Here is a 72,089-nt window from a genome sequence, read left to right as displayed (position 1 = left end):
GGATAGTGTTGAGGGTGAAAAGGTAATTGAACCGATGAAGTCAAATGACCATAATATAATACAATTCTTAGTGTTTTTTAAAGCCATGGATACAGAAATTGAAACTGTTAAGTTTAAATTCGAAAGGGCAAATTTTGAACAGGCAAAGTATAAAAGGGATAAACTGGGATAAGCTTTTATGTGTAAAGACAGTCAAGAAACACTGGAACAGGTTTAAAAATGTTTTACACATAACACAGGACAAGTACATTCTTAAATCTGGAATTAGTAGAAAATAAAAAAGTCCACAGTATGTAAGGAGATAAAAAATAAGATACAAAGTATAAAACACTTGTATAAGGTGTATAAGGCTAATAACTCACAAGAGAAGTTGGGCATCAAACTAAAATAGTCCAGGGTATAATGTATAGATGCATGCAGAATCAACTATAACCCAGGATAGGGTGGTGGTGCCATAAACTTTATCAGAGTGATGTCCACAGGGGTCAGTGCTAGGGCGGCTACTCTTTTAAATATATATACATGATTTGGATAGGAATAAATAACCAATAACAAGCTGGGTAAGTCTGCAGATGATACTAAACTAGGAGAATTGTCAGGTATTCTAGAATTCATTGAATCATTACAGTTGGATTTGAACACCATATGGGCTTGGGCAGATTTGTGACAAATTAAATTAAATTTAAGTAAAAATAAAAGTATTATAAGTAGGAACCATAAATATTATATTTGAATACACAGTGGGGGTCTGAAAACTGAAGCACACCATATGAGAAGGATTTAGGAGTCATCACAGACTCATCACTATCAAGTTTCAAACAGTTTTGTGAAGTTAGTATGGTAGACACTAGTAGCCTCATGTATAACATTGTGTGTAGAATCCACACTAAAAGATAGCTTACGGACAAAACTGGAAATGTGAATACACACAAAACAATCCACATGCATAAAACTGTGCCTGTGCCAAGTTCCATGCACTTCTCCTTTATAAATCCCAATGAACATACTATTTGTTGGCTTAAGCAGTGGTATAAGCCAATTGGTTTGAATCCTACCTGGCAGGTAGAAAATTCTTTGTGAGTTGTGGTAATCAAATCTCAAAGACACATGATATCCAATATGGTGTTCCACAAGGCTCTATCCTGGGTCCGCTGCTGTTCTCAATCTACATGCTTCCGTTAGGTCAGATTATCTCAGGTTACGACGTGAGTTACCACAGCTATGCTGATGACACACAGCTGTACTTATCAATAGCACCTGATGACTCCGACTCTTTCGATACACTAACACAATGTCTTACTGGTATTTCTGAATGGATGAATAGTAATTATCTCAAACTAAATAAAGAGAAAACTGAAATTTTAGTAACTGGCAATAATGGATTCAATGAGGTTATCAGAAATAAACTTGATGCACTAGGATTAAAAGTTAAGACGGAAGTAAAAAATTTAGGGGTAACCGTTGACTGTAATCTGAATTTTAAATCGCATATTTATCAGACCACTAGGACAGCATTTTTCACTTAAGAAACATAGCTAAAGTTAGACCTCTTATATCATTGAAAGATGCGGAGAAATTAATTCACGCTTTTGTTTTCAGTAGACTAGATTACTGTAACGCACTCCTCTCAGGACTACCCAAAAAAGACATCAATCACTTGCAACAAGTGCAGAATGCAGCTGCTAGAATCCTAACTGGGAAAAGAAAATCCGAACACATTTCTCCAGTTTTGATGTCACTACACTGGTTGCCCGTGTCATTCAGGATTGACTTACTGCTTATAAAATAAAAAATACTGCTTATGGTTTATAAAGCCTTAAATAATCTCGCTCCATTTTATATATCGGAATGCCTGACACGTTATATTCCAAATCGTAACCTTAGATCTTCAAATGAGTGCCTCCTTATAATTCCAAAAGCTAAACTTAAAAGAAGTGGTGAGGCGGCCTTCTGCTGTTATGCACCTAAAATCTGGAATAGCCTGCCAATAGGAATTCGCCAGGCAAATACAGTAGAGCACTTTAAAACACTGCTGAAAACACATTGCTTTAACATGGCCTTTTTATAACTTCACTTTAACTTAATATAGATAGATAGATAGATAGATAGATAGATAGATAGATAGATAGATAGATAGATAGATAGATAGATAGATAGATAGATAGATAGATAGATAGATAGATAGATAGATACTTTATTAATCCCAAGGGGAAATTCACATAATCCAGCAGCAGTATACTGATACAAAGAAACAATATTAAATTAAATAGTAATAAAAATGAAAAGAATTAAAATAAAATTAATGTTCGCATTTACTCCCCCGGGTGGAATTGAAGAGTCGCATAGTGTGGGGGAGGAACGATCTCCTCAGTCTGTCAGTGGAGCAGGACAGTGACAAAAGTCTGTCACTGAAGCTACTCCTCTGCCTGGAGATGACACTGTTAAGTGGATGCAGTGGATTATGCATGATTGACAGGAGTTTGCTTAGTGCCCGTCGCTCTGCCACAGATGTTAAACTGTCCAACTTTAATCCTACAATGGAGCCTGCCTTCTTAACAAGTTTGTCCAGGCGTGAGGCGTCTTTCATCTTTATGCTGCCACCCCAGCACACCACTGCGTAGAAGAGGGCACTCGCCACAACCGTCTGGTAGAACATCTGCAGCATCTTACTGCAGATGTTGAAGGATGCCAACCTTCTCAGAAAGTATAGTCTGCTCTGACCTTTCTTACATAGAGCATCAGTATTGGCAGTCCAGTCCAATTTGTCATCCAGCTGCACTCCCAGATATTTAAAGGTCTGCACCCTCTGCACACAGTCACCTCAGATGATCACAGGGTCCATGAGGGGCCTAGGCCTCCTAAAATCCACCACCAGCTCCTTGGTCTTGCTGGTGTTAAGGTGTAAGTGGTTTGAGTCGCACCATTTAACAAAGTCTTTGATTAACTTTCTGTACTCCTCCTCCTGCCCACTCCTGATGCAGCCCACAATAGCAGTGTCATCAGCGAACTTTTGCACGTGGCAGGACTTCAAGTCGTATTGGAAGTCTGATGTATATAGGCTGAACAGGACCAGAGAAAGTACAGTCCCTTGCGGTGCTCCTGTGTTGCTGACCACAATGTCAGACCTGCAGTTCCCGAGACGCAAATACTGAGGTCTGTCTGTAAGATAGTCCACGATCCATGCAACTTTGTGTGAATCTACTCCCAACTCTGTCAGCTTGTCCCTAAGGAGCAGAGGTTGGATGGTGCTGAAGGCACTAGAGAAGTCCAAAAACATAATTCTTACAGCATCACTGCCTCTGCCCAAGTGGGAGAGGGATTGGTGTAGCATATAGATGATGGCATCCTCCCATCTTCTCCTGGTATGCAAACTGCAGAGGATCGAGGGCGTGGTGGACCTGTGGCCTCAGGTGGTGAAGCAGCAGCCACTCCATGGTCTACATCACATGTGATGTCAGAGCAACAGGCCAGAAGTCATTCAGCTCACTAGGGCGTGGTACCTTTGGGACTGGGGTGATAGAAGATGTTTTCCAAAGCCTCTCCCCTGTTCCAGGCTCAGGTTGAAGATGCGCTGTAGAGGACTGCCCAGCTCAAACGCACAGGCCTTCAGCAGTCGTGGTGATACACCATCTGGATCCGCTGCTTTGCTGGCACGAAGTCTCCTCAGCTCTCTGCTCACCTGGGCTGCTGTAATTGTGGGTGGGGATTTCTCTACTATGCTGGTATCAGCAGAAGGATGGTTGGAGGATGCAGTACTCCAAAGTGAGAGTGGGTTAGAGTGGTCAAACCTGTTAAAGAATTTGCTCATTTGGTTTGCTCTCTCCACGTCTCTCTCGATGGTGGCACCCCGCTTTGAGCTGCAGCCAGTGATGATCTTCATCCCATCCCACACTTCCTTCATGCTGTTATTCTGCAACTTCTACTCCAGCTTTCTCCTGTACTGCTCCTTCGCCGCCTTGAGCTGGACTCGGAGTTCCTTCTGCACGCTTGAGCTCATGCTGATCAACGCCTTTAAAAGCCCTTTTCTTCTGGTTCAAAAGGCCCTTGATGTCACTTGTAATCCATTGCTTGTTGTTAGCATAGCAACGTACTGTTCTTACTGGAACTACAATGTCCATACAGAAGTTGATGTAATCAGTTGTGCAGTCAACAGCCTCTTACAACAATAAACAACTCAAACAATATACAATTCATTTTGGTGTATTTGATAAGGCCTGTATCATGGATGCGAATATGAAAAAGAAAGGTAAACCACACATAAACTGTACCAATGCTTAGACGCTGGGTGCTGCCAGTTTGCAAAACCAAGCAGAAAAGTGCATACAAACAGTTTGAGGCTGCTGTGAAAATGGATGTGGCTTTGTGCAATGTTTAGTTTTTATGCATCTCAAAGTGAGCATGGAAAGGGGTATAAGCAAAATTTTTGTACATAAACACCAGTTATACATGAGGATCTAGGACATTAAGTACCTTCAAAACATGACTTGATGTTATTTTGGAGGAATTAACTGGATGGGACTGGAGAGATTTGTTGGGGTGAATAGCCTGTTCTTGTCTAAATCTTTCTGATAGTCTAATATTTTAATATAGATATGCGGGAGTGTTAAGTATGTAGATTACGATTGCTCATTTATTAATTATGATATAATTTTACTTAATCTGTTTAAAACGTATGTCAGAAATTGGAATATCTGTCTCCCAAATGGAAATTTTTCTTCTTGGTTAATTATCAATTGTGGAATTCCCATGCATGTACAAACACAAGCCTTAGACATTAGCCAAAATATTTCTAGGTGTAGATAGGCTCAGGAAGTGAGTTAGTGCTGAGGGGACAGTGTGCACCTCTGACTGGCTTTCAAAATAGAGGCAGGCTAGAACTGAAAAAACAGGCTAAAGCATTTAATATTTCACAAGGTCTGAAGGTATTCTAGTGTAACACTGTAACTATACTGTGTGTTGTGACACTGGGCACTGGATACGCCAGGCTAACACAAGAAAAGGTCCAGAGAAGAGCAACTAGGCTGATTCCAGGGCTATAGGGGTTGAATTATGAGAAAAGATTAAAAGAGATGAGCCTGCACAGTTTCAGCAAAAGAAGATTAAGAGGTGACATGATGGAAGTATTTAAAATTATGAAGGGAATTAGTACAGTAGATCAGGACTGTTATTTTAAAATGAGTTCATGAAGAACATGGGCACACAGTTGGATACTTGTTAAGGGTAAATTTCACACAAAAATTAAAAAGTTTTTCTTTACACAAAGAACAACAGACACTTGGAATAACCCACCAAGTAGTGTGGCAGACAGTAAGACTTTAGGGACTTTCAAAACTCGAGTTGATTTTTTTTGGAAGAAATAAGTGGATAGGACTGGCGAGCTTTGTTGGGCTGAATGGCCTGTTCTTGTCTAGATTGGTCTAATGTTCTAACACCATGGAACTCTTTAAAAACTCTTAAAAGCCCACTTTTTAAATTTTGCTTTTTCATAGCTACATTTTAGTTCTACTCCTGTTAGATTATACATGCATAGAATGATTAGTTTTTCAGTGGATTTGTAATCATTACTATTCTGTCCTTTACATTTTTCTAGAACACCACCACCTTATCAAAGCACTGTGCAGCTTTTTGTGATGCTCAAAAAAAAGCAGATACCCAACTATTCGTGAGACCCTCTGCATTAAATCCTACTGAAATAACCCTAAAAAAAATTAAGAATGACTTAAGTATATTTATGGACAGACTTCCCAGTAAGGGGCTGAATGGTCTTTAAGTCTTTGAATCCCTTTAGATTTTGTTTTTTTATCTCTAGCATCTCTCCTCTGGAGTTTTTATCATTCATTTTTTTCTGTCCTCCTGGCCATCTGATCGTAAGGTCTACTAATTATATATGTAATTTTATATAAGCGCATATTGCTTTTTTGTATGTTATTTATTCATTATTTATATCTACTTATTTTGTCTTTTTTTTGTGTAATTATTTCTTTGACATCTTGTAAAGCACTTTGTGCTAAATCCTGTGTATGAAAATGTGCTATAGATATAAATGTTTGTAATATTTGAGTTGTCAGGTCAGATTACCTCTTACAGGAGTGAAAAGGCTTTAGTGTAATATGTGTGTGGGTTTGACTGTTGAGTGAGACCAAGAATACTGAATTTTGTGGGTCTTGCGTCAAATACATATTAATGTTGCTTTCCTCAAAAATCTTAATTTACAATAAAATAACGTTCTGAGGTGTTTATGTGAAATCCATATTTTAAAAATAGTTCCCTATTCTATCTGTCTTCAATCATGTTTTAAAATCACATTTATCATTGAATTCAATTTTAATTTAAGGGGAAGTTTGAGTATTTGGTTTATTCCAACTTCCAGCTTTGATGTTGTCATCCATGTGTGCATGGGATACAGTTTAAAGGCTTGGGTGATGGCATGGGAAAGGTGCTATATAAATAAAATTTATTATTATTATCATCATTACATAACTATCTGCCAAGACAGGAGATGACATTATGTAATAAAATGATGCCCGCAAGGTGCCCCAAAACATTGATGTTGTTTGCCATCTTATTAAAGTGGAGTCAGCGGGATTTGGAGTGGGTTAATGAAATGACTGAACCTCAAGATAAATAGTCGATTATCCAGGCCATGAAGTCCAAAATTCAGACTCTAAAAGTCCAGATGGGAGAACATCAGACTCAGCTTGCTGAAGCAGAGGAAAGTAACTGATTACCTCACCCAGCTGGTCCAAAGACAAAAGCATAAAAATTAAGACTGCTTGATACCAATGGAATGGTTAACTGATTGCCATAAGTCCCATCCTGGACATGTCACCAATCCTTAGCCTACCCATTGCAACACAGTACCATTAGTTTGACTGAAGAAGAAACTTGCAAATCCTCTCCACTGCTACATGCTATGGAGCTGGGCCATACCATCCCCAACTGCCCCCTGTGATAGAGGTCCAGGGACCTTGCCCCACTGGTACACCTGGAGATGGGAAGTACCGGGTGAGGGGCTATATCTTCCCCAGAACACAAGAGGGCGAGCTCCCTGGATTGTATAGGGGCCACAGAGAATGGAAGCTCGACCGTATGGGAGGACGTGGCCACCACCAGGGGGTGCCCAGACAGCTTCAGAACTGGGGTCCGCAGCACTTCTGCCACAACTGGTGGTGCTGCCAGTAGAGGAGCTTAATGCCTATGCAGCACTTCCGCCACACCCGAAAGTACTACCGGTTGTTAATTGGGGAACAACTGAAGTACATGCGAGTGCACTCCATTCCCGGAGTCGGAAGGAGGAAGACGGAGCTTGTGAAAAGAAGAGTAGATGTGGCAGAAACGTGAGAAAAGAGCATAATTCTGGCTAGTTTGTGCACTGTGGGTTGTGAAGAAAATAAAATGTGTGTGTTGTCACGCACGCGCGCATGGGGAGCCGTGAAAAGACCCAACAAGCAGCGTATCACATCGGGCCAGGGGATCAAAGCGAAGTGCTAACCTTTCTTTCTTTTGTTCCCGCAGAAACACAGATACAACACCGCCATAAACTCCCAGATGCCTGAAAGCACACACTGCCACTTCCACATTCCATCCTTTCCTCTGGTCCCACCGTGATGACTTCATACTTCCCATACAACACTTTGGTTTCCTCCCAGCATTTCATTCTTCAATTTCTGGTCCCTCATTATTTAAGTTCCTGCCATCAACTGAGAGGGAGTGGTGTAATGACTGCATGTCAAAGCATTGACCGTATTGCTGAATAAACATTATTATTTTTTGTTCAGTATACGGGGCCGGAAACCCCAAACCTTTATCTGTTTCTGTCTCCTTATTACAGTGTTTTGGAACATTTGGAGTCCATGCCTGTCTGTGTCCAGGTTCAAGGTTCACACCCCTCTTTGACGAACCAATGGACTGCAGTTGGGTGCAAGGAGAAAGGTACTGCTTAACTGACTGCTAACCTCTGTCTCTTCCACATAATGAGGTGGCAGTTGTGAATGGGCAGAAGGTATCGGCACTTACTGATTCCGGCAGCAACATTTCCATTATTGCTCACCATTCTGCAACAGTGGGAAACCAGTCTAACCAGTAAGCATGGTGAAATTCTGTGGTACAGTTCAGCCAGTTGCATCATTACATATCAGAAGATAACAAAAAAGATCAGGGCAGATGTCATGCACAGCCCACCTCATCTGGTGATCCTCAGACGGGACTGGTCACAAAATAAAAGTGGAAAAACATCTATCCTTCCTTCTAAGACCCTGGGTGTAGTAACTGATGGTGAAGACCCATCACAAACTGTCTCCACATCATCCTTTCAGCTGGCTTCTGAGCAAGGTCACATTGCTACTCAGTTGGACATCAATAACTCTCAGCCATCATATTCTGACGTTTCTACAGAGAAAGAAGGTGTTACAGAGTGTTGTTTCACTCCTTGTGGTCAGCACTGATCCACTCTCTGAATTACATATTCAGTTTAAGCAAATACCGTCATCATTTAAAAGGGAACAATAGAAAGATGACACCCTTAAGCGGGCTCTTAACTAGCCATAAATGTGGTAGTTCTGATTAATGGAAACCATACAAATGATCCCATACCCGAAGTGCTGCACTTTGTATTAAATAATGATATATTATTGCATAGCAAAGTATGAGGGTGAGGTGAGATAATTTTTGTTATGTCCCACAGACCTACCAGTGGCTTGTTTGCGAACTGGCCTATGCCCATTACTTAGGTTCCCACTTGAAAACTGAACTGAGGAGTGTCATACTCTGCTTTTATTGGCCAGGAATTAAGGAATAGGTCTGTCTCTTTGGTTCTTCTTGTCCAGAGTGTCAATTGAGACAGATTCCTAAAAAAGATCACACTCCTCTCATTCCTGCTCCACTCACTGACATTACTTTTGATGAAAAGAGGGGTTGATATTGTCAGGCTCTTTGAACCAGGGGACAAAAATGCATGCTAGTAATGGTGGATTATACAGAAGCCATCCTACTGAGAATGGATGGTCACAATGTGGGCACAAGGTATCTGCAAGGTATCAGCAAGGATGGCCGGAACTGTGATCAACTACTCCCCCTCGTGTTGTTTGCCTATTTGGAAGTCCCAAAAACCTGCACATATTTCTCACCTTTTGGACTGTTATATACATGTCAGCCCGGAGGAACACTGGATATATTACAAAAAGGTAAGTAGCAAAACACATTTTAACCCAGTAGTAACAACACTGAGACAGAGATATACTGAATCTCTAGAACTGAGATTTCTTTGCATTTCACAAAAGAAAATGTTTACAGTAGGACTGTCAAATTAGCCAAAAATTTTAAGTAAATACAAATATTGAAATTAAGTACTGTATACATTCAAACATAGTATAAATATTATGTATAAGAACAAACTTTCCACAAAAACTGGATTCTCCATGTGTAGTGATATGATCCAGTTCAAGGCTGAATGAAGCACAGTTCACAAAAGCAATCTAGGTTTATTTCAATTTACTGGTGTCTTTTAGGTTTATTTTATGTTTAACTGTATACTGGGCCAGCAACACCAATTAGACATTTGGCTAGGGTGCAGATCATAATTGGTGGGGCCATATTGGGGACACAGCCACTCAGGTTAGCCTCAGAACTGTCAGATGGCACACTAATAAGCTTGGCCTATGGCACAAAATAGCCTAGCACCGGCACTGACTGTATATTTTATTAAAAGTCAAAGTTATATGGGGCAATATGAGACAACTGTTTAAACAGTGGGCGGCACGGTGGCGCAGTGGTAGCGCTGCTGCCTCGCAGTTAGGAGACCCGGGTTCGCTTCCCAGGTCCTCCCTGCGTGGAGTTTGCATGTTCTCCCGTGTCTGCGGGTTTCCTCCGGGCACTCCGGTTTCCTCCCGCAATCCAAAGACATGCAGGTTAGGTGGATTGGCGATTCTAAATTGGCCCTAGTGTGTGTTTGTGTGTGTCCTGCGGTGGGTTGGCACCCTGCCCAGGATTGGTTCTTGCCTTGTGCCCTGTATTGGCTCCAGCAGACCCCCGTGACCCTGTATTCGGATTCAGCGGGTTAGAAAATGGATGGATGGATGTTTAAACAGTGGATTTTTTAAGATTATACTGTGGTAATTCTTGCTTTAAGCAATACTCTAGCTAGCAAGATTTCTTTTTTTCCTTCCAGAATGTTGTTTTTCTGAAAGAACAGGTTGTTGGTAATGACAATATTGTACTCAGCATAATAAAAGTTTATGTACTGGACTTTGTGTAGTGCATTGTTCTGTTTCCTGTGCTTTAGCAGATCACTTTCAAGAGGTGGAGAATGCAGTGGAGTCCAGGATGACACAGAAGACCCACTTACCTTTTAACTCTGCATAAACTGCTTTTGGATACACACTCACTAAAGTGGCCATCTGGCTGATTGACAGCTTTACTCCAAGGAACATCAGGCATTTATTTCTGCATACCAGAAACTCAGTAAGTTGGAAAGGAGGTACTCAGTGGTACTATATAACCAACAACTAATACCACTTCCAAAACAGGCACAAGCCAATATCAATATCTTGGTCTAGTCAGGTCATGTTTATTGTCATATTTACCTGGTAATGTTATATTACTAAAATAAAGACAGCACAATGGTCAATATGCATGCATCTCTTTACTTGACACAGTATCTCCATTTTAAAAATCTGCATGCTGTACTAATGTATTGCAAAAGGCAGCACCAAACATAGCATTTTCGTAAAGCTGAGCAGATTTAAAAACCACCCTCTAGCCCCCCCAAATGACCCCCAACCAACAAGTAATCATAATATCAGAAGCTGGAACAGGAGAACTAGAACAGTTCACTCTTTTTTAAATCACTAGGAGGAATTATTCTTATGAAAATCTAACAGTCATTGACTCTGTATTAACAGTTCTAACAGGTTTGGGAGAAAGCAAGTGGTTGTTCTGGCTTGGGGTACAGCAGAGGTGAAGGGAGCAGACTTTCTCTAAGCCACCCAGGCCTAAATTTGTCTCTGTCTCAGCATTGACTGGGGGGACACTTTGTATAGGCGACCAGCATGCCACTGTGATCCATCAAAGAAGTGGAAAGTAAAAGGATGGAGTTGGTCAAGAAATTTAGAGGTGAGGACCAGAAAGACTGCAGTTTATGGTGTCGGTGGAGATGACAAAGTCTGAGTTAGGAGCCTTGAATTTCTTAACTTTCACCATATTCCTCTGATCAAAGTATGATTTCATCTTTTGCTGGAGTTTGGAAACTATATTTCTCTGAGGCATCGAGGAAGTGTGAAAAGTCTGGGGCTGCAAACAATCAGAGTTGCCGGTAGTTGAGTGTTATGTTCCCCTGGAAAAGAGAGTGGAGAAGAACAGTTGAAAATATTCAGCACTCAACCAAGTGAGTCCTAATGCCATTTTAAAGTCTTTTTACTTCCCCATTTGCTGGGGATGATGAAGAGCTGTCCAAATGTGATGAATGCCCCAGATGGCTAGAAAAGAAAAGAAAAGAACTCTGCTGAGATCAACTGGGGTCCATTGTCAGTGATTATAGCAGAGGGCAGACCCCATCAGGCAAACAGAGAATCCAAGAAATCAGTCACTGTACGTGTTGTAATAGACCTATTAAAGAGCACTTTGAACCACTTGGAGTACAGATCATAAATCACAATGAGAAAGCGTTGGTGGTGTGGAACCCAACGGAACCCACACCAACTGCAGGTGCTCCTAAGGCCAGTCTGGCCACACTATATAGGTTGTAGAGCAAGGTTATTATAGTTAACGAAAACTAAAATCAAAACTGAAACTATTATTAAAAAAACATTTTCGTAAACTGAAATAAAATAATTAACAAAACTGAAATGAAAAACTAAAACTAAACAAAACTATTAAAGTAGCTGGAAAGACTAACTGAAATAAAATAACAATTTACTAAAATATTTTTAGTTTTCGTTTTTGAATGAATATTCTTACCGTTAGTCTTTAAACCTTGTAAGTTTTAACTCTAAAACAGAGTCATCCACCACGACCACCAGCACATATTCATCCAGTGAACGGCGGCTGTTCACACAGCATTTGGGGTGACAGAGTGAGCTGAGTACATAAAGCGTGAGAAATAGAAAGCGATTTGTGTGCCGCCTTTCTTTGTGCTTGTTGTATATCAAGATGTAATTCAAATGGCTGAAATCAGAAAGTGCTGGTCAACAAAATGTTTACCATTTGGATAGAAAAATCACGAGTGAGTAATGTTTCAGTTTATTTCTCAGGTGTCTGCTTTTTGTTGATTCACCTGCCACTTCACACAGGATAAATCGTTTTTACTTTCTCATATACGAAGTATAGAGAAGGTATAGTAATCATGAAAAAATTCGACCTCGATATTTTGATGAATCTTAACGTTATAGACTAACCAGTGTCCAACAATACCGTTTCTTGGATTGTGTGTGCGTGTGTCTGTGTGTATACACGATAACTCAAAAACACAACTAGATAGATGGATGAAGTTCGGCATGTGGTTGTTACACTATAATTGCAGATCTGTATTAACTTTTGGGCCAAATCCATCAACCGGAAGTGGTACTTTACCTGAACACATACTCAATGTTTTTTATTTTTTTATTTATGCTGCAGAGTCCGATTTATTCAACTTTACTTTTATAATAATTGTTCAATATATTATTAATTTGATTTGTTGTTGATGGTTCCTTAATGTACATAATATAAAAATATAATCATTGTCTTGCGGTTTACTCTTCAAATATCCATCCCCATATCTGAGTATACAAGAAAGTTGAGGGGAGTCCACTCCCGGTTTTTGAAAATAAAATGCCACTAATCGAGATACTGACTAGGTCATCATACAAGATCTGCATATTGTTACTGACCAATCACTTTTGCTTTAAAAACATCGTTTAACAATGAAGTGATACAAAAAAAGGTAGAGCCTGACAAGTGATGAAAAACTACTAATGGGTTTTTGTATTTATTCCATATTTATTAATTTATCATTTTTAGTTCATATTCACAATTCAAAATTCCTGATATTGTGAAAGTAATTCATTAGCAGAATTCTATTTTAAAATATTTGTCTTTACTCAATGTTTTTCTCTCTCTCAAAATAGATAGTTGAAATATCATATTCTTTTTGTTTTTGACATCAGCCATATCATACATTTTGCATACCACGGATTTTTCCTGCCTTGCATCCAAACCTGCTGCGGTAGGCTCCAGGTTTCCTGCAATCCTAGTCTGGATAAACTGGTTTAGATAATGTATATGTTGTTCTTAATCTCAGGCGCTGTCTCTGTTGTTTTGTGCCTGTCCATACTCTTGTTACCTGCTCTTGTCCTGCTCATTGTGGGTTTACTGTTCTTATGGTGGGCTATTCAAGACTCACCACCCCTAACCTTGACACTGCATGCTTGTTGTTCTTTGTTTCCCTCAATACATCTAAGTGGGGTCTGCACACTGATTCAAGTCTAACAGCCTTGTTCTTCCTAAGCTCCTGTGATTTTCAAGAAAAAATATTTTAAAAATTATAAAATTATGTAAAATCATTCATATTCAGTGTCTAGTTTTTGATTATGCTTGTTTTTATCAGACAAAAACAAAACCAGATAGTAAACCAGGCACTATAGTAAGCTTCCACTAACATTAAACTCATATCCAAATCTGTTACGTGTACAGTTCTGTCTGATTGTGGCACAAAAACAGGTGCTCCATGCCATAATTACTAAAACTAAATCTGAAACTAATACATATAAAAATAAAATAGAAATGTCTTTGTGAAATAAAAACTAAACTAAAACTAAAAATACATGATGAAGGAAAACTAAAACTAAACTGAATTTCCAAGTAAGGTCAGAAAAAATATAGAAATAAAAACTAATATAAAAAGGCAAAACTATAATAACCTTATTGTAGAGGGGGTGGAATGAAAAAAATAGTCTTCCCACTGACAAGGAATGCAGTACAGACAAGAACAAGATATTTAATATCACTATCTATCCCAAAACACCACACCAGATCTTGAGCCGTGATCAAGATGCGTGATTGGAAGGAATGACTGTATGAGTTCCATGGGCCACACAAAATTTATTCCAACAGGACCATCTAGTCTGTTGAATAAAAACCCACAACTGGGAGATGACAGGGTTCAGTGGCCTGTTGAAGCTCCTGTATGGAGACAATGGCTTGCATTGGAGACTGGAGCATTTCAACAAGTTCCAGTTCACTAATGACAGGCTCTGCTACCACATTTTCAAGGTCAGGGATGAACTGTAATATGAAACTATACTTCTGAAGTCTCCAACCAAGGTATTTACAAACGTTTCAGTCTATGGAGTGAGCAAACAATAAAAAATTAATCTGCTTTTATGCTTTTCTGTTACATTACCTCATCTAATTCATCACTTCATCTGACTCTTAATATGCATAATATGAAGAGCTTCATCAAATTAACGAGTGCCACCAGTGTTTCCTGATTCATTTTGACTCTTCCATTAATCTGAATATTGATCTGCAAACTCTTATTGATTTTAGCACCATTTGGACTTTCCCATTAGTTTATTCTCTTTTCTAGTGGGGCATTTGTTACTCATCTACTTCATTTGAACTTTAGCAACTATCTTGGTGGCTCCTCTAAGATGAGGCAAAAGCCTCACATGCCTAGGCTTAACAACATTTAGTTAACTCTTTAGTTACATTCAACTCTTATCATTATGTTTAATAATTCATTTTTATAACTTCTTATAATAATAATAATAATGTTTTATTTATGTAGCACCTTTCATACACTCAAGGACACTTTACAATTCAACAAAAAACACATTAACAAGACAATAGAAGTTATATACAAGAAAACGAATAATACTCATTAAAAAGATGTGTTTTTAAGAGGAGTTTGAAATTAATTATAGATTTTTCCTCGCGAACACTGAGAAGAAGAGCATTCCAAATTTTAGGGGCCATCACACTGAAAGCTCTGCCACCCATAGTTACTAACCTGTGTTTAGGTACAGTGAGTAAATTAGCGTCCGATGATCTTAATGCATGGAAAGGAGTGTAAGGAAGCAGTAGCGCAGACAGATAATGAGGGGCTAAACCATGAAGGGCTGTGAATTTCCCCTTGGGATTAATAAAGTATCTATCTATCTATCTATCTATCTATCTATCTATCTATCTATCTATCTATCTATCTATCTATCTATCTATCTATCTATCTATCTATCTAAAGGTGATGAGAATAATTTTATATTTGATTCTTGAAGAAACTGGTAACCAATGCAAATCACAGAGGACAGGAGTGATATGAGCAGATTTTTTTAGTGTGTGTAAGTAAACAAGCAGCAGAATCCTGAACATACTGTAATCTATTGATATATTTAGTCAGGAGGACATAACACAATGCACTGCAATCGTCCTGACTAGTAGTGATGAAAGCATGAATCAGGGTTTCAGTATCTTTAACATTGAGGAAAGAATGCAGATAAGCAATGTTGCAAAGATGAAAAAAGCTGTCTGTACTATTAAGTTAATGTGTAGTTGGAAAGTAAGGAGCTGATCAAAGATGACACCAAACTAATGGACTGATGTTGATGCTTCAACCAGGATCCCATCGACATCAACTTTTAGCCCACAAAGGGTAAAGAGGACAGATTTGTTACCAGTCAATGGGATTTCTGTTTTATCAGGATTAAGTTCGTAAAAAATTAATTGTCATCTAATGATTGATTTCCCGAATGCAATCAGTCAGTGCAACTGGTGAAGATGTTGCAGTTGCGTCAACACTTATATAAAGTTGTGTGTTATCAGAATGGCAGTAGAAGCTTAGACCATACCGACGCATAATCTCACCTAATGGGAACATATACTGTAGATATTAAAGAGGATTGGACCTGGAACTGATGCTTGAGGGATATCTTGTATGATTTGAAGTAGGGGCAGATCTGTATTCCCTAATGAAGACATAATACTGACGATCACTGAGGTATGATATGAACCAAGTTTCAGCGCTATGTAGAGCTCTGAATCCAGATTGAAAAGGCTCAAGCAGGTTATGCAAGTTTAAATAATTATTGAGTTGAGCAGCAACAACTTTTTCTATGATCTTAGCCATAAATGGAAGATTAGAGATAGAGATACATAAGTATATATTAAATTGTAAAATTATAGCATGTATTGATTAAAATACAATATATTGATTAAAATTCTATAATTGAAAGGCTGGACCAATTTTTTTTTTGTATATCAGTCTTACGTTGAGGGTAGGCACAGAGCACTGTGAAAATTTTTCAGTTAAAATACAGTAATCAGTATAGAATATACTAATTACTAGATACAGAACAGGTACACATATAAATGCAGATTTGATTAGGCATAAATCAAAACCAGAGGTGGGTAGAGAAGCCAAAAATTGTACTCAAGTAAGAGTAGCATTACTTCAAAATAATATTACTCAAGTGTTTTATCTTGGTAGAGTAATATATATTGCTCTACTGTCCCCTACTGTATTATTAATATGTAGCCTTAGAATACCTAATCTCACAGACTTACCACTGTATATAACTTATCCCCACCTTCCCTTCTATATCTATAACCTCAGGCAATTAGATGTAGTAAAAAGACAAGCAGGAGTTAAGTTACACATAAAATAATGTATTACTGATAATATTCATAAATAATAACAAAATGCAAAGTACATTTGAATATTGGCAACCATACAACCTGATAAAATGGTGATGTGTAATTCAGGTGGCACACAGACTTGTAGTTACTTAAAATGTCTCTAGTTAAGGCATCGTTGGTGCTCAGCTTTCAGCCACATGTCTGTTCAATATGGCTGCTGAGCTGTGCTCTTCATTGTGTTGTCTTCATCATCACAGGTTAGCAAGAGAGATGCTTCTTCATCATATGTCAGTTAGAGAGAGAGATGCTTCTTCATATGTGGGTCAGAGAGAGAATGTGGTTGAGCAAGTACATTTATAGATGTTCTCTCCAATTCCTAGAACCAATAGGACATCATGGTACTTAAAGGCCTCTGAGACAAGCCAATTCCAAACAGCCATATCTCAGACCAATGGGAGCAATAGTACGTTTAACACCTGCAACCCCCCCCAAGACCATATGTTAAGCTAACCTGGCTTTGTGTGGGGGATCAAACTGGTTTAAGACACATCCCCCCAAATCCTGTCATAAAATTACAAAGAGACAGTCGTAAAAAGGGTTGGGGGTTGTGCAAACATGAATACCTCTCACCACTTGGTTTGCCTAAATTATAAATAAAGACATACAAAACATTTATCAAGTTATATGCAAAATCTTACATCACAACACTCAAGTAAGAGTAAAAAAGTATTTGGTGAAAAGACTACTCAAGTATTGAGTAACTGTTTGATCATAATAAATGATTTATTTTTTAGAAATTAATAAGACAGACAAAAATTAAAAATAATGAGCAAATTCTACAAAAAATGCACAAATAACACAAAGTTCCAAATCTCAGTTTTTCACAACAAAGCTTTTGAAGCCAATGCCTACAGTAAGTAACATGTATGTCTGAACAGTGCAAACTACTTACAGTGACAAGATATACTGTACACTGACAGTATAATATTGTATATTAACTTGCCCTCCAAAATCTCACAGCTGATAGAAAATAACATTAGAACAAGGCAGCTTGTGCAAATACAGGAAGTTTCACTTTTCCATGTCTGTTTGTGCATGTTTGGTTAAAACATGCTTGTTCTTCACTCAGTGAAGTGATAGTTAAGCTTCAGCAGGAGTTGGCTCTCAAGGCTCTTGCAGTGAAGCTGTGACCATTTAGCAGCGAATAGGAGCCCTGCATGACTAAAAAGTCGCTCACAGGCTGCAGTGTAAGCGAAACATGCTTTTTATATGAGACAACAACAACAACAACATTTATTTATATAACACATTTTCATACAAACAGTAGCTCAAAGTGCTTTACATATTAAAGAATAGAAAAATGAAAGACACAATTATAAAACAAAATAAATCAACAATAATTAACATCGAATAAGAGTAAGGTTCAATGGCCAGGGGGGACAGAAAAACAAAAACTCCAGACGGCTGGAGAAAAATAAAATCTGTAGGGATTCCAGACCATGAGACCGCCCAGTCCCCTCTGGGCATTCTACCTAACATAAATGAAACAGTCCTCTTTGGATTTAGGGTTCTCACGGAAGGGCTTGATGATGATGATGGTCACGTAGACTTCTGCCTTTTAATCCATCCATCATTGTTGGAGCATCATGAAGCTTTGAGTAGGTGGCCTGCGCCACCACCACAAAGAAACCGGAAAAAGAAACAGAAAAGAGAGTAGGGGTCAGTACGGATTTTAGAGCCACCATGAATAGTTATTATGAGGAAATTGAACATATAGAGTATCAGGATTAAGTTAAATTAAGATTAAATTGAAGTTATAGAAAGGCCATGTTAAAGTAATGTGTTTTCAGCAGTGTTTTAAAGTGCTCTACTGTATCAGCTTGGCGAATTCCTATTGGCAGGCTATTCCAGATTTTAGGTGCATAGCAGCAGAAGGCCACCTCACCACTTCTTTTAAGTTTTGTTCTTGGAATTCTAAGGAGACACACATTTGAGGATCTGAGGTTACGATTTGGAATATAAGGTGTCAGACATTCCGATATATAAGATGGGGTGAGATTATTTAAGGCTTTATAAACCATAAGCAGAATTTTAAAGTCAATTCTGAATGACACAGGTAACCAGTGTAGTGACATTAAAACTGGAGAAATGTGTTCGGATTTTCTTTTCCTAGTTAGAATTCTAGCAGCTGCATTCTGCACTAGTTGCAAACGATTTATATCTTTTTTGGGTAGTCCTGAGAGGAGTGCGTTGCAGTAATCTAGTCGACTGAAAACAAATGCGTGAACTAATTTCTCAGTATCTTTCAGTGATATAAGCGGTCTAACTTTACTTATGTTTCTTAAGTGAAAAAATGCTGTCCTAATGATCTGATTAATATGTGATTTAAAATTTAGATTACAGTCAACAATCACCCCTAAGCTTTTTACCTCCGTCGACTTTTAATCCTAATGTATCCAGTTTATTTCTAATAGCCTCATTGTATCCATTATTGCTGATCACTAAGATTTCAGTTTTCTCTTTATTTAACTTGAGAAAATTACTATTCATCCATTCTGAGATACATGTCAGACATTCTGTTAGTGAATCAATAGAATCAGGGTCATCAGGAGCTATTGATAAGTACAGCTGTGTGTCATCAGCATAGCTGTGGTAGCTCATGTTGTGCCCTGAGATAATCTGACCTAACGGAAGCATGTAGATTGAGAATAACAGCGGACCCAGGATAAAGCCTTGTGAACATCATATCGGATATCATGTGTCTTTGAGTTGTAATTACCACAACTAACAAAAAATTTTCTCCCTGTCAGGTAGGATTCAAACCAATTTAAGACTGTGCCAGAGAGGCCCACCCATTGACTAAGGCAATTTCTAAGAATGTTGTGATCAATGGTGTCAAATGCAGCACTCAGATCTAAGAGGATGAGAACAGATAAATGGCCTCTGTCTGCATTTACCCGCAAGTCATTTACTACAAGGGGACAAGGGGTGTTCATCCTCATCCTCTTCAATTTTAGCATTGGAGACAGTTACCGCTGCCATTTTTCGTGTATTCTTTCTTTCCCTGTCCACTGTCTGTGAGGAGTTTGTGCCACCATGCCACCAGAGTTTGTGTGTGGTCATGTGACTGCATGGCTACATCTGATTGGTGAAACACTCATGCAGTACATCCACAGCTCCCTCTGGCAAAAATATAGTGTATCTAATGTGTAAATGGAAAAAAACGAGTCGAGTGTTGCCCAATGTAGTGGAGAAAGAGTGCAGTTTCTCCTTCACAAATGTACTAAAGTAAAAGTAAAAAGTTTGGTGCAGTAAAACTATTCTTAGAAGTACAATTTTTTAAAAACATTACTCAAGTAAATGTAATGGAGTAAATGTAACTTGTTACTAACCACCTCTGATCAAAACCAACAATATCTGTCCAATGATTAATGGATGAACAACAACAGTGAAGATTAAAATTGTAAAAGAGAAAGTCAAAAATAAAGTCATAGTCTTGGAGACTTCAGCCAACTAGCCATCTACATGTCCTATTTCCATTCAATTATTCCAATGCTCCTTTATCCAAGAAGATTTTTCCATATGCAGTCTGGTAGTGGAGCAGTGGCACCATGTGTCACATCCAGATAATGAGAAGAGAAACTGAACAGGGAAGGGTTCCTAATGGTTTATAAATATAGTGATACTTATATTTTTGTATAAATAATTAACAAACAGAACTGCAGTATGCACAGATATTCAGCAGCTCTAGGTGTTTTATGCTAGACTAAAGTACTTTAGCCTGGATTTTAAAGCTGAGACTGAATGGGGCATCTTTTATGTCATCAGGCAGATACTTCCACAGCCCTGTAACTAAAAGTTAATCCTCCCACTGTTATTTGTTAATCCTTGAAACCTTTAGAAGGCCGTAATCTTGAGATCTTAATGTAAGCTCTTGCTTATAAGTAATGATAAGTTATTTAGGCTATTTAAGTCTATATAGTTTAAAAGGATAATTTAAAATCAGCCCTAAGCTTAAATGGGAGCATGTGTAAGAACTTGAGAACTGTAGTTCTGGTTTATGTAGTAATTTGTGCATCTGTATTTTGAATAACTGAAAGCTGGATAAAGAATGATTTGAATAGCAAGTTACAAATGCATTACAGTAATCAATCCTACAATCCTACTAGAAGTAAATGCCAGAATAAATGTTTCAGTATCTTGCATATTTAAAAAAAATGATGGGAAAAGCCTGTTTAGGATAGATTTGTTATTGTCTTGGAATCTGTTTTAATATCTAATATGTGTGCCTCAAAGTATATAAATTCACCTAAACTTTTTAGAGGCGGTTTCCAGTTGGCCACACAGAATTATCCTAAGGCCACCTCCTGGACCAGTATGTGTTTATTATGAAGGAATGTATAAACATTTGATCATGCCTCAGGTAAGGAAACCTATACTAATAAAAGGCAAAGCCCTCACTGACTCACTCACTCACTCATCACTAATTCTCCAACTTCCCGTGTAGGTAGAAGGCTGAAACTTGGCAGGCTCATTCCTTACCGCTTACTTACAAAACTTTGGCAGGTTTCATTTCGAAATTCTATGCGTAATGGTCATAACTGGAATGTATTTTTGTCCATATAATGTAATAGAATGCAGCTCGATAGCTGTGGGAGGCGGAGTTTCATATTAAAATATTTAATCAATCACATTTCAGCCGTCATTTGTTGCCAGGCAGAGAGGCTTTCACAATCTGTTGTGGAGGCATTTTAACACGGAATAAATGTCGATTAACCTGTTGCTTCAACCAGTCAGATTTTGAGTTGGTGTCAGTAGGGCCTCTAGCAGGCGTACGGCAACGTCACCGTATTCAGACCCATTGATTGGATAGAAACCGATATGAGGAACTCTACGAGGCCACTGAACGCACCACAAACGCTAGGAGCGAAAGATCATCGCGTGCACTATGGCCAACTCCATGGCAGGATTCTGGACGATATTATTTGCCAGACACAGACCAGATTTCAAGACCACGAAAACCTGATGTTTGTCACGCTCCTCGAGCCCCAGAAGTTTTGGGAATACAAGAAAAATTTCACGCATGCCGCCTTCTCCACTTTAACACAAGAGCCACGGAGCGCTTTTTGATCTGTCTCGCTAAAACAGAACTGACTGTAATGTATGCCATGGATGATTTTGCAGGAAAATCTCCCACTGATCTCCTTGACTTCCTTCATCACAAAAATCTGAATGAGAGCATGGGGCAGCTGTTCACATTGGTATATTTGGCGGTGAGCATTCCTGTGTACACTGCTTCTGTCGAGCGGACATTTTCAGCCCTAAAGCGAATTGAAACTTATGCCAGAAATACCATAGGCCAGGTTTGCCTTTCAGCATTAGCTTCGATGGCGATAGAAAGTGAGGTTTGGATGGAACTGAAGCGCACTGATAATCCGTACAACAGAGTAATTGAACTGTTTTTGAGGAAAGAGAGGACGATGGATTTTGTTTACAAATAATCCAAATTTTTGGTGAGTAAAATGTTGTGATTTTCCTAAATAATATTGCAAGTTTATGAGTTATTATTGATGTTTTTTATGTGTGTCGCGGCTGTGGCTGCAGTAGAAAGGAACATGTTCATCCCTGGTTTGTCTATTCAATAATATATACTGTATATATATATATATATATATATATATATATATATATATATATATATATATATATATATATATATATATATATATATATATATACACACCCTGATCTACATAAACGAACCACACGCCATGGCGCAACAAAAGAGTCTTCGCCTCTAGCGCTGACATCCAAGGTTCGATTAGAGGGGGTGCAATGAGTGTGTACGCCTGATGAGCCCAGAATTAGGACAAAACACGTGCCGCATACTGTTTGCATTATTTGACAGTAAAACTATTTCAGTATATTCAATATATACATATCAGCGCTTCCCGATTCATTTTACCCTTGCACCCCCCTGGTTTGAGAAGAAGTATGAAAAAATATGAGGTTAAAGCAGAAAAACAGATCACCTATTGAAGCTTTATGAATAATGGATACTTTATTCGCCATCAATAATTGTTTTGGTAAAGCCATACGCAGTGTAATCCTCCTTCCATTTTATAATTTTTTCGCGACTAGCCATGATTAAATGAATGGTAAAAAAGTAAGAGCGAAGCGAGGCTGACTTATTCAGGCAGGCAGGCGACAGCTCAATATCTCGAATTTGGATATAAGTAGGTTCTATTTAGTCGCCAGAAATATCTTTGGCAGGAATGTAAGTTGAATTGAGTCTTTAAATTTCTATGGTGAAGAAAAATTTATGCAATGATGACTAAATTTAACTTACATTCCTACCAAACATATTTCTGTCGACTAAATAAAAATTACTTATATTTAAAATTTAAATAGAACTTATATTTAAATAGAATTTAAATATAACACACTACTTCTCCGTTGCAAAGTGCAGGTATTTTGCTAGTAGTGTTATATTTACTAAGCCAGTTTTCAGTGAGAAAACACAAATCTGATTTTGTACTAAAACAGTTTTATTTCCAATGAAGTAAATTTTTAGTAAGCTACTTTCTAAATTGCAAGGATGTTTCTGTACTGGTGTTATAGCTATTGTTTAAATTTGAATTAAATTACTAATTTAGGTACATCTTGTCGGGAATCTAATTTTAACTCTTGGTCTAATTATGCTCTGCATCCTTTGGTTATCGAGTGATTTAGACTTTGTTTCAATACTAAATTTATACAGATTTAAATACTTTTTAAAATTTTTTACTCAATGCTGTAGAACACTCCGTGCATATGTAAAAAAATGCTGTGCTTCACATCCGCTGCTGGTTGTACTTCGCTTTTGCTGCTCTGACCATGCAGTGTTCTGTTTAGTCTTCACATGTGTAATCTAAACTATCTAGTTTCCAATGGGGTTTGAAGGTCATCATCTATATTAAAATGCAGACCAACACCTATTGTTATTTTTTTTTTTAACTGTGATCTTATATTTACAGATTAAGCTTCCGATGCAAGGCCATGCAGCACATGCCAGTGAAGATGTATGAAAAACTTCAGTACCATTTGCTCCTTTTTAAGCTAGCCACAGCAATTTAAAAAAAATAATGAAATTAAATATAACTAAAACATTAAATTCAGAAATGCATTGTTCAAAAGATATTACACATCTCGATTTTTTTCATCCGCAGCTAAGGTGGACCATGGTAAATTCGAAAAAGTCACCAAGGAAGCCTTTGTGTGCTCCTTGCACTTTGTGGAAAGAAGCCAGCAGTATGATGTTCCTTTTTCACAGAAGTGCAGAAAATAGGTATGTACAGTATGCAGATTTTTTTTTTAAGTTTTTACAGGCCTCGTGCCCATGAGTAAACACCTAGGGTCTCATGTATAAATGTTACATGCATACAAAAATGTTGTACATGTCCATTTCCATGCTCACATCACGATGCATAAAAACTAAACTTGAGGTAAAGCCACACACATTCTCATGGCAACACATCCCATTGTGTAAGCATGTTTCTGCTCGGTTCTGCAAACTGGTGGCACCCAGGATCAAAGCAGTGCTACTATTCCTGTGTGGTTTCCCTTTCTTTTTTAGGTTCACATTTTTGATTATGAAATGATTTATGAAATACACTGAAATTAACCATATCTCATCTATGAATTTAAGGCACCTGATTGTAATCATCATGTAAAAATATAATAATGCATGGAATGGCCAAGCTTTTCCAAATACCACAGCTGTTTTATCATTGTTATTCACAGTGCACCACTCAGTATTTTAGCCCATTGTATCTGAGTGTGGAATCACAGCTCTGCACCAGCTGATTGGAAAGCTCTACAGTAGATTGTGTCGAGAGCACCTAGGATTATTGGGATACAGCTTCCAGCCCTGGAGGGCATTTATAGCACATGTTGTGCAAGGAAAGCCACCAGCATCTGCATGCATTCCACTCAGCCATGCGCACAGTCCATTTGAACTTCTCCCATCTGGCAAACACTTCACTGCTTTTCCTGCTAGCCCAGCAGCTATAAACACACTCAATCAGTCCCTCAAGTGCTCCCGGTAGAACTGCTTGTACTTATAATTACAATTACCTCACTGTAAACTTGCACTGCAGCTGTAATATTGCACAACCTGAGCAAGCCACTTTATGAACCATTAGCACTATCTGCAGAATATGTACAGGTATATTGTACTTATGCTTTCATACTGTGTATTTTTCATTGTTTTTTAATTGTATTATTATTGTTATTTTAGCATTTTATTGGAAAATAAGTTTATCGATGATTTGTATATTGAAATCTCATTGTACCATATAATGACAATAAAAGAATTCAATTCAATTCAATAGAAGAAAGCGTGTGTTTACTGATAATGATGACTAGCTTCTAAGTCGATTTACATTCCCAACAGCTATCCTCTTGGAGCTGTGTGCTGTTAGAATACTCTGAATGATACTTGAAATCATTTTTAAGATGAAATGCATTAAAGTATGCATATTACATTATACAGTAATCCCTCCTTGATTGCAGGGGTTGCGTTCCAGAACCCCTCGCGATAGACGAAAATCCGCGGAGTAGAAACCATATGTTTGTGTAGTTATTTTTATATATTTTAAGCCCTTATAAACTCTCCCACACTGTTAACATTATTAGAGCCCTCTAGACATGAAATAACACCCTTTAGTCAAAAGTTTAAACTGTCCTCCATGACAAGACAGAGATGACAGTTCTTTCTCACAATTAAAAGAATGCAAATAGATAGAAACAGACAGAGAATTTCAGAGAGAGAGAGAGCTCGCAAAAGAAAAGCAAACAATCAAAAAATCAATACTTGTGCTTTTAAGTTTGCCACAGCATTTTTTAGAGGAGCGTTAGTATCTTCTAAGCAAACAGCCCCTGTGCAAACAGCCCCTCTGCTCACATCTCCTCCGTCAGGCACAGAGAACGTCAGAGAGAGCGAGATTAAAGCAACAATCAAAAAATCAATACGTGTGCTTTTAAATATGCCGAGCACCGCAATAAAGCGGTATTTTTTTAGAGGAGCTTCAGTATCTTTTAAGCAAACAGCCTCTGTGCAAACAGCCCCTCCATCAGGCGCAGAGAATGTCACAGAGGGTGAGAGAGAGGCAGAGACAAGCAAACAATCAAGCTCCGTGCGGGATGCATATCTTATAGCATTGAGGAGTTTTAGTTAATATGTAATACATGCTCCGATTGGGTAGCTTCTAAGCCATCCACCAATAGCATCCCTTGTATGAAATCAACAGGGCAAACAAACTGAGGAAGCGTGTAGCATAAATTAAAAGACCCACTGTCTGCAGAAATCCGCGAACCAGCGAAAAATCTGTGATATATATTTAGATGTGCTTACATTTAAAATCCGCGATAGAGTGAAACCGCGAAAGTCGAAGCGCGATATAGTGAGGGATTACTGTACAGTTAAATTGTTAACTTCATTTAAATAATATATATATATTGTTTTAGCTGCATTTTCCCAAAGTTACCAAAGTTCAGCAGCTTCAACTCAAAAAAATGGGATTCAACAAAAGCCTGACATGCAGAAATGATTCCATAGACAAAATATTTTCGTTTTTAAAAGTTTAGTTAACTTTCAAAGTAAAACAGTTCACACAAAAAAGAAAATTAAAATAACAAAAAGGGAAAAATTAATGTTAAGAAAAGTTCAAAGCTTAAATCTTGTTACATTTCAAATCATTATGATTTCAAAACATTTCAGAACCATTTCTAAACGGTCAGAAAACTGTATGCTCATCCCATTTCTAACTTGAAAATGGGTCTTTCAAGTCTCTCTTTACTGGGACTTATTCTTATCACAACTAAGCTTATTATCACACTGTATCTCAGTTATAGTAAGAAGATTCTATCTCTTGCTAATTTATAGGGGGAAAAGACTACCATAAGTTATAATTATGAAAGAAATTTGTATTCTATTCAAATTAAGCAAACATTAATATGAGTTTAACTCAAAACTTTAACTTTCTAAGACTGGCTCTTACAATTGTTAATAATTAAATGTGTGGGTGCAGTGGCGCAGCAGTACCGTGGAGCTGGTTCCCCATCCAGGGATTGTTCCTGCCTCGCACTGTATGCTTGCTGGGACTGGTGCGACCCTGGATGGATAGATGGTTGGAATAATTAAACATGTATTACGAAGATTTTTCAATCCTCCTTAAATGTTTTGGAGAATTAGCATTTTAAGCTTACAGCTGGCTTGACATTTATTACAGAGCATATATTATGGCAATTGGTTATGTGGAGAAAGAAAACGGAAAACCAGGAATAAGGGGTTGGTAAGTTTAAAAGAGACAGTACTGTTGCAATAAATTATCTCATCAAGGGTCGCATGCACCACAGCATGTATCTTGCAGGAGGCACGAACAATTCTTGGATGTGGCGCCAGCTCATTGCTACCACTGCACCATCATGCCCTCATGTTAAATACATGCTTTAATGCACTTCATCATGAAAATTACTTCAAACATATATCTTAGTATTCTAAAATGTTCAGAGAGCTGTAATATCATGAATGTAATGTATTCTGAGTCCAGTGCCTGCATGCTCCTGTCTACAAAAGAGAAATCCCATTTAATCAAGTAGTGATTCACACACAAAGAACACATAGAATACAAAGCATTTAATGTGCTACTTTAATTACAATGGAAGTTTAGAAACTCTAGTAAATTAAATATTGATTTATAGATGAAAATTTCAACGTTCTACTATAATGACAATATATACTACAATATTAAAATGAAAATATCAAAATTAAAATCGACATTGTGACCTTTTTTTCTTCATTCTGTCCCTATTTTTTTTTTTCTTTGTACGTTAATACAGTTCCGCTTGACACTCAGGTGGTGGGCTATGACTCACCTTTTCACTGTGACTTTGATATCTGACGACTTCTTTTTTATTTTGGGCATTATACGACTTTCTGAACTTTATGTGAACTTTCAAGTGTCTCCACCACTCTGTATTACTCAACAAACTTCCTTTTGTTGCTTATACCACTGCTTAAGCCAACAAATGGTACATTTTTCCTTGTCTCCACTTTGCATTTGCTGAAATTTTTCATTTTTCCATGTGCTTTTGCCATTGTCTTTTCACAAACATGAAACATAAAGGGCTATTTAAATTGATAAGCATATTCAAAGGGGCATAATTCTGGGAGGAGCTGGGGTGGGGAAGCAGGTACATGCATGTGCGTAACAATTCCCACCGACTGGGATTTATGGAGCAGAAGTGCATGAAAGTTTGCTTATTCACAGTTTTGTTCTGAATTGTTTTGTGTGTATGCACATTTCCACTTCCATTTGTCTGTATGCCATGTTTTCTGTGAATTCTACGCACATCGTTATACATGAGGCCCCAGGTCACATAATAGTTAACACTGCTACCAGACATCCAGAGTGCTTTTTATGTTGTGCAATGTGTGTGTCTGCATATTTTGTTCATGATTTTGTGGCTTGTCCTTTTTCTCCTCAATGCCATTTGACTCTGAAGTTGAGATGTTGCTATTTCAGTTTAGTCAGTTCTTGGCCCATAGATTTTCTTGAGCAGTGGGTGGTTGTGAGGGGTTCACGTACAAGATTTTTATTATTTACAGAAAAAAAATTATAAACTGAAATGAAATAATTAGCCAAACTGAAAAAAAAACCTAAAAATTAATAGGACAATTAAAGTAGCTTAAAAGATGAACTAAAATGAAATAAAAATTTGCAAAAAAAATTTTCCTCTTTGATCAGCAGCCCTAACCCTATATGAAAACTGTTTGCATTCCATGCCTTACCAACTGCAGGGCAGAATCTGTAGTTAGAGGGACAAGAAATAATTTGAATATTCCTTTAGAAGTTAGTTTGTTGGGGATAGACTCCCATAGACTACACATTAATAGGAAATACAATGCAATTTATTTTTGTAAAGCCCAAAATCACACAAGAAGTGTCGCAGTGTGCTTTAACAGGCCTGCCAGCCTTGACTATCTAAGAAGATAAGGCAAAACTCCCAAAAAAACTCTTTGGAACCATGGGAAAAGCAGTTCAAAGAGAGACACCTTTCTATGTAGGTTGGGCATGCAGTTTGTGTCAAAAAGAAGCAGGTCAATACAGTACAATACACAGAGCAAAACACAAGTAATCCTCAATACGATATAATAGTGCAATAGAAATATTACAAGTACAGAGTAGAATTCAACAGTAGATCCATCCATCCATCATCCAATCCACTACATCCCAACCACAGAGTCACGGGGGTCCACTGGAGCCAATCCCAGCCAACACAGGGCACAAGGCAGGAAACAAACCCCGGGCAGGGAGCCAGCCCACCACAGGGTGCGCACACACACACACATACACACCATGCACACATCAGGGACAATTTAGGATCACCAATGCACCTAACCAGCATGTCTTTGGACTGTGGGAGGGAACCAGAGTACCTGGAGTAAACCCACACAGACACGGGGAGAACATGCAAACTCCATGCAGGGAGGACCCGGGAAGCAAACCTAACTGTGAGGCAGCAGCGCTACCACTGTGCCACTGTGCCGCCCTCAACAGTAGATGATATCACATAATACAGTATGTTTAGTGCTGCCCATCAGGACTAGAATTCCTTGTAGGGGTATATATAGGAGTTTCTGCAGTGGGATGCTGCTTTCATATGTATTTGGGGAGTACATGATCCTGAGAAGCAGACACCATCTGTTCTTTCATCAAGGCCTCCCTTCCATTGAAGGTACTAACAACAAACCTGGAAGGGACAACAGTCCATCCATGTCCTTCTACTGAGACCTCACTTCCTGGCAACAAACCACCCTTCATTCTGATCAGGATTCCAGTCCATCCAGTATATCAGAGGTTGGGGCAGAAAATGAAACATTGAAAGCTGTTTTAAGATGTCTCTCTCAGAAAAACATACTAGACAAGAAAGGTGTCAGAAGAGATTCTAGTGATTTCCAGACTAGATCATGAATATGGTAGATCTTCTGATAAGATCATCTATAGGAAAAAAAAAAAGTAGGTCTACAATCAGAATTTAATCTATTTTGACAACAACAGAAACTGAACAACATATTTTTAAGTAGCGACATTATTATTATAGGCATGGACAGAAGGCCAATAAGATTCTAGCTCAATAAATCCGTAAGTAGAAAGTTCGTATTGCAAAATAACTTACCAATACAACTGGAAATAAAATCAGGAAGCATAAGCAGATAATTGATACATTTAAGGATCACTATTCTGCCCCACATCTTGTTAGTTGAGAATGTTATTTGTTGAACTGTGCTCCCCTTTATCTTGTCATTTATTAACACATAAGTCAGTCACGTCCCACACTCACAGTGGTACTATAAAAGTGTATGAAAGTCGCATAATGCACGTAGGTCCCATAATAAACATTTGAATACAATACACTCCATGTCTCTCACGTAGGCACCCCTTTATCTCTTGTTTCAATCACGTCCAAAACATATCCTTAGGCCGGTTATATAAACCCCTGGGTCTGGTTAGTTGTGGTACGCAGCAATTTGAACCTCTATCTAAGCGCTTCTATTTGTCTTGATCCATCCGTGGAAATCACTCGCTTTGTAAGTGTCTTTTAAAGCTTTATTGTTTAATGTACACTGTCTGCTATGTATTGCTTTGTAAATCATTCTTTATTGTCTTTGATTGTACACATGTAAATGCATGTTTGTTTCTTTTGTATATATTTCAGTTTACAATAAAGTACGTCCAGTAAAATCCTTCAAGATAGCTCGCTCACCCCTTGTCATTTTTTATGTTATGTGAATGTGCCGAGTTGTTTAAGCTCTCTACGGCCGCATTGCACGGACAGTGCGGAGTGAGGCAGAAAAGTAAAAAGGCGAATCCACGTCGAGGAACAGACTGCAAGAGAATCGTTAAGACAGCTAAGTTAAGGAACGTTCTGGCCACGTGGATCAAAGAAGGATCCTACGGCAACTTAGTAAAAGGACAATTCCACGGCGCGGGACGGACCGCAGAACATTGCTCCTCATCTGCTGAGTAAAGGGGCGTTCGTGCCAGGGATCAAAGGGAGGATCTCTGGGCAGCTTGGTTGAAAGCATCTCCACGGCATCTTTTAAATCAACTGACTCCGCCTACTGACAGATTGAAGCGCAGTAAGTGCTGTTCATGCTGTACTTTCCAATATAGATTGCCGTTTCTCGTGGCCGTCAACAACGAGAAAATCAGATCTCACAGAATCCGAATTGGGATCTGATTGCCATAAGCGTTTCAGTTTTATTTACTTTGCCTCTCCTGAATCGCCTGAAATCGGCAGTCCTCTGTTGGTGTAGCTGGATACAGAAGCACTCGGTTCAACTTATACAGCCCAAACTCCACTGTTGCAGACATGGAGAAGGTATACAAAACCGAATCTGATTCTTTGGCCAATTCAAGGCAAACCTGCTATTCCAACACCTCAGCAAAAAGTTCCGCAGCCAAAGCACGTGCGTTGGCTGAAGCTGCGCGTGTACGCACATCCTTCGCAATGAAAGAGTTTGCGATTAAAAGAGAACAAGCAAGAATGAAGGCAGAGAGACTTGCACTGGAGGCAGCACTATAGGCTCTTCAGTCTGAAAAAGAGGCTGCTGCCGCAGTAGCTGAAGCTGAAATATTAGCAGCTGCGACAAATCAACTAAATCATGAGATTCGCAGCCGCCGAAGCTCATCTCAAGTTAACAGAATGACATCAGAGTATGTAACTCTTGATACTTTCACCTCTCAGCCTAACACACCTACACACAAAGAAATGGAAACATCACCTACAGCATAACAGGACGTCATGATGAGTCCTTGCATCTCAGGTGACCACCCATTTTCTACAAAGGTGCAGGCTGGAGAAAGTGAAGATGTCCAAAGAGCGTCATCACAATCAGCACATGAGGGAAGGATGGCAGAGTATTTACAGGAGCAGACAGTATAGCTCACACTTGATGCTGTCACCTCTCAGCCTTACTCACCTACTCACAAAGAAATGGAAACATCACCTGCAGCACAACAGGATGTCATGATGAAGAGTCCTTCACGAATCTCAGGTGACCACCCATTTTCTACAAAGATTCAGGGAGGAGAAAGTGAAGATGTCCAAAGAGTGTCATCACAGTCAGCATGTGCCATTTACCCAAGACTGCCCCACCAAGCAGGACTGCTTGACCATCACATCAAGACCCCTCCTCTAAAGAGTAGCCCATTCACAAACTCCCTACAGACCTGTGCTGAAGTTATTGAGATAATTGGATGGAAAGCAGTAGGTTTCCAAATACAGGCAGTGAATGGAGGAGTAAGTATAGCCCTGCCTCCACTTATCGAATGCTATGAGATTTTGAACACTCGCTCTAAAACACCCACACCAGAGGCAGCACTTCACCACCCTCGCTTAAAGTCTGTGGCAGCCCATATCCTAGAATTGGACACTAATGCCCACAATCTACCGTTGCTTGGAAAAGAGATTATCAGAATGCACAAATTCCGACAGCAAATTATTGGCTCTCATAATTCACCCTTTGCTTAAAAACTTGACCTAGGTTGGGTTCTTGTAGGTGAAGTTTGCCTCGAAATGCTTACAAGCCGGCAGTTTGTACTTTCAAAACAAGTGTGCTGGAAAATAGGTGACCTTCACTTTTCACGCCTTGCTACAACCACCTTTGCTTGAGAGAAAGGGTGACTTACGGCGGGGCGCCAACACCATTGGCCCCTTTGATCAAGTCTGAGCATAATGATGTGTTGATGACATTTTTTGACTCCATGTTGTCACGGATCAGACTGTCTACACTTCCTGGTGGTTACACAGAGAATGAGCTCTTTAAAAGCCAGTGGAGACAAGTGCAAGCCTTGGCAAATGAATTCTGGACACACTGGAGACTTAAATACCTTTCCACTTTGCAGAGCAGGTGCAAATGGACTTGCCGATCCATAAATATACAAATAGGATACATTGGGTTGTTAAAGAAGATTCCACTATCACGCAATAAATGGTCTATGGGATTTGTCACCTTGGTATTCCCTAGCAGTCATGGTACAGAACAAAAAATAGAAGTTAAGACTGCCTCTCAAGGCATCTCCAGAATCTCTATCAGACGTATCACAAAAATCTTTCTACTGGAAAATGGATAAGTTCTAAGTTAACATAATCTTTGCCTCTATGTACTGTTTAGTCATATAATGTTATTATATCAGACGGGAAGTGTTCTGCCCCACATCTTATTAGTTGAGACTGTTATTTGTTGAACTGTGCTCCCCCTTCATCTTGTCATTTATTAACACACCAGTCAGTCACGTCCCACACTCACAGTGGTACTATAAAAGTGTATGAAACTCGCATAATGCACATAGGTCCCTTAATAAACATTTGAATACAATACACCCCATGTCTCTCACGTAGGCACCCCTTCATCTCTTGATTCAGTCATGTCCAAAACGTATCCTTAGGGTATATAAACCCCTGGGTCTGGTTAGTTGTGGTACGCAGCAATTTGAACCTCTGTCGATGTGCTTCTCTTTGTCTTGATCTATCCATGGAAATCACTCGCCTTGTGTCTTTTAAAGCTTTATTGTTTAATGTACACTGCTATGTATTGCTTTGTAAATCATTCTTTATTGTATTTGATTGTACACATGTAAATGCCTGTATGTTTCTTTTGTATATATTTCAGTTTACAATAAAGTACGTCCAGTAAAAGCCTTCAAGATAGCTCGCTCACCCCTTGTCGTTTTTTATGTGGATCTGCCGAGTTGTTTAAGCTCTCTGCGGCCACATTGCACGGACAGTTTTGAGCATTGAGACAGGCTTATCAAAACCTAACACTAGGCTTATTTTATTAATATACTCATTACTCTATAAGGTTTTTTGATAGGATTTGTCCACTGTGGGATGAAGCTACGATGCATAGCCGATATTCGTATAGCAGAACTGCATACATTATTGAAGTGCTGCTCATGGCCAAGTGACATGTAACTGCATATAACGTAAGCAAAAGATATTATTGACAAAATTAGAATGAAACTTTATTGATTTAAATAAGAAACAGCTTATACCCCCACAAAATGGAGGTTAAAGAGTTTGGGCACCACTTTGGTGACCCCATATAATTAAAAAAGTTGACAATAATATAGCATACACCAAGTAGTGGAGTACATCATTTCAGACAGGACCTCAGAATTGAACTGCAGCAAGATGGCTGGTTCAGAGTTTCCATATATAACATATAAAGGATAATTTTAACTTATGACCAGTGTAAAGAAGATGAGATATAAGCTAAGGAATTTTTAAATAAAATACAAATACCACAGCCTGACATTCTTAGTGCAGAAGAATTTAAAAAATCACTAACATAGATAAAAACTCTAATATTATGATGCTACTACAAAAATAAAAAATAACTGCATTTTAAGCACTGTGCTTGGACCAGCCCAACAACCACAATGACATTTAAAAAAAAAAAAAAAGTGTTTTAAGCAGTTTGAGCAATTTTACTGAAATGGAATCAAGAAAGAAGTTAAACATTTCCTGTTCAATAATTAATTGAACTTTAATAAACATGTTTTTTTCAGGGTGTGATATGTTGATTTATATTACTGACAAATATGAATCTTCATTGCTCAACTAGATTAGGGTGGATGAAGGGAGATGCTGTACAAGCTATAAACAACACAGGCACTCACTCTCACACAGACATCTTCTCATCACCCCTGACAGCTACTCTCATCTTGAAAATCCTAGAAAAAAGGGTGTTGTCCTACAAATGCAATTAAATTCTCAAAAAAATGTTAAGTGAGTCATTTTCTCTGAAGATGTACTGCTCATTAATTACAATAGGCAGAAGGCAACAACAGTGAAATAAGATAGTATGTTTAAGACACTGCATATTTATTTTTATAATTGTCAGCTGTTTGTAAAACATCAGTCATTTTATAATACATGTTCAACTTGATCAAAAACACATGTTATGATGACCTTTAAGATAAATTCCATGTGTTTCCTTTTATTTATTATGGAAAAAAGTAGAGTCTAAAAACAGATGAAGCAGTTGTTCAAGACCAGCACTACTATTCTAGTTACTGAAATTTGCATTCAATTCCTAATTAGGCATTTTTTTTTATTTTCTCAACTAGTTCACTGTCACCACTTATATGCTGTTGTAAGTATCTATGTTTAGTTTGCCTGAAGAATGACCTGTGTTGTATGTATATTAATAAATACTGAAGAAACAAAGCATAGGCTGATCTAGAAAGTGTTCATTTATTCAGATGTATTCTGTAAGGAAAGTTACCAGTGTGTCGAAGAATGTAAGTATGCATTTGCATCACTGCCAAAGTCAAAATCATTACACATTAAAATGTCCACCACACTGATGTGTCTGTCCCAAGTTTGACATCTGTTTGAAATAATGCTTAATAAATAAATACAACACTGGAATCATTAACCCCATCCTCAGCCCAGGCAGTAATAGCTCTCATTTACTATTGTAATTCTACATGGAGGTGGTTAAGAGTAACTGTAATTTAAACTCCATATTTTGTCTGTAGTGAAACAAAATAAAATGTGAAATTATTTAAGATGTTGGCCTTTTATCTTAATAACAACCTAGACATAGATGTCCACATATTATTTTCATATTGCTTATGGGTATAGCCATACTACTTTATAAATAAAATTGTTTCCCAGTATCTTAACTATTTATTACTCTCTCTCTCTCTCTCAATATATACTATAGGATTCAAAAGTTTGGAATCACCCCCAAAATGTTCATGTTTTGATAGATATTCTCCTAATATCAGCATCTGCAAAAGTGAAAAGAAAGGGTTAAAAAGGACTAAAAACACACAGATATTGGCATGGTAAGTTTCTGAGTGACTCCAAAGTTTTGAATATTTTATACCTTTCAGATTCAGATATGGCTTTATTTTTGAAACTCTGTTAAAATGTTCAATATCTAAAAGTTATCTTTCAGTTTTGCAGACATAGGTATCTAGTGTGTATTTAAGGAAGCTGCCAGCTCAGAATCTGTAAGGCTTCTGTTTCTCAAACTACTGACTCTGTACTTAACCTATTATGCAGCTGAGTATCTGTGCCTTATGCTTCTTTATATATTCTCGGTAGATCCAGTATGCCTTAATGCCAGTAATAGACACCTTTTTATGAAATTAGTTTGTTGTTTCTTGAGAGAGCAGTTTCATTTGGCCCATTTTTGAAACAAGAATTGAACTTTAGGAATACCAGTTTCTTGCAAATTAAAGAAGGGTAAACTACATGATGTTCTGAGCACAAAAACAGGTTTTAGCTATGCTAACACACTTACTAAATTATCTCTATTAATCAATTAGCATTTAAACATGATTAATTAAGGACAAGCTAATAGAGTTTACCATTTTGACACTGGTGTAATGGCTGCTGAAAACGAGGCTTTGAAAACATATGTGAATAATAAATTCTAAATCAGTCATTCCAACTAGCAATAGTTATTTGTGACATTGACAATGACTTGGATTCATTTTTAAATCAAATTTAATGGTACCTTGATAAAAGAAGCATCAATTCTACCAACAACATAAAACGTTGTGCGCAAATCTAAACATTTATATATAAATCTATGTTTATGTTACTGGCTCCTTGTCAATCTTACATAACAACCTTTCTCATCATAGTCCCTCTGAAGACTTCACTCCTGTAGCAATATCTAAACATTGCATGGTCATTCTCACTGACTACCATTAGTCCCATCTACACATAATGGTATGCAGATATGCCTTTCTAACACCAGTGTGAAGATCACGTTCCTTTACTTACAGTCTGGCAGTTTCCTAAAAATCACACTTGTGCTATTGTGTTTGGATCATTTGAACGTATTGCAGAATAATTTGTATTTTTTTCTGCATCTCAGTAAACCATTTCCAGATAAACAATCTTAAATTCTTCCCTGGTGGTCAAGTTTAGTAGATTTGTTTCCAACCAATATTTAGTTTTCTTAACCTTAAAGAGACACTTGCAGTTAATTCTGTTAGTGCTGGTAAATAAGAAGTGTTTATATGAACAACACTTCTCATTTGCTCTATGCTCTGACAGAAATTTAATGTTACAGATAATATGTCCTAGTCATATGGGGACAATACTGTTTCCTGAAGAGACATTAGCTCTCTTGAAAATGTGTTCTTTTGAAACTGCGGCATATTAAGTAACTAAACAATATAGTAATATACCAGAAGGGCGATATCCCTCCCATCGTGATTACGGCGGTACAAGAATCACATGAGAAAAAATATACTTTAACTTACATTTACTGACGGTTAACACGGTTACAGACGGTAGGCATATGGACAGACTTTATCCAGGTAGGAATCTGGATCAACACATGCTGCCATTTCTCGTCCCCACGCTGCAGGGTTTTTCGGAACTTTTGCCAACACGTGCCCCAAAGGGTCTGGCTGTTGTCCAAGCCTTTTATACTGTTCTTCTTCAACTTGCTGATCCTCTCTGTCTCCAAACAAGGGCAGGAAAGGGCTGAACTACTCCTCCACAAAATACAGAAATATCATAGTGCTTACATTTCAGTTCTCATTCTCCCAACAAGGAAATAAGACTTTGTACTGACAGAGGACAGAAATACTCTTCTGTGTTTAAGCTGACTATACAATCCTCCTGTTGTCTTTGGCTATATAATCCAATGCTTGGCTAGCAATTCTAACTGCTGAGCCCCTGTATGCCAAATTTAACATGCACATGTGAATAAATCCATACCAGTGAGCATAGAGACAGTGACATTAATATTACAGAAAAATGTTGTATAACAAATACTAAGGCACTCATTCGCTGCATCACAGGCTATATTAACTTCTGTGTTGACATAGTGGTACCCACAAGACCTGGATTATGAAGGAGCTAATGGTCTCTTGAATCAGAAAAAGAGATCATTCAAATCCAGCGACAAAGACCTTCTGAAAGACGTATAGTGTGTGCTAAAGATAAAGCTGAGTAAATGAAAGGATGCTTCCAAAGCTAAAATAGAAGCCAAGTGAACTCATAACATGAAGGATATCTGGACTATACTATACTGGATATAATTACTGGACTCAAGCAATCCATGGCTCCTGTGCTAGAAGGGGATGTTGGCAAAGCTAATACTCTGAACGAATTTTTTTCCTTCTCACTGCCACCTTCTTCTAATAAACAGATTCCCCACATCAACTGGAATCGCCAGTGACAAGTCCACCTCTGAGCATTACTGTGGACTGTCCATCACTGAAAACCAAGTAAGGAGACAACTGAGGAAGCTGCACAAAGGAGAACCTCAGGACCAGATGGAGTCAGTCCTCTTAAGGCCACTTTGTGGTGTCCTCTTTCACCTGTTCAGCCTGTTCCTAATCCTTCAGAGATTTCCACTACTGTGGAAAACACCCTGCATTATTCATGTTCCAAAGAAGGCAGGTGCCTCTTCACCTAATAACTACAGACCAGTGGCACTTACATCTCACATAATAAAGGTCTTTGAGAGACTATATGAATCCTTGCCTGGACCCACTGCAGTTTGCCTATTGGACAAAAATTGTAGTGGAGGATACAATCGTTTATCTGCTCCATAAGGCTTATTCACACCTGGAGAAAGCTGGTAGAACTGTGAGGATTACGCTTTTTGATTTTTCCATTGCCTACAATACCATCACCCATCCCTGTTAAGGTGTCAACTCAGAGATATGCAGGTGGATTAGCCTATGGTATCATGGGTAATGGACTGTCTTTGGGGCAGATCACAGTTTGTCAGCTCAAGGACTGTTTCTGATATGGATGTTAGCATCTTCACTTGGAACACCTCATACTATAACTATAACAACAGGTCATGTCACTTGCAGAAATTCTCAGATGATTAGGCACTCATGGAGTTTATTGATAAAGGAGATGAAACAGAGTATAGAAGTCATGTGGAAAATTTTGTTTCTTTGTGCAAAGAGAATTGTCTGCATCTTAACATCAGCAAAACCAAGGAACTGGTTATTGACTTTTGCCACGCCAAACAACCTCTATGTCGGGTCACTATTCAAGGAGTTGATATAGAGGTGGTCCACTTCTACAAGTACTTGGAGGTCTACATTAATCACAGGTTGCAATGGTCTTGGAACACAGAGAAAATATATAAGAAAGGGCAGAGCAGGCTCTTTTTTCTCTAGGAGACAGAGTTCCTTTAATATGGGATCTTCTATAACTCTGTGATGACCAGTGCAATTGTCTATGCTGTGGTATGCTGGTCTGACAACATCACTTCAGGAGAGGCCCATTAAATCATCAAGCTAATTAAAAGAGCAGGCTCAGTTATGGGACACCATGTAGGTTGTAGCAAAGGAAAAAGATGAAATAAAACTGAGTGCCATTATGAATAATGTTGGACACCTCTCTACCTGACAGTAGAATACAATGAATACTTTCAATTAATGATTTTTTTAGCAGAAGCATGTCAAGAAGTGCTATTGGTGCACCTTTAAATTAACAGCAATATACTTTGTACCTGTATAATGCCTCACTGTGACTGTGACTGTGACAGCCAAATCGTAAGTTTTCTTTCTTTTTAATTTTCTTCTTTGCTCAGATCTAAGTATGTGTATTTATTTATTTATTTGAAGAGCTTCCTTGAAAAGCCAGTTTTTCCCAGGGATAAATAAAGTTCTGTCTATGTTCCATCTTTCTAATTTTGAAACCAGATTTGTTTTTTTTCTTGTCAAAAAGGTGCCTTGAGTATATTACATAAAGTGCAATCTTACAGTTGCTTGTAGTAATTATACGTTTTTGGATTATACCTGTAAGTATTAAAACTTACTACTTATCAACACATCTATTCTTGTTGATATTCTTGTGTTATTCTAATTTTTATATTGAGAGGAAAAACATATAGGTAGGTGAGACTTTCTTTTAATGTCCTCATTTGATTTTGATTCTTCTGGCTATCCACGTGACTCAGTACATGTACCTTAATAAACAGTAGTAGAGTATCCTCAAGTGTTTTGTTTTTTTTTTAAATCCTCTTGTTTTACAATGAAGGCAAAGTAGTTGTTGCTTTTATTATCTTAAATAAAATAAATATTCTAAATTAAAAAGAAAAAAAATAATAGTATTATGGGAAAGACAGGGGTATAGAGATAGTACTGATCACTCTCAGCCCTGAGCTAAAACCCAGTCTAAACTGTCCATGTGGAACATGCAGCTTCTCCCTGCATTCAAATGGGTTTACTCCGGGTGTCCTCCCAAAAGTGTGTAGTTCAGACTGACTGATGACCCTAAATTACTATGAAGGAGTGTGCTCTGTGATGGACTGAATTCTTGTCCAAAGTTGGTTTCTGCTTTGTGCCTTAAGCCTCTCCAGGTTCTTTAACTCTTGAATTGGGTTATTAAACATTCTCTTTGAAAGATGCTTTTTTCTTTGTAATAAAAATTCATACTTTACATGAACCCTAAATTCCAAATATTATAAAATAAATTGACACATATGTGTTACTTTTTGCACTCGGAATGGCATGCAAAAAAGCTTAATTAATTACAGTTGTTTTTCAGACTTCCAGCTGTTGTTTCTATTTGCTTTGATTTGCTTAACAACAACATTGATTCAAAATACCGGGTGGAGAGTTCAGGGTTGGATTTCAAATGTACTCATATACTGTATATGGTGCTAGATGTCTACTGATATACCTTACTGTACACTGAGTATAATACAAAAGTAAACATATTGTATTCAGTTTGAAAAATTTGAATATGTTTACAATAAAAAATATTTTCTAACATTAAGATGCACTTAATCCACTCTTAATGCCCTTATGTCATTTGTGAAAATAATCTTTTAAAATAACAGTTGTAATCACCTTAACTCATCCAATTCAAATTTGTAGAACTTCTGTGATATGGGAAACCACAAGACCCATAGCAGTATATGATGTGATAGACAGCAGGGGATCTTGCTCGGTTGGGATGCCCTTTTCAGAACTTCCAAATCTGCCAAATCTGGAAGTGCATCCAGAACCTGATTAAGGAGCACCTGGAGCACTTCTGGGTGCAGTATAAAAGAGGCTGCCTCACTCTACTCGGGGAACCGGAGTCAGTAGGCAGAGGACGAAGCTTGAGAACTTGAGGAGAGGAGGCGGCAAAAGGAAAAGAAGAAAAAGACAAAGAAAGGACTGAGCAGAGTTTATTGGGGTTTGTGCACTGTATTGTGTGTGCAGGTGCAGAAAAAAATAATAAACATGTGTGTTTTTGGACATTGTTGGTCTGTGTGTCTGTCTGTAGCCGGGTTGGTCTTTTACAATAGATACGACCTAGGAAAATCTTTTTTCCCCTCAACATTTTTACATAATGCATTTCCTCTGAGCATCTACCACACAAATTTCAGACTGACTTGCCTTTTCATCTGAGATGCTACTAATATCAGCTGGAATATCCAATACTGAGATATCCAGTCCAGGGAAGAAACTCTTTTCTGCAAGGTAACCACTAGCAGTGTTATAAAACCTTTAATATTGTTATTTTCTTTTAACATTCAGAGAGGTTTGTAAGAGCATAATATCAATTTTGCCAATTACTATTGTAGCGTGCAGCCAGGGTCCTTGCCCGGCCAGGACACCTCCACACTGAGAGGACCGGGGGAGGAAGCGTGCCCAGAGCGTTACATCCCCTGGGATGCTAGATGGCAACCCCACTGGGTTGCAGAGGTGCCTCTGACTCCCGCAGGGCTTCATGGGAGTTAGGCCTGGTTTATACTTCACATGACGCATGCTCCAGCAGACGCTCCTGCTTCGCAATCGTTTTACTGTTTATACTTCCGCACGTACTTTACATAAATCTGGAAGAATCCACCAGGTGGCAGTGCGAGATATTATCACGGTGAGAACAGGTTTGGTTTCGCTATGTTGTGAATTGCCTGGAACACTCATTAAATTCTGATGACACCTTACAGCAATATCTCTGAAAAGAATGTTTAATGAATAAATCCATCAATCCAGAGATAATACATTTTATTTATATAGCGCCTTTCCCATGCTCAAGGCACTTCACAGTTTAAGAGAGAACGGCAGGGTATACAGTATATAGCATTATACAAACCAAATAAATAAATAAAGAAGATTAAGACAGTAAATTCAGAGAAAAGCCTAACAGACAATTGATGGTCTAGCACACACACATACAGGTTACATGAGCATCCTGACAGAGAGGTAAACTGAGAGAAAGGTAATAAAGTCAATTAGAGCTAAAAGCCTTCCTGAACAGATGTCTTTTAAGTGTTTTTTAAAAGAATTCATGTAGTCAGCTGATCTGATTAATTTCGGTAGGTCATTCCAGAGTCTGGGCGCTATACAGCTAAAGGCCCTGTCACCCATCGAGTGTAGATTAGTGTGTGGCACAACAAGATTGCCAGAATCAGAAGACCTTAGTGGGCGGGCAGGCACATAGTGAAGGAGAAGATCACTGATGTAGTTTGTGGTTAGGTTATTTAAGGCTTTGTAGGCTATTAGTAGGATTTTATATTCGATTCTGTAAGACACAGAGAGCCAGCGAAGTCGAAGCAGGATGGGTGTGATGTGCTCGCTGCTGCTGAGTAAGGACTCTTTTTGAATAAGCTGGAGCTGTGATATAAGATTAGAAGGGGCACCTGCCAACAGTGAGTTACAATAATCGATGCAGGATGTGATAAAAGCATGGACAAGTTTCTCAGCATTAGAAAAGGAGAGGAAAGAGCGAACACGGGATATGTTACAGAGGTCGAAGTAAGAAAAATTCTTAATGTGATTTATGTGGGCGGAATAAGAAAGGGAGGAATCAAAAATGACACCAAGATTCTTTGCAGTGGAGGCAGGTCTGATGAGATCACCATTCATCCATTCCAACAAGCATTGGGCAGAAACAATCCCTAGACGGGGCATGAGCTCATCGCAAGGTGAATACAAGCACTCACATACACTAGCGTCATTTTAGTGTCACCAAATTTGCATATCTTTGGAAAGAAACCAGAGCACACTGTGGAAACCCAGAAGGAAAACATACAAACTCCAGGCAGGGAACGCCAGCGACGTGACTTCCTGTGAGACAGTAGCGCTACTGCTCCACCACTGTGTCACCTCCATGTGTGTAATTATTAACAGTATTCATTATTTAACAAAATTAATGATTTATCAGTAAAATGTAACATACAGTACATACCTTAATGATTTTCATCATGAAAGTGATATCAAGTATAAATCTAAGGATTTTAAAGGTGCAGAGAGTAGGAATATCATGCATTTAATCTTTTCTGTGTGGCAATTGCTGCGGTCAGGTCAGGAGGAAGCCCCAGAAAAAAAAGACAGCACAAAAGACGGCATGTGAGACTTTTAAAATGTACCGTGTCATTACGATCGGGAATATGCGACACTTGAATATAAAAGCAACACAAATGCATCTGTATGTCAGCATTTTGCATCACCACATTGAACCATTTATCAAACATCAAAGTGTGCAAATTGATCTCGTAGGATCCGCATAGCGGCTTTCTGTCACATGTAGATAGTAAACAGAGACTCTGACGTCACATTCCAACTTTTATCACACTGCGCCCCCATACTTTTTGCTGGTACTGCAACTCACGCACATGTTCCGTTAATTTCTGAGGGCCTGCTCAGAGGACGCTTCAAATGAACACTGGGAACATGTGACAGCTATGATGCATGCAGGAGGCAGCTGCACACTGCTAGTTCATTTCAAGCTGACATGTTTAAAAGTTCCCTTCGTGCTGGCATTTTTTCACTGTAGATGGCCTGCTGCATTCGTCTTTTAATGACGATTTGAAATGCACGCTCTGCTGTCAAGTTCAAGCTGTCAAACGTCACTTTTCAGGCCATGCTGGTGGAGACGCGCTGCAAATGCTCCTAATGTCTAAATGGCCCCGGTTCACTTCCAATGTGTTCCCCCTAACTCTGCGCTTCAACTTGGGGATATTTGATTCAAATTCTTCATTTCATCTTCTGCATTTTTAATGTCACTTTCAGGTCCTGCCCTTGTTTTCATTCCACGCTCTCAGCTTGTAGCCTTAGTTTCATGCCTTCACTTTTTTCTTCAGTTTACACACCCCCTTCCTAATCACTCTCTGAATTTTAAATCTTCATTTCAGGCCGTCAGTTTCTTGCTCTTTCCTGGCACTTATGTTTTTATTCTTCAATTCGCTTCTTCAATTCGCCCACTCCATTTTCTGTTTTCTTTTCGCACTCTTTACTTTATTCTGAGACCACTGTCAGAAACGTGTCTCTTCCATCTATCTTATCCTTGATCTCACATGAACTTAGTGTCATTCGCCTTCCTTTTCTTCTTTCCTGCTCTTTTGCTCGCGTCACCTACCCCTTCATTGTTTCCATTAGGTCCCCAAAGTGTCATGTTTTTGGAATATTGAGTAATCCTGATACATGGGAGCAGGCAGCCTCCGAGTCAACTACTGCTTTGCTATTCAACTGGAAGTTGCAGCGCAATGCACTTAGCAGACAATTCTTCAGATCAGTACCCTTACAGCTACAACGAAGGCCATTCTTCCCACTAAAAAGTAACTCAGATTGAATTATGTGAACAATTCTCACCGTCAGAGTCATCTGCAAGGTGGCCAAAACATGCTGTGTCATTGTGCTTATTACACATGAATCGATAGGTAGTAAAGGAATAAAGATGAGAAGGAAAAAAATAAGTAAATAAATAAACAACAACAACTCCGGGTAAATGTGTGTCTTTATTTGAACATCCCCTTCAGAAATGTGATTTGTGGCTGGGACTGCAAGCCAGCACTTTGGTCCTGTACCTCCGGCAGCCTACGCAATAACAGGCAATTCCCTATTCACTGTACCCTTTGGCCATTCACGCTTATGGTAGAAGAGACAGGCTCAGGCTGGCACATGCCCACTGACTTTTTTTGTGTAATTTACGCAAGGACCTTTACGCAAATTCTTCATGAATACCGACAAGCATAGGAATTGGTGTAGGCAAAGGTGCCTTGCGTAAGCCCGTGTAGAGTTTGGGGCAGCCCTATTGACGCCTCCGGGGGTGCTGCAGCAGGAGCAGCTGAGCCCTTATGGGCAGTTCTTCCTCCACACCCGTAAGTGGTCAAGATCCTGGAGCACGTCCGGGTGCCTTATAAAATGAGCCAGTAGCCATTACTCTAAAGTTTGAGTCGGGAGGAGGAGGATGAAGATTGACCGGAATAGTGCATAGGAGAAGTGAAAAAGAAAAGAAAGACTTTTGTTGGTGTTGTGCTTGTGCTTGTGATTTAGACTGTGTTGTGCCTGTGGGAAACAGGGAAGGCATTTTCCATGAGGACAAAAAAGAAAAATAAAACGTGTGCCTTGAACTTGTGTTCCACGCTTGTCTGTGTCAGGTTCAGTTGGCAGTGCCAGCCTGGGTGGTCCACACTTTTCATGTAACTTTTGCAAAAACATCATCCATTTATGTTATGATTGTTTCCAGATTGAATAAACATCTACCTAAACATCTTGCCACCATGCAAAACTACATACAAGTTAGCTTCTAGGCAGGTCACGTACACTTCAACAACACATGAATGAAGTTAAATAGAAATAAAAAAAGATTTTAATGAGATTATATACTTTCTCAATGTGGGCAGCAATACACAGGAATTCCAGATCACATTCCTGTGTGCTAAATTAACTGACGTAGAGGACAGGGATTGAGAAACCAATATTCGTAATATAAGTATTGAAGATAATGCAGAGCGGTCCAATTCCAAGAAATTTTTGGATAAGTTCCGAACATTGACAAAATTTCCCTTTTTCAGTTAGTGCGCTATAGATTTCCTTTACAACCTAAACTTATTTAGTTCTTATGAATTGAATGGGTTCTAAATTAGATTAGACCATATTGGCCTTGCTTTCCTTAAATTGACCCTTTCAGCAGTATGCTCTTCTGCCATCAACCTTCCTTGACAAGTTATATACTTGCTAAGCCTCTTGCTGGAAAAACCCTAATTCTCCCACATTTGAGTTACAGATGTCCTTATTTTAAAACTTTACACTTCTTGAGCTCTGAGCTAAAAATTAAAAGGTCTAATGTTCTGCCTGTAATGTTGATAAATGAATGTACAGTATGTTCATTGTCTTATTGGTAGTAGGATGTGCAGTGGTCAGTTATCTTAATGGGTCATTTTCCTTGCAGGATCGTTCTCTCTGAATTCTTTTATTTACCCTCAGTGGTTGGCCCTGCTCTGTCCTGTCTTGCATATGCTCAGAGTCATAATTTTTACTAAGAGTTTACTAATAATAACCTTGCTCTCCTTTGAATACATCTTACACTGTGACACTTCTCTGGATGTTCTCTAACATTGTATGCCATTACAATATCTACTGTTTTGTATGGAACCTCTTGAGTATGTTAGAACATAGGTGTAACATTTTCTGCCCTGGCCACTCAATATTTTAACAATTTAGTTTAAATTAATTTTAATGAAATAATGTATTCAGAAATAAAATTAAAAAGAACACAATATGAAAATTCACAGATATGAAATAATTATGTTCCAAATCTGAAAATACAACAAATTAAACTTGAAATTCTTTATATTAAATTTAAAAAGAAAATCAAAGAGTAAAACTATTGAAACAAAAGCACAAACATACTAAATGGCAATATCCACAAATTTAAATATCAAGAATACAAATATACAAAGTCAAAGATCAAACCATGCATTATGAAAGATAAAAATGGGAAAATAAATTTAAGCTTTACAGAAGAGGTGAGCGTTAAAGGAGGGTAAAAAACTCTGTGCCATAAACTGAGTAAATCCCACAGCAAAGTGTCTGTGGCATCAAATGTCTTAAATAAGACTCTTGGGTAATTGCTGGTTCAATTAAGGCAATATGTGACAGCCATAAGTGACTAAGGTAAAGTACTGATAACAAGGAGATAACACAAGACAAAACATATAATAACAGCAGACAAGGGAGTAAGGGTTAAGACCAAATATAATAAAAAAAACACAATCCTGATAGTGACAAGTCTCTCAATGAACAGCTGGGAAAAAAACCCTATATAGTAAATCCAATACTGACTTCATCGGTTTGTTGTTTTCCTTTGTTAAATCTTACTTTATTTTTTTCTTTATTCATCCCTTCCCACTATTATTTAATAGAACATAAAATATATTTACAGTACTTAATACTTTACCTTCCTTGACATTGTTTCATTGCCTCCTCTTGTTCATGCCAAACTACATAACATTTTCTCTTCCCAACTTTAAAATTAATCTTCCATTCTATCTAAGAAAGTGTAACATGGCTCCTTATGTTTCTAGGATTCCTATTTCCACATATATCATCCATCCATCCATTATCCAACCCGCTATATCCTAACTACAGGGTCACGGGGGTCTGCTGGAGCCAAACCCAGCCAACACAGAGCGCAAGGCAGGAAACAAACCCTGGTCAGGGCGCCAGCCCACTGCAGCCACATAGATCAGTTTTGCAGTATTTCCTCCAGGTTAAATAAGCTGTTTATAATTAAACACTGTACAGCAATTAGGATAATTGTATAGTGAGATGATTGAACCTGCTGCCTTTGACCAGTTTCCACATACCTCCCAAAGTCATGCACTTTTGATTTAACAGCATTCCTCATTTGGCATAATGTTAGAATCCCTCCTGCAATGGACTGGTGTAATAAGCAGATTCCAAGAATTAATGTTTGAATAATATAAGCATTTTCTAATGTCAAGCATTCCCCATGTATTAACTTACATTATGTACATGACATTAAAGAAAACTCTGTCTCTTGTCATAAATAATTAATTTAAATCAACTGATTAATTTAATGTCAGCACATTTATTTTTTCCATTAATCCATTTTCTGACCACATATGTGTAGAAGGAGGGTGACAACATGGTGCAATAACATAGTTATACATTACTCTTACACATATTTCATTATTGTGCAGAACTACAAGGGTAAATGAAAAAGTAAAGGCAATTGGAAAATTACATGTTAACCACTATGTATAGAAGCTGATGCAATACAATATGTTTGTGATGGCTTATGGGTAGTTCAAACACGCACAGCGCAGCGTTCTTCCCTTAATCTAGTTGAAGCCAAGGTCAAATAAACATAGATTCTTTTCTGCAGGTTTGCAGCATTGTTGAACAATGTATTGCAGGGAGATTTCTTTGGGCAGGGGGAGTGAAAGCAGTGATTATAAAATCAATCCTTGAGAAACGTCATGGCTACAGGTTTTAAATCTAAACAATTTCACAATCAGTGCCTCATTCATACTTTATATTGATCTCATTGTTTACAGAGTTGTCCTCTTTTATTCTCCTAGTCTATGAAACCTTGAAATATCTGATGAAATTGGAAGAAGCAAACCAGAGAAATCAGTCTTATCTTTTGTCTAAACCAGAACACAAACCAAAATCATAGTCAGAAATTGTAGCCTTAATTTCAGACCTGAAAATTGGTTGGTAAAAGTCAATACTTGGATGACTATTGCCTCCCACTGCTATATTACTATTGTGCTGTTGACATCACTCAGAGCCGACTCTCAAGGACTTGCCCCAGAAACCCCACAATGCTCAGAGTCCACAGCAACACAACATGACAGCAAATGATTCCAAAAATGCATTGAAATAATTTTTAAAAGGTTATAGCAATAATTCATAATAAATTAAAACACGTTATAAATGTGCATATTCAATATGGCAGGAAAATAATAATACAGTAGAGTCTCGCTTATCCTACCTTCGCTTATCCAACATTCTGTATTATCCGACGTCCCACCGCAAAAAAAAAAAAAAAAAAAAAACGCATCAATCGGCAACAAGAACTGCAAGTTGCAAGCGTGAGCATAGTCTATTTTTTGTTGCTCCCGACTATGCCGCAGCTAATTACAGTGGAACCTCGGTTTGCAACCATAATTCGTTCTGGAAACGTGCTTGCAGTCCAGACCACTCGTACAGTATATCAATGCGAATTTCCCCATAAGAAATAATGGAAATTCAGATGATTCGTTCCACAACCCAAAACTACTCATATGAAAATGATTAATACAAAATATAAAGTAAAAATACATAAAGCAAATTAACCTGCACTTTAACTTTGAAAAGAATCATGGCTGGTGTGAGTGAGTTTCTAAACTCTTGCAGGATTCCACCCAACAGGACGACACGCGGAAGAGCGTCTCAAAGCAATCGCAGTCTCCCAGTGCTGTAGGAGTTCGATGTAAAAGCCAATCCGAAAAGATCACAGACATGCTATAAGCGTCTGCGGTTGATGGGTGATACAAGGAACAAGGGACATTACAAATGCGCTGGGCTCAGTATTACTTTTCCCCCGACCCTGCCTGACTGCTGTGTCTGTGTATAGGAGAATGAAAGATCACGTTACATTAAATTACCTCGCTGTTGCTGTTTCAAGCTTAATAAAGCTGGTGTTGCTAAAAGTACTGAGACTCAGCTTCAAGTTTTCGGGTGCAAGATGGGGACTCGCACGTCACAGCACAAACACACACACACAGTCACAATGCTGCAGTAAACATTATACACTCGTACGGATGTTGACTATATTAGTGAGGGAGTTAAGGCTAGAAACTGCAATTAATTACATTGAGCATCAAGAAGAAGCTACAGGAATCGACATAATGATGCTGCAAAGATGGCGAGACTTCACAGTGAAGAAACGGCACTTGTCAGGAAAGCAGACTACGATCAAAAATGTCTTTAAATCATCACAGGACTGAACTTTTTACGTACAGTACATACTTTATTTAACATCAGACAATTCTGTAACTGTAAGTTCATTTTTTCAGTTAATTTATCCCGTTGTTTTGTGTAAAACATGATTATTATGTTCGTAATGTGTAAAATTATAACATAGTTTGATGTTTAATAGGTTTTTTCCTAACACCTGCAATTATCCAACATTTTCGCTTATCCGATGTTCGGCTGGCCCGTTTATGTCAGATAAGAGAGACTCTACTGTATTGAGAAAAACATGTAAATAAATAAAAACTAAATTACAAAACAGCTCAATCATTAACACTGACCAGTATCAAACAGAACAATCAAGTTTCATGAGGACCACTGTTAAAAGCTTACAGAGAACTGCCTTTCCATCAAACCCGTGAAGAGCTGCCTGCACGTTGCTACCTCCGCTTATTTTTTTTTCCTGGGCTTTTCCCCAGCTTAGGTTTATGTTCCTTATTCTTTGTCTTTTCAGTTTAAAGTATTTGTCAAGTATTTATATATTTTGTATTAAAATTGTTATGTTTGTGTTTTGTTTAGTATATGTGTGTAATGTAATGGCCTATTATATCCCTTGTGTTTTTTGGGTGGTGCACGAAGAAGTGAGGTCACCCTGATATCACTGCTGTTGAGACTTCCCTCTGGCTATATATTCTAGGGAATAACCCTAAAAAGCACTCTATTGATGTTTGGTAGATGTCAATTTATAAGTATTATTTCTTGCTTGGTTTTCTGGTTCCATGACTCTTTTGCTGCTTTTGGATTGTGATTTCAGATTTGTTCTCTGTACATTGTCTTTTAGGCAACTACCTTTTGCTCTTTTGAGCATTATCCCTGTACTAGTAATGGCACACTGCACGATAACGTGCAGTGAATACACTTGACTTGAACATTCATAGTTTTCATATTCTTTCTCTGTACGTTTAACATTCGTTTGCTCAGAGGTTGATGTGCTTGCTGCTTCCTGAGCAGCTCTTCTTTATCCACCCTAGCAGCCTGGCTCTTTTCTTCCTTCGTCAGCATCTTTTCATGTTAAAAATGATTAAGTCAGTGTTTGTGTTGCAATTACTTAGTACATAATCTTTAATTTCTCACTTAAGCTGGCACTTAAGTCTTCAATTTGCCTCAAGAATGATTTAAGATATGAAGAGGTTGGAGATGTGACACCAAAGGTGGTAGGGATGAGAACGGCGCCCATATGTATGCACCACATGGCTGCCCTGCTAGCTGCTGCCAAGAGTTTATTCTACAATAAAATTAAATAAAAATAAAAAGAGGAATAACCTTGGAGGTCAATCATTACCTTGAAAGTAGATAGTAGACGTCATGTAGTATATGTGTACCAAATTTCAGGTCAATAGGTCAAACGGTTTGCGAGCTACAGGTGATTTAAAATCCTGGACAGCCAAATGAACAGCCACGGTATTGTATAATATATAAAGATTTTCTATTTTTTTGTGAATAAAAACTTTTGTTTATAAAGATCCTTGTCATTAATTACCTACACAAGCCTTAGTTTTTTATTGTTTCTCACTCCTGTATATTTTGATTTATTTTGAATCATTAAGTGTTATTCTGAACTTTAAAAGCAAACTACTAATGTTGGTCCTGGACTCCAGATAGTTGGAGACTGGCTGGTTTGGTGTGAAGACATTCTGGACAGACAAAGGGAGATTCTGACCTGCTCTGCTAGCTAATTTGAAGATCTCAATCTCTTTTCTAATTACTGTATGTCTGCTACTCTCATACAATGCTGTGACATGTTATTGAAATGTATTTTTGGTACCCCCACACAATTCTAATTACCAGGTTTTCAGTGGTTCCTAAGGGTTAAATGAGGGGTTCCTAACCTCCCAATACCCATCACCAAATTTTCCATTTTCATAATGAGGCAAACTGAGTTCACTTGTAGGAGTGGATTATGGTGTAATGCAAGTTACCCTAATTTAAACTTGCTTAATTTAAACCAAGATCTATAGATAACAAAATCTAAAGAAGAATATTGCCAATTTAAAAATTTAAAGTTAAAAATTTCTATTTCCTTGTATTCCATAGGTAATATTTATGAGAAATCGCTCCATTGGTTTACTTAAATAACCATATATGACTACTTTTTCCAGGAAGGTAGTGAATGCATTCTGTTGGCTCACATATGGATTAACCTGTTAGTGGGACTATCCATAGGGGAACTTCAACTAATGTAATTAAAATATTATTTTTCAATATGAGCAGAAAATATATTGAGCAATTTTTACCATAATACTATGTTATCTCTGCTTTTTTATTTTTATTATGTAATTTTTTTATTATGTTATTTTTATTATGTATTATGTAAGTCTTGGGCTTCTGTAAATCTATCAATCTACTTTTCTTCAATGCACCTTTGATATCTGACTTGTCAAGACAAAGAGACAAGATTTTGATGGAAGGTGTGGCTCAACTCATCAGAGCTTATTTGGAACATTTGAAGAAGTTAGTAATTTATGAATATAAATGGTAAGATAACAAATAAAAAAGTAAAGATGCTTTAATAACCCAGAGATGTACAATATGTGTCATCAAGTCTTAGTATATTAGAAGTATTTGTCTATCTCATCTCTTAATATTTTACAGATTTTCCCAGACCCTTTTCAAAAACCTCAGATTCCCTAGCTTTCCATTCAGCCAAAGTAAGCGGCCTTTCAATCTAGTCCTACAAAATCTCATTTTAATGGTCAAAGGCTTTAAGCTGCACTTCCGTTGGCCCATAAGAATCCACTTGCACTTTAAGTTCCAGACCACCAGTCAGCAATCTATATTTTTATCTGACCTAAAATTTACTTTTAGCAAGTTTCCAGTGCAGTGTCACATTGCTCTGAGACATCACATACACCTTTTGGCCACATACTTTGATTAGGTCTTTACATGACACACATGGTTGAATAATTGAAGTGCAGCAAAAAAAAGTAATACTTAAAACATGCAGATTTTTTACAAATATAGCAGACAATCAAATATGGAAAATAAGTCAACTGAAGCTGTCACAGTCCTGCCCAATTCATTTTCATCCAAAAAAACATTTCAGCAGAAAATAAGTTGCAATAAATTAAACTTCCTTAGTTACAATTTCTTGCCAACAAATTTATGGGGTGTACCCTATTATCTTTTTCTTTAAGCTCAAGATGAATGCTAATTTCTGATGATGGTGTTCAGGTGGATGAGCAGAAGGGAGGGGGCATAAGTTCATGTATGCTGTCAGCACTTAGTGGGAGCTCTAGCTATGAGTCTGCCTGGTTTAAGCAAGAAAAGCAAATGCCACAGAGAGATGAGTTCATAACTATAAAATGGATTTTAGTTTCCTAAGCAAATGTGTTATTTCACGGCTTTCACTGAAAAAAAATATGCGATTGCTTCTTCATCATTGCTAACAAAAATAATTAGATTTTATGTTCCAGTGGCAAATATGGAATACTACAAGTTAGTTGGAGTTGTATGTAGATGAGCTATGATATAGCTGTAACTGAAACCTTGCTAAATAACAAAGGCGGGGTTGTATATAACATAGAAGGGTACAAATCTTTTTGGAAGGATACATAGAACAGAAAAGAGGACGAGATACTGTTTATGTCAAACAGAATTTAAATACAAGTTTTCTTCAGTAGGACAATGAATCCCATCTTAGTAAGGATGGCTGGACTGTTGTGTTTGGAAGTGTACAAGTGCAAAGACAAAAATTATTCAGTTTACCTTTGCTAGGTCAGACTTTGTGCAGATGCGGCAAAGTTAAAGGGAATGGACTGGGATAAGCTTTTAAGTGTGGAGATAGTCGAGTAGCAGTCGACCAGAGTAAGCAATGTTTTGCAAATAATGCAGGACAAATACATCACAAAATTTAGAACAAATAGGGATTTCAGGTAGAATGCCATTGTAAGGAAATTCATGAGATGATAAAAATATTGGGAGGCACGGTGGCGTAGTGGGTAGCACTGCTGCCTCGCACTTAGGCGACCTGGGTTTGCTTCCTGGTTCCTCCCTACATGGAGTTTGCATGTTCTCCCTGTGTCTGTGTGGGTTTCCTCTGGTTGTTCTGGCTTCTTCCCACAGTCCAAAGACATCCAGGTTAGGTGCATTTGCAATTCTAAATTGTCCCTAATGTGTGTGTGTGCACACCCTGCGGTGGGCTGTCGCCCTGCCCGGGGTTTGTTTCTTGCCTTACACCCTGTGTTGGCTGGGATTGGCTCCAGCAGACCCTGTGACCCTGTAGTTAGGATATAGTGGGTTGGATAATGATACTAATTTCCCCTTGGGATTAATAATTTTATCAATCCATCTATCTGGATGGATTGATAAAAATATTGTGTTATAATTGAAATTTTGTTATAAGGAATATGGGGAAAATGCATATACTATTGTGACTGGGGTTGCCAGCATTTCACCATCTCTAATGGCAGTAGTGCAAGGAGGCAAGGCATTAACCTGCTCTTCCTTGCACTCTTCTGGTCTGCCACAGCTGTGATTCCTAGCCGCTGGTGTTCTTCTATCTGAAGATGGGAGCTAAACCACAACAATTGCCCCTGTGTTGTGGCTCCTATCTCATGTGATTGACTACTAAAGTAACAGCTCCTATTTTGAATGAAGTCTTGAGACTGTACCTGCCTTCTCTAAACAGTAATAAAGTACCTGTATTTTCCTTGGAAACCTGGGCTCACCTTCCTGTTTCTTATGCAACTCTGTGATCCAAGCTTGACAATACCTAAATAAAAAAATAGCTTTTCTTAAACCAAAAAAGTATTTTATTTGAAAATTAGACATTAGATGTAGAGAATGGAAATTAGACGTTAGATGTAACATTTTTCAGAGTAAACACAGTTTCTCACTTTTTTCTTCATCGCAAAAGAAAATTTTGAGAATCATTATGAAACTCAAACAGTACTTTATCCACACATGACACAACTCGCCAAGACTGCCTGAGACTGGAAACTTTACTTTTGCTCTAACAAGAAAGAGACAACCTGTTGCAGGGTTCCAGAGACTCACCATTGCATGGCATTAAGTATTTTTTGCAATGCATTATTATCTTCAGTTGCCATTTTTGGTCAAAAAAAATTTGTTATACTGAAATTTATATTTAGGCAGGATGTTATATGAACGTTTGTCCGGGCCAACAAAAAGTATTCATTATTCTGAAAATTTTCACAGGATTTGACCTGTAATAGGAAATTAACATGGAACTCTGCAGGGGGTTAATAAAGAGTTGAAAAAAAATGGTAAATGGCCTGTATTTGATATAGCGCCTAACTAGAGTTCAAGAACCCCCCTAGGCGCTTTACAACACAACAGTCATTCACCCACACATTCATACGCTGGTGATGATAAGCTACTATGTAGCCACAGCTGCCCTGGGGCACACTGACAGAAGTGAGGCTGCCGAACACTGGCGCCACCAATCCATCCGACCACCACCAGCAGGCAAGGTAGGTTAAGTGTCTTGCCCAAGGACACAACAGCTGCATTCTCATGCCGGGAGCCAGGATCGAACCTGCGACCCTCCGATTGCTGGACCACCCACTCTACCGACTGAGCTACTGCTGCTGCTGAAAAAGAAGCTGCAAAGGAAAAAACGGTTGTGTAAGGTGCATAAGACTGATGAGTTCAATGTGAATCAACCATTAAGAAGGATATTAGGAAAGCTAAAAGGTAGTTAGAGTGGAATATCATAGGAAAGATGAACGATGACCCAAAGACATTCTTTCAGTATTGTAGTAGTAAAGAGCAGTCAATGAGGTGGATGGATCTTCATAAGAAGTTGAATCCTAAAATCACTAGATGGTTTTTGGACCTTCAGCCATATTTGTTCAAAGTTATCCATCATTGAAGTACTCTCCATGCCAATGCCAAAGCTCTTTCTCTTGTCCATAACCTCATGGTTTGGGCCACCTGACTTGATGGGTTTGGGCCTGGGGGGTAGGTACTGTCACACACATGCTGATAATTCTCCGCAGAGGCTGACCCTGTATGACAATGTTCTTTCTTTTCCTCCCTTTGCAGACCAAAAGATGGATAGTGCTCCTTAACCAACATCACTTTTGATGTCGGTCCTTCTGGACCTGCCCCTTACTTAACCAACTGCCATATGACCAAAAGAACTGTCATCTTTGGCAGCGTGCTAAATGAAATTCAGGTCTGAGAAGGCTTTTTTTGTTTTTAAACTTGTTTTCTTTCAGGCCACACCTCTTCTGAGCAGCAGCGAGCAGAAGCACTGAGCAGCTGCGTCTCCCACAGGCACGTAGCCCTTCGCAAACACCCGAGTAAGTTCAACTGGAGTAAAGCTGACAGCCGACCAGGAGAAATTACTGGCAGTGAGGAAATGAAGTTGATCACCGACGGTCTCTTAGTGAAAGCGCCAAAAGCACTTAAGTTACTGCAAAAACAGAGAAGATAATATCAGTGCTAAACATAAATTCCATCTGTTCTCTGCCCGTCAAAGCCACGTTTATATTTTGTGTGTCCTGCAGCATATACAGTTCAGGTTTTCCGGCCGACAATGTGGAAAGCTTCACCTGCCAAATGTGTTTAGTTAATTTAATGTTTGTCGGGAAAATACGCGAATTGGAGGACCATGTTAGGAACCTGATAGCAATTAGGCAAACTGAAAATTGGATTGACTTAGTTTGTTTAGACAGTTTGGTTACTTCTGATTCGGCTTCAGTCTCTCCAGGTCACACTGTAGTCAGTGCTTGGCCGAAACCAGAAGCACCAATTCATCCACAGGACGAGTGTGTAACAGTAAGATGGGAGACTAAGAAGACAAAATTTAGTCCCACAGCACCCAGGTCACCAATTTGGAACCAGAACAGATTCTCAGCACTCTGCAGCGTGCTTGTGGATACTGAGAACAACAAACCGCTCATAATTGGTGATTCCATAGTGCAGAATGTTAGAATTCCAAACTATGTCAAAACAGCAGGTAATGTTAAATGCCTTGCAGAGGCCAAGATTTCTAACATATAGGTAGCATTGGATCTTATTACCGACGGTGAAATATCTACCTTATTGCTGCATGTCGGCAATAATGATATTTATTTACAGCAATCTAAGGTATTAAAGAGGAATTTCATCTCTCTATACACCAAAGCTAAAAGAAACTTTCTGAATTTAGTTGTTATCTGGCCCTTTACCAAGATTATATAGAGGGGATGTGATTTATAGCAGATTGTGTTCCCTTCACTGCTTGCTAGAAACCTGGTGTGCAAATAAAAGCATAGCCTTTGTGAACAATTTTAATGATTTTTTGGGAAAAACTGGATTTTTCAAAATAGATGGTCTTCATCCAAACTGGATGACCCAAAGGGAATCTTATGTATTATCTCAAAATATGGCAACAAAACTGCCTGGCTGACAGATTAGAGCACCATCCAGTCATGTGATCTGTTACTTTCCTGAAGCTGTTACCCATAATCCCTGTTGTGGGGCATCCAGTAAATTTAGTCATGATGCAGACATTAAATTAATTGATAACCAAAAAATAAGAAGTATAATTAGACCAAAAGTTAAAACCAAACACACCACTAGAGGCACCTGCAATAGAAACTTAATTCAAATTTAAACAAAAAATATATCAGCAGTTCAGAAAGAAGTATTCAGTTTTAAATACTGCTTAATGAACATTCACTCTCTTGGAAGTAAAGCAGTTTTGGTAAATGATATCATATTAAGTACTAAATCTGATCTGTATCTTCTTACTGAAACCTGGCTTAGTAAATCTGACACTGTTCCCCTAGCTGAGGCATCACCAGATGAAAACACATTCCTTTATTAGTCTAGAGATTCTGGTCAAGGAGATGGCCTTGGAATAATTCATTGTAACAAAATGCATATCACTTCTAAAATTTAGGCGACTTCATCCTTTGAGACATTCATTTTAAATAATTAAACAGATTCCAACACAATTGTAGTGCTTGTCTAAAGACCACCAGGATCATATTCATTGTTCATGACTGAATTTATCTGATATGGCTATAAATTATGATCAAGTGTTAAAGGGGGATTTTAATGTACACATTGATATGGAAACTGACACTGGCAAATGTTTTACTTATTTGTTAAATTCAGTAGGATTTTGACAGATTGTCCAACTCATAATCATAACCACACATTAGATTTACACTCACCTAAATGATTATTAGAAACACCTGTTCAATTTGTCATTAATGCAATTATCTAATCAACCAATCACATGGCAGTTGCTTCAATGCATTTAGGGGTGTGGTCCTGGTCAAGACAATCTCCTGAACTCCAAACTGAATGTCAGAATGGGAAAGAAAGGTGATTTAAGCAATTTTGAGCGTGGCATGGTTGTTGGTGCCAGATGGGCCGGTCTGAGTATTTCACAACCTGCTCAGTTACTGGGATTTTCACGCACAACCATTCTTTACAAAGAATGGTGTGAAAAGGGAAAAACATCCAGTATGCGTCAGTCCTGTGGGCGAAAATGCCTGGTTGATGCTAGAGGTCAGAGGAGAATGGGCCGACTGATTCAAGCTGATAGAAGAGCAACTTTGACTGAAATAACCACTCGTTACAACCGAGGTATGCAGCAAAGCATTTGTGAAGCCACAACACGCACAACCTTGAGGCGGATGGGCTACAACAGCAGAAGACCCCACCGGTACCACTCATCTCCACTACAAATAGGAAAAGAGGCTACAATTTGCACAAGCTCACCAAAATTGGACAGTTGAAGACTGGAAAAATGTTGCCTGGTCTGACGAGTCTCGATTTCTGTTGAGACATTCAAATGGTACAGTCAGAATTTGGCGTAAACAGAATGAGAACATGGATCCATCATGCCTTGTTACCACTGTGCAGGCTGGTGGTGGTGGTGTAATGGTGTGGGGGATGTTTTCTTGGCACACTTTAGGCCCCTTAGTGCCAATTGGGCATCGTTTAAAAACCAAGGGTTACCTTAGCATTGTTTCTGACCATGTCCATCCCTTCATGACCACCATGTACCCATCCTCTGATGGCCACTTCCAGCAGGATAATGCACCATGTCACAAAGCTCGAATCATTTCAAATTGGTTTCTTGAACATGACAATGAGTTCACTGTACTAAAATGGCCCCCACAGTCACCAGATCTCAACCCAATAGAGCATCTTTGGGTGTGGTGGAACGGAGCTTCGTTCCCTGGATGTGCATCCCACAAATTTCCATCAACTGCAAGATGCTATCCTATCAATATGGGCCAACATTTCTAAAGAATGCTTTCAGCACCTTGTTGAATCAATGCCACATAGAATTAAGGCAGTTCTGAAGGCGAAAGGGGGTCAAACACCGTATTAGTATGCTGTTCCTAATAATCCTTTAGGTGAGTGTATATAGACAGCAATAATAAAAGTCCTCGGGTACTGTTTAGAACAGTGGCTAAATTAATAAATGGGAATTGAGATCTAGATAGATAGATAGATAGATAGATAGATAGATAGATAGATAGATAGATAGATAGATAGATAGATAGATAGATAGATAGATAGATAGATACAGTGCAAAATCCCAACAGATATTAGCAGCACAGACTTTATGAACTCCTTTAATGAGAAAATTAAAAATATGAGGTCCCAGATCTCAGCATCACAGTTCAAACCACATACTAGCTTAGTAGACCCTGTCTCACATTGCGTTCAACACTTTAGAAATTCTAATCTTGTAACTGAGCATGAAGTCTTGACTTTACTTACTAAATGAAAGCTACTACTTGTTCCTTGGATCCAGTGTGAACAAAACTAGTAAAAAGTGCAATGGATGTTCTCGCAGTACCTATTCTTAGCATTAGTAATATGGCACAGAACCTGATGCACTTAAAGTATCAGTCATTAAACCATACTTAAAAAGTCAAACCTAGACCCACATATACTTAATAACTATAGATCCATCCATCCATCCATCCATCCATCCATCCATCCATCCATCCATCCTCTTCTGCTTATCTGAGATCGGGTTGTGGGGGCAACAGCTTGAGCAGAGATGTCCAGGTTTCTCTCTCCCCGGCTACTTCTTCTAGTTCTTCCAGGGGAATCCCGAGGCGTTCCCAGGCCAGCGTGTCCTGAGTCTTCCCCAGGGCCTCCTCCCGGTTAGACGTGCCCGGAACAGCTCACCAGGGAGGCGTCGAGGAGGCATTCTGATCAGGCTCTACTCTAAGCCCCTCCCGGATGACTGAGCATCTCACCCTATCCTTAAGGGAATGCCAAGACACCCTGCGGAGGAAACTCATTTCAGCCGCTTGTATTCGCGATCTCATTCTTTCAGTCACTACCCATAGCTCATGACCATAGGAGAGGGTAGAAACGTAGATCAACTGGTAAATTAGGAGCTTTGCCTTATGGCTCAGCTCCTTCTTCACCACGACAGACCGATGCAGAGCCCACATCACTGCGGACGCCGCACCAATCTGCCTGTCGATCTCACACTCCATTCTTCTCTCACTTGTGAACAAAACCCCAAGATACTTGAACTCCTCCACTTGGGGTAGGATCTCACTCCCAACCCTGAGAGGAAACTCCACCCTTTTCCGGCTGAGGACCATGGTCTCGGATTTGGAGATGCTGATTTCCATCCCAGCCGCTTCACACTCAGCTGCGAACCGATCCAGAGAGAGCTGAAGATCACAGCCTGATGAAGCCAACAGGTCAACATCATCTGCAAAAAGCAGTGACCTAATCCTGAGTCCACCAAACCGGACCCCCTCAACGCCCTGGCTATGCCTAGAAATTCTGTCCATAAAAGATAGGAATAGAATCGGTGACAAAGAACAGCCCTGGAGGAGTCTAACTCTCACTGGAAAAGTGTTTGACTTACTGCCGGCAATGCGGACCAAGCTCTGGCACTGGTTGTACAGGGACCGAACAGCCCTTATCAGGGGGTCCCGTACTACATACTCCTGTAGCACCCCCACAGGATTCCCCGAATCGAATACCTTTTCCAAGGCAACAAAACACATGTAGACTAGTTGGGCAAGCTCCCATGCACCCTCCAGGACCCTGCTAAGGGTGTAGAGCTCGTCCACTGTTCCGCGACCAGGATGAAAATCACACTGTTCCTCCTGAATCCGAGGTTCGACTATCTGACCCTCGTCTCCAGGACCCCCGAATAGACTTTTCCTGGGAGGCTGAGGAGTGTGATCCCTCTATAGTTGGAACACACCCTCCGGCCCCCCTTCTTAAAGGGGGAACCACCACCCCAGTCTGCCAATCCAGAGGCACTGTCCCTGATATCCATGCAATGCTGCAAAGGTGTGTCAACCAGGACAGTCCTACAACATCCAGAGCCTTGAGGAACTCCGGGCATATCTCATCCACCCCCGGGGCCCTGCCACCAAGGAGTTTTTTGACCACCTCGGTAGCCTCAGTCCCAGAAATGGGAGAGCCCACTTCCGAGTCCCCAGGCTCTGCGTCCTCATTGGCCTGAGCCCCCGGATGGTGGACCAGAATCTCCTCGAAGCCGTCCAAAAGTCGTTCTCCATGGTCTCCCCAAACTCCTCCCACGCCCGAGTTTTTGCCTCAGCAACCACTGAAGCCGCATTCCGCTTGGCCTGCCGGTACCTATAAGCTGAATCAGGACTCCTTCTTCAGCTTGACAGCATCCCTCACCATTGGTGTCCACCAACCGGTTCAGGAATTGCCGCCACGACAGGCACCGACCACCTTACGGCCACAGCTCTGGTCAGCCACCTCAACAATAGAGGCACGGAACATGGCCCATTCAGTTTCAATGTCCCTTACCTCCCTCGGGACAAGGTTGAAGTTCTGGCGGAGGTGGGAGTTGAAGCTACTTATGACAGGGGACTCTGCCAGACGTTCCCAGCAGACCCTCACAACATGGTTGGGCCTACCAGGCCTGACTGGCATCTTCCCCCACCATCGAAGCCTAGTTGACAGCTCAGCCCGTCTCTTCACCCGAGTGTCCAAGGCATGTGGATGTGGGTCCGAGGACACGATCACAAAGTCAATCATCGAACTAAGGCCTAGGGTGTCCGTTTGCCAAGTGCACATATGAACACCCCTATGCTTGAACATGGACTCCAAAAAGGGTGGGTACTCCAAGCTGCTGTTCAGTGCATACGCACAAACAACGTTTAGGACCCATCCCCCCACTTGAAGGCGAAAGGATGCTACCCTCTTATCCACTGGGGTAAACCCCAATGAACAGGCTCCCAGTCGGGGGGCAATAAGTATGCCCACACCCGCTCTGCGCCTCTCACCGGGGGCAACTCCAGAGTGGTAGAGAGTCCAGCCCCCCTGAAGGAGATTGGTTCCAGAGTCCAAGCTGTGTGTCGAGGTGAGCCTGACTATATCTAGCCGGAACCTCTCAACCTCGTGCACCAGCTCAGGCTCCTTCCCCTTCAGAAAGGTGACATTCCACATCCCAAGAGCCAGCTTCTGTAGCCAAGGATTGGACCGCCACCCAACTCACACTGCACCTGACCTCCTTGGCCCCTCTTCGGGCTGTGCCCGGCCGAGCCCCATGGGTGAAGGCCCAGCCACCAGGCACTCGCCATCGAGCCCCACCTCCAGGCCTGGTTCCAGAGGGGGGCCCTAGTGACCCAAGTCAGGGCAAGGGAATATGCCGTCCAAATTATTTGTTCTACATAGGAGGTTATGTTAATAACTATAGATCCATTTCAAAATTACCCTGTCTCTAAAATACTTGAAAAAGTACTCACCAATCAGCGTGAGGTCACACCTTACACATCACAATTTATTTGAGAAATTCCAGTCTGGTTTCCGCATTGGTCACAGAAACGACACTAACATGTGTTGTAAATGACATTCTGAAATCCTCTGATGAAGGAAAATCCACTGCAATTGTGTTGTTAGACTTAAGCAGAGCATTTGACGCCATTCACCATTCTATTTTACTACACAGGCTAGAAAATGACATTGGGCTCACAGGCACTGTGTTCGCCTGGTTTATTTCTTATTTATCAAATTGATTCCAATACGTACAGAAATGTGCTGACAGTGCTCCATCATTATACACAGAAGTGAGATATGGTGTTCCGCAGGGCTCAGTACTGGGACCTTTACTATTTTCACTTTACATGCTTCCACTGGGATCTATCATTAGAAAACATAATGTTAATTTTAACTCGTATGCAGTAATTAGTTGTGTTAGTGAATTAAAGGAGTGAATGAATGAGAACTACTTATCTTTAAACACAGAAAAAACAGATGTTAATCATTGGAGGGAATGATACTGATTGCAACAATATTTTGTCATCTTTTAACTTGGATGGAATCACCATTAATTTTACTGAATCAGACCACAATCTAGGAGTTATCTTTGACTCTAGCATGTCATTTAAAGCGCACATTACAAAGTTGTCCAAATCATGTTTCTTCCATCTTAAAAATAATGGGAAATTGAGGCACTTTCTAAATAAGCAGGATTTTGAGAAATTAATTCATGCATTTATTTCTAGCAGGAGCCACAGGGGATGCACAAACCAGTGTGTTTCTTTGTGCCAGTTCCAAGCCTGGAAAAATGGGGAGGGTTACGTCAGGAAGGGCATACAGTGCTTACAGTGTAAAATTTTGCTAAATCAATATGTGGACAATAATACAAATTTCTATATTGGATCGGTCGAGCCCCAGGTTAACAATGACCGCCACCAGTACTGTTGGCTATCAGGGTGCTGGTGGTAATTGGGCTACTGTTGGCCAAAGAAGAAGAAGAAGACGGGGGAGACATGTCCGGAGGCAGGACGAAAGGAGGAAGGAAAAGAGAGTGGAACTAAGGGTAGAAACTTTGAATGTTAGCAGTATGACTGCTAAGGGGAGAGAGTTAGCAGATATGATGGAGAGAAGGAAGGTTGATATATTGTGCATGCAAGAGACTAAATGAAAGGGGAGTAAGGCCAGGTGGATTGGAGGTGGATTCAAATTGTTCCATCACGGTGTGGATAGGAGGAGAAATGGAGTAGGGGTTATTCTGAAGGAACAGTATGTCAAGAGTGTTTTGGAGGTGAAAAAAGTGTCAGACAGAGCAATGATTATGAAGCTGGAAACTGGAGGTGTGATGATTCTTGTTAGTGCATGTACTCCGCAGGTTGGGTGTGCAATGGATGAGAAAGAAGATTTTTGGAGTGAGTTGGATGAAGTGATGAACAGTGTACCCAAGGGACAGAAAGTGGTGATTGGAGCGGATTGTCATGTTGATGAAGGGAACAGACATGATGAGGAGGTGATGAGTAGGTATGGTGTCAAGGAGAGGAATGAAGAAGGTTAGAGGATAGTGGATTTTGCCAAAAGGATGAACATGGCTGTGGTGAATACTTATTATAAGAAGAGGGAGGAACATAGGGTTACGTACAAGAGTGGAGGAAGATGCACACAGGTAGATTACATCCTATGCAGAAGAGTCAATCTGAAGGAGATTGAAGACTTTAAAGTGGTGGCAGGGGAAAGTGTAGTTAAGCAGCATAGGATGGTGGTCTGTAGGATGACGTTGGAGATCAAGAAGAAGAAGAGAGTGAGGGCAGAGCCAAGGATCAAATGGTGGAAGTTGAAAAAGGAAGACTGCAAGGTTGGGTTTAGGGAGAAGGTGAGACAGGCACTGGGTGGTAATGAAGAACTACCAGGCAGCTGGGAAACTACAGCAGATATAGTAAGGGTGACATCAAAAAGGGTGCTTGGCATGACATCTGGATAGAGGAAGGAGGAAAAGGAAACCGTGTGGTGGAATGGGGGAGTACAATAGAGTATACAGAGGAATAGGCTGGCAAAGAAGAAGTGTGATAGTCAGAGATGCAGGAAGTAGACAAGAGTACAAGGAAATACAGCACAAGGTGAAAGGAGAAGTGGTGAAGGCTTAAAGAAAAGGTAAATGATGAGTTGTATGAGTTGCCGGACACTAAGGAGGGAGAAAAGGACCTGTGCCGATTGGCTAGATAGAGGGACTGAGCTAGGAAAGATGTGCAGCAGGTTAGGGTAATAAAGGATAAAGATGGAAACGTACTCACAAGTGAGTAGAGTGTGTTGAGCAGATGAAAAGAGTACTTTGAGAGGCTGATGAATGAAGAGAACGAGAGAGAGAAGAGGTTGGATGATGTGGAGATAGTGAATCAGGAAGTGTAACGGATTAGCAAGAAGGAAGTAAGGACAGCTATGAAGAGGATGAAGAATGGAAAAGCCGTTGGTCCAGATGACATACCTGTGGAAGCATGGAGGTGTTTAGGAGAGATGGCAGTGGAGTTTTTAACCAGATTGTTTAATGGAATCTTGGAAAGTGAGAGGATGCCTGAGGAGTGGAGAAGTGTACTGGTGCCGATATTTAAGAATAAGGGGATGTGCAGGACTGTAGTAACTACAGGGGGATAAAATTGATGAGCCACAGCATGAAGTTATGGGAAAGAGTAGTGGAAGCTAGGTTAAGAAGTGAGGTGATGATTAGTGAGCAGCAGTATGGTTTCATGCCAAGAAAGAGCACCACAGATGCAATGTTTGCTCTGAGAGTATTGATGGAGAAGTATAGAGAAGGCCAGAAGGAGTTGCATTGCATCTTTGTGGACCTGGAGAAAGCATATGACAGGGTGCCTCGAAAGGAGTTGTGGTATTGTATGAGGAAGTCAGGAGTGGTAGAGAAGTATATAAGAGTTGTACAGGATTTCTACGAGGGAAGTGTGACCATGGTGAGGTCTGCGGTAAGAGTGACGGATGCATTCAAGGTGGAGGCGGGATTACACCAGGGATCAGCTCTGAGCCCTATCTTATTTGCAATGGTGATGGACAGGTTGACAGACAAGATTAGACAGGAGTCCCCGTAGACTATGATGTTTGCTGATGACATCTGCAGCGATAGTAGGGAGTAGGTTGAGGAGACTCTGGAGAGGTGGACATAAGCTCCAGAGAGGAGAGGAATGAAGGTCAGTAGGAACAAGACAGAATACATGTGTGTAAATGAGAGAGAGTGGAATGGTGAGGATGCAAGTAGAGTTGGCAAAGGTGAATGAGTTTAAATACTTGGGATCAACAGTACAGAGTAATGGGGATTGTGGAAGAGAGGTGAAAAAGAGAGTGCATGCAGGGTGGAATGGGTGGAGAAGAGTGTCAGAAGTGATTTGTGACAGACGGATATCAGGAAGAGTGAAACGGAAGGTCTACAGGACAGTAGTGAGACTTAGCTATGTTATATGGGTTGGAGACGATGGCATTGACCAAAAAGCACAAGACAGAACTGGAGGTAGCAGAGTTAAAGATGTTAAGATTTGCATTGGGTGTGACAAGGATGGATAGGATTAGAAATGAGTAGCTCAAGTTGGACAGTTGGGAAACAAAGTCAGAGAGGCGAGATTGTGTTGGTTTGGATATGTGCAGAGGAGAGATGCTGAGTATATTGGGTGAAGGATTATAAGGATAGAGCTGCCAGGCAAGAGAAAAACAGGAAGGCCTAAGAGAAGGTTTATGGTTGTGGTGAGAGAGGAAATGCAGGTGATGGGTGTAACAGAACAAGATGCAGAGGACAGGAAGGCATGGAAGGAGATGATCCGCTGTGCCAACCACTAACGGGAGCAGCCGAAAGAAGAAGAAGGATTGACTACTGCAATTCAGTGTTCAATAGATGCTCATATTGTTCTTTATACAGCATCTAGTTAATCCAAACTGCTGCAGCAAGAATTATTACAAGAACAAGAAAATACAAACACATAACTCCAGTTCTTAAATTCTGATATTGGCTCCCGGTTAAGTTTAGGGCAGATTTCAAAATCCTCCTTTTAACATATAAAGCCTCAAATGGCCAAGGTCCAGCTTACTTATCTGAGCTTATCATGACTTATAAACCAGAGTGCACATTAAGATCTCAACATGCTGGTCTGCTTATGAGTCCAAGGATTAATAAAATAACAGTGGGAGGTTTAGCTTTTAGTTACAGTGCCCCTAAACTGTGGAATGGTCTGCCTGCTAGTATAAGAGATGCCCCTTCAGTCTCAGGTTTTAAATCCCTGCTGAACTACTTCAGTTTAGCATATCCTGACTAGAGCTGCTGATTAACCGTACAAACTTCATCTCTGTTGTTAGTCATTAACGCTAAAACATGACTAATATGATACTTATAATTTGTTACTAACTCTCACCTATTCTGTTTCTCTTCTCAGTATTCAAATGTAGCACTTGGTGCCACTGCCCACCTGCCAAGTTGTTTTGCCTGCCTAAGGTAAAGCCATCTCTAATGGAGGATTGCAGGAATCATCGGGTAGAGGGATCCTTTCGTTGCATTGGCTGGCCCAGCGCTGTCTCAGCTGTGAAATGGCCAAATTGGGGAGGCAGCTTGATGGTTGATGTCTCCAGGACTCTGAACAAATACAAATCGTATTATGTGATATCATCTGTTAAATTCTCCTCTGTACTTGTAATATTTAAATTTTATTATCATATTGTATTAAGGATTACAGTAATCCTCTCGATCAAGGGGTTGCTCCAGAACCCCCGCGATAGACAAAATCCAAAAGTAGAAACCATATGTTTGTGTAGTTATTTTTATATATTTTAAGCCCTTATAAACTCTCCCACACTGTTAACATTATTAGAGCCCTCTAGACATGAAATAACACCCTTTAGTCAAAAGTTTAAACTGTCCTCTATGACAAGACAGAGATGGCAGTTCTTTCTCACAATTAAAAGAATGCAAATAGATCTTCTTCTCTTCAGGAGCAGAGAATTTCAGAGGGAGAGAGAGAGCTCGTAAAGAAAAGCAAACAATCAAAAAATCAATACTTGTGCTTTTAAGTTTGCCGCGGCATTTTTAGAGGAGCTTAGTATCTTCTAAGCAAACAGCCTCTGTGCAAACAGCCCTCTGCTCACATCTCCTCCGTCAGGCAGAGAACGTCAGAGAGAGAGAGCGAGATTAAAGCAACAATCAAAAAATATGTGTGCTTTTGTGGTTTTAAATATGCCGAGCACCGCAATAAAGCAGCATTTTTTTAGAGGAGCGTCAGTATCTTTTAAGCAAACAGCACCTCTGCTCACACCCCCTCCGTCAGGCGCAGAGAATTTCAGAGAGGGTGAGAGAGAGGCAGAGACAAGCAAACAATCAAGCTCCGCGCGGGATGCATATCTTATAGCATTGAGGAGTTTTAGTTAATATGTAATACATGCTCTGATTGGGTAGCTTCTTAGCCATCCGCCAATAGCGTCCCTTGTATGAAATCAACAGGGCAAACAAACTGAGGAAGCGTGTAGCATATATTAAAAGACGCACTGTCTGCAGAAATCCGCGAACCAGCGAAAAATCAGTGATATATATTTAGATGTGCTTACATTTAAAATCCGCGATAGAGTGAAACCGCGAAAGTCAAAGCGCGATATAGCGAGGGATTACTGTACTTGTGTTCTGTTCTGTGTATTGTATTATATGTACCCCCTTCTTTTTAACACCAACTGCATGTACAACCCACCTGGAAAGGGGTCTCACTTTGAACTGCCTTCCCCAAAGTTTCTTCGATTTTTTTCCATACTACGTTTTATTTTTTGGGAGTTTTTCCTTGTGTTCTTAGAGAGTCAAGGTTGAGAGGCTGTCAAGAGGCAGGGCCTGTTAAAGCCCATTGTGGCACTTCTTGTGTAATTTTGGGCTAAACAAAAATAAACTGTATTGTATTTTATTGTATACCTGTGGTGGGCTGGTGCCCTGCCCAGGGTTTGTTTCCTGCCTTGCACCCTGTGTTGGCTGGGATTGGCTCCAGCAGACCCCCGTGACCCTGTAGTTAGGATATAGCGGATTGAATAATGATTGGATGGATGAATGGATGTATTGTACAGAATTATATGGCATTTGCCCAAGGGTGCCCCAACTCTTTGATGGTTTCTCTCTTGTTTATTATAGTGACAGTCCTTCCATGAAAACCCTAAATACAATGAAGACTGATCATTTATGTTAGGTAGAATGCCCAGAGGGGGCTGGGCGGTCTCATGACCTGAAACCCCAGCAGATTTTATTTTTTTCTCCAGTTGTCTGGAGTTTTTTTTTTTGTTTTTTTCTGTCCTCCCTGGCCATCAGACCTTACTTTTATTCTATGTTAATGAGTTTTGTCTTATTTTTCTTATTTATTTTGTATTTTTTCTCTTTTTTCAACATGTAAAGCAATTTGAGGTACATTATTTGTATGAAAATGTGCTATATAAACAAATGTTGTTGTTGTTGTTGGCATAGTTGGCAAAAATTGCAACTATGACTGAGCAACAGGACGTCAAAGCAAGCATACAGGCTAAGGCTAAAGAAATGCAGGCTGACAAGGTCCAGGGGAGAGAACAACAAACTCAGTTTGCTGAAGCAGGGGTACATAACCAAGCTTGTGCTGCCTTCCAACAGAAGCTACATATGGGTCTGTGTCAGGTATTGCCACCTCTCCATCCAGATGAAGATATTGAGATGTACTTTTTTGTGCTCAGGAGTACCACTTTATGAATAGTAAATAGTAAATAGAGTGTGAGCACATGCTGGTACTGTTTTTGAGTGGAACAGCACAGTGGGACTAGTAGGACCTTGAAGAACATGCCACCAGTGATTACAACCAGTTCAAAGCCAAGGTTTTGCTACAGTATCAGTTCAAACCTGAAAGCGAGGCCTGCCGTGAGTGGAAATTTAACCCAAAGCGGCTGTCTTGTTCACCGGTATATGAGCTATGGGGAAGAGTTAGGTTCTAGCTAAATCCAGATGTGAACAGCTCCGCTATTCCCGATTACTTCACCTAGCTTTTAGATGTCCACTTCAAAAACCGAAAAACCTTTGAAGACCATCAAACTCTGATTTTATTGGCCAGAAATTAACAAGGAGATCGGCCACTTTTGTGCTTCTTGTCTGAAGTGTCAGTTGAAATAGATTCCTCGAAAGAACCGCGGTTCTCTCATTCCCATTATGCTCATTGTCATTCCCTTTGAGCACATAGGGGTCAATATTGTTGGACTCCTTGAATCCTTTGTATGTGGTCACATATATATACTTGGGGTCTTCGTGCGAGTCAACATTCCTAAAAAAGTCCTATCTGACCAAGGAATGCTGTTAACCTCGTAAATATTCAAGGAGGTGGCCAAGTTACTCAAACTTAAGCATCTAAAAACCTCAGTGTACCATCGTTGAACTGAGTTTAGCTTAGTATAGAAGCTTAACCAGCCACTCAAACAAATGCTGTGCAAGGTGGTCATGGGAAAACTGGGATCACCCTTATATTGTTTGCCTATCGGGAGAAACCAAAAGCCTTAACGGGCTTTTCCCAATTTGAGTTATTGTATGGATGACAACCCTGGGGAAAACTGAATATACTAAAAGAAAGGTGGGAAGAAGAGGCACTCCCTTCTACTAATACCCTAGAATATATTGTGCAATTATGCAATAGAGTTGATAAAATTAGACCTATTTTAAAAGAAAACCTAGAGTGTACACAATCAGCTCAGGCCTGCTATTAAGATGGTGGCACGACTCTACATGAATTCCATCCTGGAGATCATGCCATGGTTCTCAATCTTACTTCTAAATTGTTGGCTTATTGGCAGAGCCCATATGAAATTAAGGAAAGGTCCAATCATTTATTTAAACACCTGAATCATTGAATAGCATTGTGAGTATACCATGTTAATTTGTTGAAACCATGGAAGGACAGGGAATCCGATCCCTACTCCGGACAACCTTGCCCCTTCTTCACTCAAACATCCCATAATTTCAGCTCAAATTTGTCACTCTAAAGATCAACAAGAGCTTTAGGCATCCTTCTTTTCTATCCTGGAATAGGTGAATGAACTGCCCAGAAGAACAACCCTGATTGTGCATGACATTATCACTGGACCTGGGGTAGTAGTCAGAGAATGCCAGTACCACCTCTCGGAAGCCAAATGGGCAGAAGCCAAGCTGGAGATCAAACAAATGCTGCATCTGGTGTTACTGAGGAGTTTTAGTCTCTATTTCAGCCCCATTGTACTGATCGCAAAGCCTGTTGCAAGTTGACATTTTTGCAATGACTTCTGTCGGCTGAATCAAGTTTTACAATTTGATGCATATCTGATGCAGAGAGTGGACAAACTCAAACAACTCAACAAAGCACAGTATTTGACTACTATTGACATGACAAAAAGGTACTGACAAATTCTTTTAACAGATTCCACAAAGGAGAAGACCAGGTTCTTAACCCCCATGTGGGTATTGGCAGAATCAGGTCCCCACATTTGCTTAGACCTGGGCACCAGAAAACTTCCAGCATCTGGTGTACAGATTGCTATGACCCCACAAATGCTATAGTGCAGCCTATAATGCAGACATGGTCACCTATTCCAACACCTGAGAGGATCATGTGCAGCTGATGCAGGCTGTACTCCTAACACTGAGTAAAGCTGGGCTTAGGATCAACAGACTGCCTAAGTTGATGCCATTATGAAGTTGCCCATCTGAAAACCAAGCGGCATGTCCACACTTTCTTAGATAGATAGATAGATAGATAGATAGATAGATAGATAGATAGATAGATAGATAGATAGATAGATAGATAGATAGATAGATAGATAGATAGATAGATAGATAGATAGATAGATAGATAGATAGATAGTGTCACGCTTGGGTCACAGATTTGCACAGAAACACAGGAGGTTGTAGAGACATGAACTTTATTCAGACACTGCAAACGAACATTTGTCTTTTTTTCAAAAGTTTAAACTCCATGACAAGACAGAGATGACAGTTCTGTCAGGAGCAGAGAATGTCAGAAAGAGAGAGAGAGAGAGAGAGAGAGAGAAAGCAAAACAATCAATTCCAATACTGACAGGTGCTGAACTCGCTTTTAAGTATGTTGAGTACCGCGCGAGAGGTTTATCACGCGACAGAGTGTAAATAAGGTAAGGAGCAATGTGAAGGTAGTCTGTCAACATTTTTCAGGGGTTTTCCCAAGAACGTCTGTATTCTCTGGGGGAGTGATCAGCACCCCAGCTCACAATAGATAGATAGATAGAAGTAAGAAACAAGCACTCCACTCTTCCTTTCAGTCACTGTTTCAACTCTTTTATGACTACTCTTTTGCACTTAGTTGTTTACTACAGCAGCGTTTCTCAACCTTTAAGTATTTGTGACCCGAGTTTTCATAACAGTTTTAATCACGCCCCTCCAACATTTTTTTGAAATGTAGATGCATATTTTATTATACTTACTTAACTTTTATCGACATTTATCTAACTCTATATTTATTGTTCTAGTATTAGAATATAGTTTAAGTTAATTTGTTTTGGTTTCAACAGATTTTTTTTCATATTTTTGATTCTTGTTTTCTTTTTTTCACATCTTTGCACCCCCCTTTTTGTTACTTCGCACCCCCCTAGGGGGGCCCACAGGTTGAGAACCACTGATTTACAGCAATATACAGGGTGGATCCCCGAAACTTTTCTGTTTTGTTTCTGTCTTCATTACAATAGATAGATAGACAGATAATACTTTATTTGTCCCAAAGAGAAATAAAAATTTTATGGAAGATCCAAAAAAAGAAATATGATAAAAACTAACTACAAAAACACACATCGAAACTGCTGGCTTAAATAACAAAGAGCAGCTACTGTCAATACAGGCTTGTAGGTGGAAGTAAGATGAGGTTAGACCTGCTCAGATTGTGTCACAGATTTATATTTAAAAACACTAATATTTGGATATTGCAATGTCTCTCGGTTCATCCATCATTTCTCTGAGATGGT

Source organism: Polypterus senegalus, chromosome 1, assembly GCF_016835505.1.
Source record: "Polypterus senegalus isolate Bchr_013 chromosome 1, ASM1683550v1, whole genome shotgun sequence".
In the NCBI taxonomy this organism is placed as follows: Eukaryota; Metazoa; Chordata; class Cladistia; order Polypteriformes; family Polypteridae; genus Polypterus; species Polypterus senegalus.
This window is presented reverse-complemented; position numbering follows the sequence as displayed.